General features: G+C 48.1%; 1 long non-coding RNA gene across 1 annotated transcript; it reads right to left on the bottom strand.

Moving 5' to 3' along the window:
* Nucleotides 1-4,483: 4,483 nt before the first annotated feature.
* Nucleotides 4,484-54,470, bottom strand: LOC116878011. Its single transcript, XR_004384757.1, has 3 exons — nt 54,377-54,470; nt 7,535-7,720; nt 4,484-4,620 (listed from the first exon to the last, which is right to left on the bottom strand). It is a non-coding gene; the product is annotated as an uncharacterized LOC116878011 (long non-coding RNA).
* Between the last annotated feature and the right edge of the window lie 10,485 nt (nt 54,471-64,955).

Here is a 64,955-nt window from a genome sequence, read left to right as displayed (position 1 = left end):
TTGGCTTCGCTTTCCCGACAGTGTGCCTGGGTCACCTTTTGGTAATCCTCACTGTATTTCAAACTTTTTCATTATTGTTGTATTTGGTACAGTGATCCGTGATCTGAGATTACAACTCACTGAAAGCTCAGATGATGGTTAGCATGTTTAATGAAGGGCTATATTGTTTTTGTAGACAGAATGCTATCGCACACGTAATAGCCTACTGTACCGTGCAAACGTAATTTCGTATGCACTGGGAAACCAAAAAATTCACTTGACTCCCTTTACTGAGATAGTCACATCCTTGCAGGGGTTCAGACCCGAACCCGAGATAGCTCCAAGGTGTGCCTGCTGATGGAATCCTGCGGTACAAAGCCACAGGGTTTTACACAGAGTTTGTACACAGGGTTTGTATGCCGAGTTTGTACACAGGGTTTGCACACAGAGTCCAGCTCCTCCCATGTAGCCCGGTGCATTTGAGATTCGGGCGTGGTATGACTTGAACCAGCAGTTTTCACCTCTGAGCCGTGTCCCATTCAGTGGATGGCGTAACAGTGTGTCTATCCATTCAAGGGAAGGATGTATGCAAGGTATATAATGGAAGGATATTTCTTTTTTTTTAATTTTTTAATTAACATATAATGTATTATTAGCCCCAGGGGTACAGGTCTGTGAATCGCCAGGTTTACACACTTCACAGCACTCACCCTAGCACATACCTTCCCCAATGTCCATAACCCCACCCTCCTCTCCCTACCCCCCTCCCCCCAGCAACCCTCAGTTTGTTTTGTGAGATTAAGAGTCTCTTATGGTTTGTCTCCCTCCCGATCCCATCTCGTTTCATTTTTTCCTTAATGGAAGGGTATTTCTGTTGCACTGGTTGTACCTTGTTTCCAGCCACCGTGAAAGATGACATTATAAATATTTGCATACACGTTTTTGTGGATGTAAGTTTTCATCTTTCTTGGTAAGTACCTAATGGTGGGATTGCAGGGTCATAGGGTGAGCGTATGCTGAACTGTACCCTAGACCGCTAGACCATCTTCCACAGGGGCTGCACCATTTTGCATTCCCACCAGCAGCAAATGAGAGTCTCATTTTCTCCTCATCCTCCCCAGTACTTGGTATCGTCAGCTTTGGAGGTTTACAAATTTTTTTCTAAATTTCTAAATTCTAAATTTTTTTTCTTCCATTAAGGAACTTAAGTAGTTAAGGAATCTTAACTACTTTTAGATAGAGTGGATCCTCATTATGATTTTTAATTTAGTAATTAATGATGTTGAACGTCTTTTCATGGGTTTATTTGCCATCTGTCTCTCTTCTGCGATGAAATGTTTGTTCAAATATTTTGCCCATTTTAAAAACCAAAGTGTTTGCTTTCTTATTACTGACATTAGGGAATTTTTAAATATAGTCTAAATTTAAGTCCTCTTGGTCAGATACAGATTCTACAAACAGTTTCTTCTCTAGTCTGTGGTTTTTCTTTTCATTTTCTTAGGTGTCTTTTGAAAACCAGAAGTTTTTAATTTTGGTCCGTCCACCTTGTCCGTTTTCCTTCCATGGATCACGCTTCTGGTATCTTAATAAGAAACTTGGCCTAACTCAAGTCACAGAGCTTTTCTCCCATATTTTCTTCTTTCATACTTTTACGGTTTTTTCTTTTCATTCCTTCTCTTATGTTTTTGTCTTTGATATTATTTGAGTTAGAAGCCAAGGCTTTTTTTTTTTTTTCATTATGGGTGTCCAAATTTTTCAGCACCATTTCTTGTTTATAAAGATTATTTTTCCCCCATTGAATTCCCTTTGCACTTTTCAAAATGCAGTTGTGCGTGGGGGGTAAGGGGCGGATCTCTCACACTGTTTACCATGTCCATGATCATAAACGTCCATTCTTCTGTCCCTTCTACTGTCTCTGTCACTGTAGCTTCGTCGTAACTCTTGAAGCAGGGGGCGGGAGGGGGTCCACTTCTTGCGTTGTCCTCCCCCAAGGCCCTTCTCTCTGCGGAGGGTCTTTCAGGCCAGGACAAGGAGGCTGACAAAGCTCCAGAGCCCTGACCATGACATGGCCTCCCTGGCCCTGTGATGCCAACCCTACCAGGTCCTCTCCGGCCCGCGGCCTCTAGCAATGCTGAGGTGCTTCTGTGCTCCACTTTCACCAGCACAGCAGGCCTCCAAGCCTTTGCCTGCACTGTCCCCTCTGCTCCCCATGCCCACCCCTTTTCTTCCTCCTGGTTGAGTGGGATCCTCCTTCAAGGCTCAGCCAATCCCGCTCACCTGCTGGACACCTCCTCTGACTTCCCAGGATCTGCCGAGTACCAAGTCCCTGCTTCCGCGCTCCCCACCCACACGCTTGCCTCTGAGCATCCACCACGCTAAATCAAAAGATGCACAAAAATACTCCTCTGCTTCCACCAACACCCCAGGGCACAGGAGATGGGTCTGCTCTAGCTGGCTCCTCCCAGTGCCCAGCCCAGGGACTGGCACAAAGTTGGTGCCAACCCACAGCTCTTGAACGAACAGAATTGATGGCAGAATTTCCCCAGGGCCCCATAACAGTGGTACAGGGAAGACGCCATGCCCATGGCCCAGCCTGGAGAACTGACGAGCTCTCCAGTTATTTTCTCCTCCTCTTTTCTAGCATTCTCAATCAGAGACCCCGAGAGCCTCGGATATATTGGTGGATGCCCAGGAAATTCTGGCTCCTCAGAGACAAGGAAATTTTCCTACAGAACAGGGATCTTACGAGGGACCTCGAGGAGAACAAATGGGGCCTCCTCAAAGGCTCCCACCCAGGCAAAGCTGCCAGAGTGTGGGCCAGAGCCAGCTGCCCGGGGCTGAAGTCAGAATACCTGACCCACCACTGCAGGTCAGTTCCCTTCTCTAGGCCTCGTCTGGAAAATGGGAATAATCCAAGTACCTCTTCTTTGGGTTGCTGTAGGGATTACATGCACCAGTACGCATGTAAATCCACACATGCACATACTTAAATATATACTTACTATAAACAAATAGAACATAATACCCAATCAACTTGGTTGTGCTCATTCTTTGGGGCTGAGATACCCTTTATGTCCACCGCTATCAGGAAAACACCTGAGCACAGCTTCTCCCCCTACTCAGGGGCTAAGGCCTTCAACTCCCCCCTTGCAAGACTGCCGCACCCAGGAGCCATGTGCTGGGGAACAAGAAACAACGAGCACCAGGAACAGGCTACGCCTGCCTCAGTGTCCCCGTGGGCCCCTCAGGCACCCAGGGAATCGTGCCTGCTGAGGCCTGGGCTGGGTATTCATACCTGGCTGCCCCAGAGTCCCCAGACAGTAATGTGTCAGTGACATTGCAAGACCAGAGCTATGGGACCCTTTGCTCAGCAGAGAAGCAGCCCACTTGCAAGAGGACCCTGAGAAGCAGAGCCCTGCTTGCCCACGAGGGTGGGTCCCCTAAGAATGGGGTGAGGAGAGCACCCAGAGCACCACTAATTTTACTCCAGGGTAGAGCGAAGAAAATTCTCTGCACAGGAGAGGCACCAAGGAGCAGAGGTACAGCAGCAGAAGGGCAGGGAGGCAAAAGGGGGGCGGTTCAAGCCCCAGCGCCCTTTTCTCCCCTTTCCTCGTGTGAGCCACGCCACTTCCCTAACCTCGGGCTCCTCATCTCACCTTATAAGAGAGTGCCACCCCTCTGCCAGGACACCTGCTGCTGTGAGGAGCAAAGGGGAGAGCAGGGGAGGCCCCTGCGGCTTCCGGCCTTTTCTGTCCAGATCCCAGGCCACTGTTCCAGCCCTGGGCTTAGCCCAGGGTAGGAGCCTCAGTCAACACAAAGGGCCCTCTAGGGAACAAAGAACCAGGAGGAGGAAAACAACCTCTGGGGCCTGGAGAGGCTGCTCACACCCCGCCCCCCAATCCCTAACTCCTGGGCCACTGGAGATGGGCCTGGCTCACAGCCCTGGAGGGAAGGAACCCCCTCCTTCTTGCCCCATCTCTCCTGGCTGGGCTTCCTTGTACTCTGGGCCCTCTCCTCCCAGCACCTCCCAGCCCCAGCAGAACCGAGGAGGGCAGCAGGGGGTCAGCCGGCTGCTGGTCTGGGTGCCTCTCAGTGCAGGGCAGGGAGGGGTGGGTGGACAGCCCTTGGCCAAAGCCTCAGGGAGGAGGGCAGAACATTCTTTTGAGTCCATTCAGCCGCTTAGCTATTTCCTGCCCTGCTCCAGCACCCAGCATGCCCCACCTGCTCTTACTTAACCATTTCCTGTTTACTGCCTGCCTCCTGCAGCCTCGAAGCTCCAGAGGCCCTCAGCAGCCCAGCAAGAGCTCCCCGGATGGACGGATGGATGGATGGACAGATGGACGCCTGAGCAGAAGACGGCCAGACCATGCTCTCTGGGAGGGGCACCTGGTCTTTCCTTCCAGGCACCTGATCACCCCCAGGGCTGGGGAACATGGGGCCTGGAGGAGGAAGAGGACCTTTCCGGGGTCCAGGCTGACTCATGGCAGCATTAGTCACTCTTACTGGGAATCAGTCACGTCCACGGGCAGCCTCCTCTTGCTTGGTGGCCCGAAGCCTCTCTCCTGGTCCCCCCTTGCTCATACCCATATGGTTCTGGAAGACATGAGAGCCCCTGTGGTCCTTTTCACTTAGAAAGTTCTTCTATTGGTTTAGTAGAGTGTTTAAAAGAAAAGAGAGAAAGAAAGAAAAGTTCCTCTATGACACTGACTTCCTACAGGAGAAATCTCTGGGGTGTTCCATTCACCGATTGGGAGGAAGGACTTGGTGCCAATCTCAGCAACACCCCTTCTACCTCTGTGATTTGGTCAAGTTCCACAACTAGTGTGGACCTCAGCTGGGTTTTTTTTTTTCAAGGAATAACGGTAGCTATTTCAGAGCGTTGTTGTTGTGACAATGATATCATAGTTCCAGGTACAAAGCAAGCAATCAGTGCATGGTGGTGAATAATATTATCATATAGGGGATGAAAGAAAAAAAAATGTTCCTTCATATATAGTGTTTTTAGAAAAATGGGAAGAAAGTCCTTGTTTCCTTGCCCTTCTTAAACCATGAGCTGATACGGAGCAAAATAAAGGAAGGTAAGAGGTTTTCTCCACATCTAATGCCTGCTGGCTGTAGAAATGGGCCCCTCCTCCCCCACCTGAATTGTGGGGTGGGGATGGGGGAGGGCAGTGAGGAGCAGGGCAAGTGCAGGGAGATGCTGGTGGCTCCCTGTGGGGACCGGAGGGGCAGGTTAGGCTGCACATGTGCCCTAAGAACAAGTCCCCAGACAAATGAAAACCCACTCCAGCCCTCCTCTCAGACGTGAGGCCCCTATCCCAGCCAGCCCCAGCCTCTTTTCTCTAAAGGAGGGTTTTCAACTTTGGCACTGTGGACACTGTGGGTCAAGTAATACTTTGTCGTGGGGCTGTCCTGCGCATTGCAGAACGCTTAGCAGCATCCCCAACCTCTACATACTGAATGCCAGCAGCTCTCCCCTCCCCCTGCCAGTTGTGACAACCAAAAACACCTCCAGACGTTGCCAAATGCCCCAGGCAGGTGAGGGTTGGAAAAGGGAATCACCCTGCCTCTTTGAGAACCACTGCTGTAAAGAAAGTCTACGAACAGTAGAAGGAGGACCCTTGGTCTCCCCCAGGCCCACTCCCCATCTCCCTACATTCTCCTAGGTCTTTCTCCCCAGCTCACCCCACACCGGGCGTGGCTAGGATAGCTCCCCCAACATTCTCCAGAGGAAGCAGTGCCAATTCCCCCAGCACGAGAGCTACCCAGAGTCGGCCTCCCTGCACAGGCAGCCCGCTGCATCTCGGGAAGGCAGCCTGCCTGGCCAGCTGGTGGCAATTAGCGGAGGGCTGACTCAGCAAGAAAGGCCAGGGAGCGGTCAGTGGAGGAGTCTGGGGGATAAAGGAGGAACCCGGTGCCTCAGAGATGAGCCAGAGAAGGTGGGTGTGAGGCTGAGACAATCCACAGGTGGTGTGCATGGGCACTGACCTGGGGACTTCCTGCTGGGTCAGCAGCCCACCTCTGGGGAGGCCATTGGAAGTGGAAAGGGAAGTCAAAGCCCAGGTTGTAAGCATCGTCTCCCAGAGAACCTCCAAGTCTAGCCAGGCTAGACCCCAAACATTCAGTGGACCCAGGCTGGGTCAAGAAGCAATCACGGAGACTTGCATAGGGCTGAAAGCTGGGGACACAAAGCTTCCAGAGCAAGAGGTTTTCTAAGTGCGCTCTCCAGCAAAGGGACAGAAGAGAGCCCTAAGAAGAAGGCATCAAAGGGAGAGATGACTTTGGGGCAAGTTTTGTCCCCTACGGAGTTCCCCAAGCAGAGAAGTTGATGGAAGAAGGACACTCAGGGAAAGGGTACCCAGTCCATGCATAGGCCAGGGCTGCTGAAAGAACAGGAAAGGCTGCAGGTCTGTGGGGCTGGGGTAGGACCCCCAATGGGCTGCATGGTTTAGCTTTTGGGCAATGGTGTGTGAAGCTAAGGTGAGCCTGTGAGTTTTCCCCATGGGAAAGTGGCTGCCACGGTGAGGATGAATGGGCAGTTTGCACATTGCCTCCCCCCACCCCATTCTCACCCCTGAAGTTCGGGTCACCTTGATGCCAAGGCCAAGCTGTCCTCGCATGAGCAAGCTAGCCGTGTTCCTGCAAGAGACATAAGCCCAAGCACACCTTGGCCTTGGTCAGTTGCACAGGAAAGACACCAAGACAGACACACGCCCACTCTGCCCAGTGGGAGGAAGAAGTAGCAGTCACCCAGCCTAAGACCTGCCAGCAGCAGGCAGGAAATGAGGTGTTTGAGTTAGGGTTTGAACACCTTGCGTTCACTGAATACTGATCACATGCTGGGGGGGGGGGTTAATGTTCTCCCTCTTCACTGGGGCCACACCTGTCCTCCAGGCCATTCTGGAAAGTCACCCGTGCTGTAAGCCCAGCCCACAATCACCCCAGGGTAGGGAGAAGATCAGATAGAGCCAGGGTACCCAGGGCTCTGCCCCTGCTGGAGCAGCCTCCTCCCTCCTGCCCTGCCCCTGTGGGTCTGCCCCGTCCCACCCAGTCCCAGGAAAGGGCTGGAACAGTTGCCATCTCCAACATGTCTAGGCCTCTCCTTTCTTGCCCAGGTAGCTCTTCTGGGAAAACCTAGAACAGCTGAGTGGGCTTTTCAGGATTGGCATGCTGCCAGGGCCAGAGCAAGGGATGAGCTGGCCGCGCAGCAGTAATCCTATGTGCCGTCAAAGTACTTTTCCTTAGAGCATCTCAAAACCCTTTACAAGCAATAGGGGTTGTCTTAGCTGCGGAGGACCCACAGAAGAAGGGTCAGCTTTGGCAGGGGAATAGATCTTTAAAAGACTGGCTCCAAGGGAGGCAAAACAATAGAATGCAAGGCTGAAATTGCATCCCGAATAAGTATTATCTGAGATTAGAACAGGAGTTCGCTGTCTGTGGAAACCTAATAAACTGAATAAGCAATAGTAGGGTGTGTGTGTGTGTGTGTGTGTGTGTGTGTGTGTGTGTGTGTTGTAGGGACAGTGGGTAAAAGAGAACAAGATATAACACTCACTCTGCCTTCATCTTCTGTGGTGAGAGACTTCAGAGGGCATCAAGGACATGAGTATCTTCCCTGTGAGATTCTGCAACCACGGCTGCTTTCTCCTCCTCCGTACCCAGCAGGGCCCAGATCTCCCACTTGATAGAAGATAGTCACATTGGGCTACCGATCTTCCTGATGGGCACCTGGATATTGTACCTGAAAGTTGAGGCCATTGCTTTGGAATATCCTTTTGGTCACCTTCTCCCACAGACCCTCACCACCTCATGCTCAGCTCCCAGCCCCACTCACCATTCTCACCAGTCCTCTGTGCCATCACCAGATTAACCTTCCTAACCTAAAATCCTACTTCAACTGGCCACCCATCCTTCTCCAAAATACATTGTCAAAAATCCCTAGCGGGACGCTCAAGATCCTCCACAAACCCATCATTCACTTCTGGTCCTCCCCAACACAAAGCCCCTTTAGACATTTCCTTGTCCCTACGTTGTCTTGGGGGCTTCCCTCCTCTCTACCCCTCTGGATCCTTCCCTCCTATCCTTAGGAACCAGCTCTGCCAAGAACCCTTCCCATCACAAAGCTCCTTCCACTGAGTCTGTTACCCAGAGACCACGTTACCCCCTTGGATTTATATCCAGAACTCTCCCTTCTCCAAAGGCCCCATTATCTGTACTTCTCGCTCTGTCTTTATTAACACACTGCCTGAGTTGTGAGCTATCTCCCTGAAGAAATTGGGTTGCCAGATTTAGCAAATAGAAATACAAAATTCCCAGTGAAGTTTTAATGTTAAATAAACAACAAAATTTGCTAGTATAAGTGTATCCCCCATAGTATTTGGAACATACTTACACTAAAAATTTATTTGTTGTTTATCTGAAATCCAAATTTAACTGGACATCTTGTGTTTTCTCAAGCAACCCAACAAAAACAAGCTTAAGTCAGTTGGTTTGCATCTCCCTTGGGATATGACACTCAGAGGAGTTCCTCAGGACCTGTATCGTTGATTGATTCCTTTTTTATTGAATAGGGAATCACCAGCTTTCATCTGCTGTTGGTCCCAAGAACCAGAGTCCATTTGGCCCAGTCTGAAAATCTGTAGCAAGCTCACAGCAGGCCGCCTATGAGAATACGTCTTCCTTCACTTCCTGATTTTCTCTTTAAATATCTGTCCTCAAGACTACACTGGCAGCAGATAGATGGGTTTTGGGTCATAAAACTGAGAGTTTCTCTCTAATCAAAGGAGGCAGAAGCTCTGGAGCTGACCTACCCAGTGTCAAAGTTCAGGTCAACTGCACAGGGTCTATGAGGCCTAGAGCAATGAGTTGGCATCTCTAGATCTCAGTGTAGTGAGGTTTAAGTGAGACCATGCATGGAAGCTGGCAAGACACTGACTCGAAAATGGAAAACACTCAGTAGATGTGACCTGAGGTTGTCAGGGATGATCTAAGACTCTCTGTGGGCATTGGCACCAACACAGTCTCCTTCTGAGGGCTCTTCCAGTAGCTGCCAAACTGTCAGGGTGAAGCCCAAAATGGCGGTCATGTGCAAATTTGCGTAAGCAACAAAGCTATGGCAGAGTCTCAGAGGAAGGTCACCCAGGGGAGAAAGGAGATTTCGGTGGGGAAGTACCCCCTTAGGTAAGGGGTGTAAGACATACGGTGGCTCCCTCTAACAGTGCAATCTGTCCCCACTTCTCCAGTTCTGTTGCAAACCATTACCTCCCTTTTCGAAACTCCATAGAATGGGTCTTAACATCTCTAACTGGTAAAGGCTACTTTCTCCCCTGTGATGAAACAGTTGGCAGGCTCTAGCCCCCACTGGATGTGGAAAGAGGAAGAGCTACCACTGGCCTCCTCAGGACTCTCAGGGTGAGTATCTGGACCTCTTCTTAGGAGACACCTCCCACACCCAGATCCTTACTCAGCCTGCTGACCTGACCTTAGCCCCCTGGACCTTCACTTGCTCCTGAACCTCAGCATAGCCCAGAGTCCCTTGGGCTTTTTGAGAGGACTCTAGGTCAATTCAACAAAAGTTGAATCCCTCAAAGGATCAATTTGCTGAACGACAACTTTGAATTCACTAAATTCACTAATTTCACAAAAACTTATTGAATATTCTCAACGAATTTTTTTTCTTAACAGCGATTTAAGGAATTTTCCACTTGTCAAAAGCTCAGAGACATAGAATGACTTTATTTTCATATAAGTATATACTTCTTATGAATATATTTTCTTTTAAGTATGTTATTTAATGAAAATATTTTGCAAGAAATATATTCCTGGGGCGCCTGGGTGGCTCAGTGGGTTAAGCCTCTGCCTTCGGCTCAGGTCATGATCCTGGGGTCCTGGGAACGAGCCCCGCATCGGGCTGTCTGCTCGGCAGGGAGCCTGCTTCCCTTCCTCTCTCTCTGCCTGCCTCTCTGCCTACTTGTGCTCTCTCTGTGTCAAATAAATAAATAAATAAAAATCTTTATGGAAAAAAAAAAAAAGAAAGAAATATATTCCTGAGGAATATATTGAACCATATAGGAACATATTCTTAATGGATAGTTACCAACATATTCAGGCAGAATGCAATCAGATATTCATGGAGAATATATTCATTGAATATATTTTGGAAGATTACTGTTTAAAACAAGTTTAAGATAAGTTTGTTAAATTGAAAACTTTGGTAAATTCAAAGATTGATGAACTGATTCCTGAACATACCAGTTTTCAATGAATCGGTCTGCTTCTCAGGAGAGAAAATCAATTTCTCCCTCTTGTCATTTGCTTACAGTTTGATTCTGAGAACTTCTGGAACAGTGGTTCTCAATCATGAATGTGTGTTAGAATAATTTCACAGCCTGGCTGAACTTCTGATTCTTGGATTACTGTCGTAGGAGGTTCTGGTCCCAGGTGAGGCAGGGCTAAACCCAGCATGTTGAAAATAATGTCAAGGTCACCCTACGCCTCACTTTGAGAATCAAGTTCAGAGTCATAGGGAAAACAGCTAATCATGAAGGGTTTCTATGATATTTTAACATTTTTTTCTTCTTTTAGAGTGCTTTTAAATTATATTTAACTTTAACACTAATTTTATAAAATAATAAAATGCCCAGCATTCCACCATTCTAATACAATTATCTCTGTGCAAACAGCCTTAAAAACAATGCATACTTTACAGGTTGCCAAAATATATATACTTGTTTGTATTCTACCTTTTCCATTTGCTGCCAAATAAGAAATATATTCCACCATTCTGCAAAGGCATTATTATTACCATTTCTAGTGGTTGTATAAGGTACCATGTACAGATTTGCTATCATCTTCTCAACTAGCTTTCTAACATTTCGTATCTCCTCCGTGCTAAGTTGTTTCCCATTTTTAACAGCAGCAAGCATCTTGGAACATGCAGTTTTTTGCTTCTGTTGAGTAATTTCCTTAGAACTCATTCCCAGGACTGGAATCAGTGCTGTGGTGGGCATTGACAATGAGAACAGAGTAGAACAAGATCCAAAGATCATTCCTGGGATGGCATGAAACATGAATATTGTAATCATCCATGAATTTGCTCTCTTAGAGCCCTAGGAGTAAGAGTCACAGTTAGTTTTACAGACCAATTTAAGATCAGGTCATTGAAGAAGCTGGACAAGTAGGGATTCCGAGCTTCTTACAGAATCATGATGCTCTGTATCGGGAAGGCCTGGGACACTGTAAGCATTTAATGTCTTCCAGTATTTGATGCATAATGAAGATACAGCACTTAGCTCATTAACAGCCTGGCGTAATTGAATTGCATCATTAACACTCCTTGCCACATCACCCAACATGTCTAGGGAATATCCAAAGACGTCCCACTGAGTCCCAAGAGCTTGGGAAAGGTGGAATCACCTCCCCCAATTCCCATGCTGCCTCTCTCCAGCTGCCCTGCCCGTAGAAGTAGGAAGGGAGATCTGGACGTAATGAAGACCATTAGCCAGTCTCACTTCCTCTTTGGAACTGATGTTGTAACAGTGTGCTGAGGAGCCAAGGAAAACCAGGAGGAAAACTCTGGTTGTTGTCCAGATGTGTAACAAAGGAGGTTGTTCTGATTTCACTTCCATGAAAAAATGAGTTGCCCAACAAATAGTTGTTGGTTGAGTAAAAGAATGGATGGCTTTTGCCCTGCCTGATAAACTCTTCGGCTTCCTGTTCCCCAGGCTGCCTCTCCATGATGTGCTCTGTAGGGGGCGCTCTCACTGCAGCCTTCAGGGCACCAAACACCTGGGATGCAGGCTGCTGGGTCTTCCTCCCTGGCAGTGCTGACCTTGGCTTTATATATCTCCTGGATCTGACCTCTTGGAAGCTGTCAACAATGCTCACCCTCAGCCGGTTTTCTGAGCCTGACGAAAGACAGATGGGTGGGCGCATCAAAGCACAAACTGTGTGTACTGCCTTTTGTAGCTGGTTGACTACTCCAGCAGCTCAGAGTCCCCCTTTCATGAGGCATCACGGGAGCACCCACGGCCTGGATGCGGGAGCCCCGGACTCCCACCTCGGCCATCTTCTCTGCCTCTCTCCAGGCTGCTGGAGTTTTCCTCTCTGACTGCCCTGCATCTCCCTGAGACCCAGCTGCCCCCGCTGCCCCCGCTGCAAAACCAGCTTGGACACTCAGAACCAAGGTCATTCTTCCTTTCCCTGTTCTCTTGCCTCCCCCCAGGCCTAGGATTTCTTGGAGTCTCCTACAGGACACCCAAAGCCCCCACTCTTGTTTGGCCACAATCAGGAATCCGTTAAAGGCAGAGTTTTGGTCCCACCAACTGCAAGAGCAGGGACGACAGTGGGTGGAGGAGCCACCTGCCTTCCCCTTTCTGTTCCCCTCTCCTGGGATTCTGAATCTGGGATACACAGTGAAGGGGAGTGTTTCCTGTCCAGGACCAGCTGTCATGAGATGCACTGGGACAGCAGCCTCCAGCCAGTTGGCCCAGGTGGAGGCACAGACAGTCAGGCACCTCCTAGTTCCCACGCTCAGGCAGCAGGCCTCAAGCAGAACTGGTTTCATAATCTCACCTCTGCCAGTGCTCTTTGCATAATGATCTACCATTTAGTTCCCACATCACAATCATAGTATTTATCTATGCAAAGCAGCACCTCATTAAAAAAAAGAAAGAAACACACCACCATTGGCCCAACCCCTCATTAGAGTATAATGCACAGGCTTTGGGCACACCCAGGGTGGAACCAGCCCCAGACTAGTCGCGTTTGGGGCTTCTAGGCCTCTTTTGCGTGCCTCAGACTGCCTCTGTCTCTTCCCTCGCCTCATTCCCCGAGTTTGTTGTGCTCCTCCGCAAATCTGCAGTGGGAGATGACAGAGGAAACTTTTGGGACCAAGAGATGAGTCCACTGGAGGCTCCTCCCTTCCAAGGGGCCTTCTCCCTTGGGATGCTAGCTCTACTTAAACCCCTTCTTATTGCCGTCAGCCCAGTTTGTACAGTGATTTTGCTGACTACTGGCCTGTGTTTACCTTTGTTTCTCATTAGAACAAAAACTCCAGAACAGGAATGTGTTTATTTTTTTAGGGCCTAATCCAGTGCTTGACACATATAGACCCCCATTAACTATCTGCAGAATGCCTGATATAATTTTTGATTTCATAATAACGAATTCCATGATTGTTTCTCTGCCCAAGCGCTTTCCTCCATTCTCACGGGAAGTGCTCCCCTTTCTGGCTCCTTAAACAGTCCTTCAGTCCTTAATGCCCCAGGTATTAGAAATAATAGTTTAAATTCCTTCATTTTCAATAATCTCCAATAATCTTATGCTCTGGAGATTGTCTGATATATACAGCATATTAAGATATATAGTAAGGAAATCAAGAAAAATATAACATCCATGCACTCACCAAGCCAAAAAAAAAACCAAAACCGAAACAAAACAAAACAAAAACCCCAAACCAGAAGGCCTCGCTATTACAACTGAAGCCAGTCACCCTCCCCCTTCCTCCCCATCTGAGGAAGCATACCTCCCAAATTTGGTGACCGTCGGAATTTTTTTTTACAGTCGACATATGTTATGTTGACCATCAGAGAAATGACTAACACTGTTTTCCTTCTGAAGCCATTTGTTCCTTCCGTTTGGGTTTAGGTGTGAATGTGGACCGGACAGGATGCAGTATGACCTGCCCACTGGGCTCAGACCCATGTTCTCAGCCTCACTTCACTCTGCGCCAGGCCTGCTCTGCGCCTCAGTTTCCCCATCTGCAAGACGGCGGTAGTAGTACCACTTCTCAGAGCGTGCAGATGGATGAGACTTGGGCACAATGCTTGCAGCATCGGCAAGAGAGGCGCTAGGTAGCTCCACGGGGACAGGTTGTCCACGCAGCAGACACCCAAAGCAGATTTCTCTCGACCGAAAAGGACGCTGAGCACATCCACTCTCTGATGCCCCCAGTGCTGATACCGTCACACCACCCGACGACGGCTAAATCACAGCTCCATGGGAAGGCCTCCCATCGGTGCTTGTAGAATCCTAGAGCTGTGTCCCTAGACAGCGTCACCTTTGGGCCACAGGGGACCTATTTCCTCTCTCCCTTCCTTCCTTCCTGTGAACCAAAGCCCTGGGGCCCCCACAGCAAGCTCCTATGGGACGGCAAGGACCAGGCCACCTGCGCTGGGGGGAAATGGGCAGGCGGAGAGGTCCATCTGCGTAGTCTTCAGCAGCAGCATCCCAGCGGCAGCAGTGTCTATGAGGTCCGCGGGAGTGTTCCCAGGAAGGAGGCCATGGGGATCTACAAAGCTTAAGCCTCCCTGCTCCCAGGACCCTGAGAGAGAGAAGATCGAAAAACCCAAAAAGTGCTAAGTTGACATCAAAATACAAGCATAAAAAGTAGATCATCCCCACCTGCGGCCATCTACCCACATTTGTACCAGAAGGCTTCAAGCGTGGGGACCCCACAGGGAGAGGCAGAGTGCAATTTCCGGCTGGCCCACCAGGCTCCAGAAGGCAAACGATGAGAGAGGCGGGATGGTCAGTGGACGGAGGCCGCAGACAGCCTTGTCCAAGATGGCGACCCCTGACTAAAGCACGGGAGGCCCCAGAGGTGTGTGAGCGCGTGGTGGAAGAAAGTGGCAAGCTTGGTAGGTAAAAGAGTTTACTAACACAGATGTTATCTCTGGCGGAGAAGAAGTTACTGTCATCGGAAAATATTCCCACATGTGCTAAGTGCACTCGGCACTCAAGCGAGAAAGGTGATTCAGAAGAGCGGGTGCTGCCGACGAGAGCAAGGATGGCGGCAGCTGTGGCTCCCCTGCTTGGACGCTCCAGGACGCCGTGCGAGTTCCAGGCATCTATCCTGCGGCTAGTGCCCACAACAGCACTCACGGCAGGCAGGGCTCCAGGAGAAATCCCAAAGAGGCACTCTGCTGGGAGAAACTCCAAGGTAGGATGTCAGGAGTGGCAGATGAGAACAGGGAGGGCTGGGATTGTAAACCCAGACCCCTGTTGGGAGCCTTCCTGGTGGTGGAGCTGAGAGGGCAGCTGTGGTGGCTGGGAGCTGAGCTCCAGACTTAGATCAGCCACGTCCCATCTGTGCAGCCGTGCGTAAGTCACCTCATCTCTCTGGGCCTCAGTTTCCTCATATGTAACACAAAGGGATTGGGCTAGGTTGCCTCTAGGGTCCCATGGCATTAACATCCTATGGACAGTATCAAGGGACAAGGAAGAGACAGACACTGGGGTATCCACAGATGGAACTCTCAGGGCTACCGGAACAGAATACAGCGCAGAATTAGAACCCTTATTTCAAGACTGTAGGAACAAGCAGAAAGGCTGTCCTGCCACCATCGGCCCCGCCCACCACCATCGGCCCCGCCTCCCACAGCCTCACACAGCATCCTGACCTCACGGCCCTGAAGGTCAGAATGTGAGCCAATGGGCTCCAAGTTGGGCAACCCACTTCTGGATCAGGCGCCTCTGCCGGCTCTGTGACTGCAGGCAAAGCACTTATTTTCTTGCCGTGTATGCTTCATCTCTAATAATCTCACCCCTCCTGCCACCTGAGGAGGCTGTGAGAATTCACTGAGTAATGCCCGGAAAGCACTTAGCTTGCACGGGGAGAAGAGTCCCACATAAGTAGGAGATGGTGGTGATTGTTGTGACAGCTGCTGGGCTCCCTGACCTCGTCCCCAGCCCTTCGTTTGCTGCTGACGGAAACTAACCTGTTGTGAGTCACTGCTGTCTTGTTCTCAAGGTTGGTTCACAGAATTCCCCTTGAGCATCATGTTCATGGCTAGCCCCATGGCCAAGTGACAAGATATCGAAGAACAAGGCTGAGAAAACGTGACGCCACAATTCCCTTACACCTGATTCCACCTTCCTTCTTACCCACTAAACTAAATGTTTCATAAAGGCCGAGATATCTGGGTCACCGTGTTGCGGAAGCACAGGGGGCATCATTTGTTAGCTTCTACTTGGCACTCCGTAAAATTTGTTGAACAGGGGTGTTGACTGGCTCAGTTGGTAGAGCGTGTGACTCTTGATTTCAGGGTTGTGAGTTGGCGCCTCATGTTGGGTGTGGAGCCCACCTATTATTATTAATTATTATTTATTATTATTATTTATTTTTAAATAAATAAGATTTTGTTGAATGAATGAATGAATGAATGGCACAAACTTCCTTTGAGTGAAAGGAAGGAAATTAATATTTTTAAATGCCTACCCTGTGCCAGGAGCATTTTATATTTTTATTTCACTTACTCCTCTCAGCATTGCTTCTCGGCCTTTTGGCAAAGATCAAGTGCACTTATTCCTCTCAGCAACCCTATGGAGTCAAAATGATTCTCCCATTTTATGGCTGGGCTAACTGAGGCTCACGTATTATGTAGCTTGCCAAGGTCTCATGCCATGTAAGTGGTAGATGTAGAACGTAAAGTCCCCAAGACTATCGAGCTGGGTTCCACTGGGAACCACAATACCTTAAATATGGGCATGGGAAGTTGGCAACCGCCTTGAGCCAAGATAAACTGAGACACCTTCTTCAACAGGTATTTCAACCAGACCAGCCAAGCAAACAAGTTCATATGGCCCAGACGAGCTTGGGCTGCCTTAAATCCTATAGGACTTGGCTTGGTCTGCCATGGACCAATAGCATAATAGCATGGGAACGGTGTTGCCTATGAGCATTAACGAGGTTCAAAGGCAGGCCCCAAGGTTGCCCGCTGTTGGTTGAAAAACAGCCCAAGTTTTCGGAGGTTCTCAAACCTTTCCGGGGAGCCAGTGGAACTTGACCTGTCCCTCCTCCCCTTTTTTCTGCCTATTTTTATCCCGGCCTTCCCACCACATCCCTACCCCAAATCACCGCTACAAGGTCCCCCCTCCCCAAATACGCAGACACATAGTGTCTAATCTGTCCTTTACCAGTAAAACTCCTGGACTCCTAGAAGCCCAGTGACACTAACACAAGCCAGACATGGGCACCATGAATTCTACCAAGAACAATGGGTGGTGCTTTGCTTCAACATCACCAAAACTCAAGAGTACAGGAAGTAACCTTTATTCTCCACTCCCTGCTGGGACATTTTCCTAGGTACTGGCATACCTCCGCCCTGTGAATTGACCCAGACTCAGCCCCGCCATTCCTGAACTTTGTTAACCTTCGCTGGTCCTTTGATATAGGAACAATAATCTCTGGTCTGCTATCAGAAGGAACGTGGGCTTTTTAAAAACCTACAATGGCCTGTTTGAGTGAGCAGTCTTTTAAAAAAGCTCATGAGAAGTACATATTTACTCAGGCCCGTGGCACTTGTAAAGGAATTATTGGCAGTTGAGAGGCATTGCCAGCTGAACCTCTCTCCCCAAGTATGGTGACACCCCCTCACCTGGGGCTCCATAACTGCCAGGTGTCCTGTCAGTCAGCCAACTGCTCAGGGCTTCCCTAACTGTAGGGTGCTAGGACTGGGTGAGTTCATTGAATTCCTCTTGTTCTTCCCAGAGACCCACCTTGGTCAGCTCTTCCAACCAAGAGATGGGCTTTTTTTATTTTTAAATAAAGTAGGCTCTACGCCCAGCATTCAGCCCAACGTGGGGCTTGAACTCACAACCCTGATATCAAGACCTGTGCTGAGATCAAGAGTCAGATGCTAAACCGACTGAGGCACCCAGGCTCAGTGAGAATCCCAGGAGGGGGTTCTGGGCTCCAGGTAGACACATCTTCAGGGATGTCTTTATTAGGAAGATTTCCCCAGGGTTTTGCTCACTAAGACAAGACCTACAGGACAACTTACCTAATGGACCGAGACTTGTTTTTAACCTTTTTTTTTTTTTTAAGATTTTATTTATTTATTTGACAGACAGAGATCACAAGTAGGCAGAGAGGCAGGCAGAGAGAGAGGGGAAAGCAAGCTCCCTGCTGAGCAGAGAGCCCGATGCGGGGCTCAATCCCAGGACCCTGGGATCATGATCTGAGCCAAAGGCAGAGGCTTTAACCCACTGAGCCACCAAGGTGCCCCTTGTTTTTAACCTCTTGAGGTTACATCTCAGCTCTGTATTCATTGGCTAGAGCTGCCATAAAATCTCGCAGAATTAAACGTATTTACATATTTACTCAAGCCTGTGGCACTTCTAAAAAAATTATTGGCAGTTGACAATGATGTGAGTGGCTTAAACAATGGAAATTTATTGACTCACAGTTTGGGAGCTAGAAGTCCAAGGTCAAGGTGTGGTAGGTTTTATCTCTTCTGAGCACTGTCTCTTTGGCTTGCAAATGGCCATCTTCTCACTCTGTCCTCACAAGCCCTTTTCTCTATACCTGTCCCCCACCCCCACGCCCTGGGTCTGTGGGTCCAAATTTCCTTTTCCTATAAAGACACCAATCAGATTGGATTAGGGCCCTCCCTAATGGCCTTGTTTTAACTTAATTACATTTTTCGAGGCCCTGTCTCCAAATACAGTCACATTCTGAGGTACGGAGAGATTAGGACTTCTACATACAAAATGTGGATATAACTCAGCCCCCTAATACCCGCCTTAGCCAAATTATGTTCCCATCCTGTGCCTTAATTTTCCTCACCTGGAACCCATTTCCAGGCCAGTGGGCTTTCTGAGGAAAGCAGTGTAGTTGTCTGCCTTCAAGAAGATCTGTGTCATGAATGTCAGAGTGGAAAGGAGGAAAGAGCCCCTCGAAGAGCTGTGCTTGAAAGGCCAGCAGCACGGGCAGAAGAACATACCCAGCCAGGGAACACTCTCTCACAGGAATTTCTCCTTACTTCGTTTGTAGATTTTGATTTAGACACTTTCAGGTGAACTCAAGCCTCTGTCATTTAAATAAAGGAGACAAATTTCTGTCTCCATAAAATATCTGATGCTGCTAAAAAAGAAAAAAAAAAAAAGAATTCAGAGGCCTCGGGGGATAAAGAATTGACTTAATCATGCTGTTCTGCTCATGGCGACACCATGCCCACTGCGTTGCCTCACCCCAGAGGTCACTACACAAACATGTTTCTAGATGGTCTTTGTTATGTATATATCCTCATTAAATATATCATTTTATTTTGTGGGAAGTTGTGTTTTTAATTTATGAACAGTATGTGCTAAAGAACATTTGGTTGCCTGCTTTTTTTTTTTCCCCAGCTGTAAGAAAATTGCCATATTCTGTCTGGAATGTGCCTGTAGTTCCCTGCTTCTAAGAGCTGGAAATAGTCCATAGTATTTGTCCACCACAGTTAACTTATCCATTCCCTTGGGGATGAACCACTAACTTGCCACAAACAAGGTAGAAGCGAATGCTTGGATTCCCTGTGCCAGAAATGCTCTGAGTGAGAATCCCAGGAGGGAGTTCTAGGCTCCAGGCAGACACATCTTCGCTGCACTGAGCCTTCCAGATTGCTCTCTGAGATGACTGGACCAAACAGAGCTATTAAATGAGGGGCTTAGTATAGTGCTACTAATTTTATTGACTATTAACAAAAGAATCCTACATGGGTACCTCAGGGTTTAACTCAAGCTGGTGTGGGATCTCGTACAAGCCACGTCACGTGCCTAGTCTCAGTGTCCTCTCCTCTTTGGCCACGTGAGTATTGCAGACAAAATCAGCTCCCAGGCCAATGCTAGTCCTTGGAGGAAGGCACCTGAGGGGCAGAGGAGGGGAAGAGAAACAGCCATGGACCCCAACTCCTGGGTTTGGAAACCTTAGCAAGCTACTGAAGAAGACAGTTCCTCACCTTTCATGTGGAAATGCCTGTGTGACAGGACTCCTGTGACAACTAAATGAAATGCCGTACGTAAAGTACTTGACACTTTGGGGAGATGTTCAAGCAAATCAGTTCTCTTCTCTCTTTCCTTAACTCACATTTCTTTCCCTGTGGTGGTTGTTTTCAGTTGAAGAATTCATCTTCACTCTTCTCTCTCTCTCTCCCAAATGTAAATACACACAAAGCACACTAAACGTTTTTTAAAAAACAGCTTTATTGACGTGTAATTCACATACCATCAAATTCACCCTTTTCTTCAAAGATTTATTTATTCATCTGAGAATGAGAGAACGTGAGCGAGCAGGGGGAGGGGCAGATGGAGAGGGTGAAAGAGAGAACCTTCAGCAGGCTCCCCACTGAGTGCAGAGCCTGATAGCCTGACACAGGCTCCATCATGACCAGAGGTGAAACCAAGAATCAGACGCCCAACGAACTGGCCACCCTTCTAACGTGTGTGGTTCAGTGGTTTCTACCATATTCAGAGAACTGTGCAACCATCACCACTATTTAAGCACATTTTCATTCCCCCAGAAAGAAACCCTGGACCCATTAGCAGTCCCTCCTTGCTTGCATCCTCTCCCAGTCCCTAGCAACCATTAACCTCCCTCCTGTCTACCAGCTCAGGGAGCTCACGGGAACAGAATCATTCAACATACATGGCCCTTGGTGACCAGCCTCTTGCCTGTCACACCTTTCCAGGGTTCATCCATGCTGGAGCAGGTCTCAGTACTTCATTCCTCTTTATTGCTGGAGAATATTTCACTGTGCCAGAAATGCTCTGAGAATGAGATTTTCTCCTTCTCATTTTGTTTATCCATTCATCCGTCAACAAAACACTTGTTACTATCTTTTTGTTCTCCTCGTGGTAGTGCATGAAGTGGTATCTCGCTGCGGTTTGAACTGCACTCATCTTAAATTATCAGCCTGATGGATTTTTGCAAATGCATACGCCTATGAAATCACTACCCAAACTGAGCTCTAGAACATCTCCTTCATCCTACCTCCCCTTTCCCACCCCTTGCCACAGTCTGCAGAGTTCTGCATCATCATAGATTTGTTTTCCTGTTCTTGAACTTTCTTGACATGAGATACCCTGGGGTCTGGTTTCTTTCATTCAAAAGATGTTGTGGTATCAGTCGTTTCAGTTTGTTTGTTTTTATTTCAGTGTTGGATTCCACGGCAATCTCTTTCTCCACTCTCCTGCTGGTGGACATTTGTGGTGGGTCCCATTTGGAGGGGGGGGGTGGTGGCTAGGAATATAACTGCAAAAGCAGGCTTGTACACACTTTTTTGGAAAACACATGAACTCCTTTCTCTTAGGCGTTATACCTAGGAGTGGGATTGCTGGACCCTGGGCATTCTAGCTTTACCAGATACGGCCAAGCAGTTTCCCAACGGGTTGTACCAATTTACACTCCCACCAGCAGTGCGTGAGAGTTTGCGAGTTGCCCCACGTCTACCCCAGCACTTGAATATCTCATTCTTTCTAAGTTTTAGCCATTCTGATAGATGTGTAATGGTATCTCGGGGTCTCTTAAATTCATACCCCTCTGGTGACTAATTGAACCGCTTCTAACAGCTTTGAACACCTTTGTTCATGGCCTTTAGTCTGAAATTTAGCTAAAGGAATCTGAGAGCTAATGCTTACCTCTCCTTGCTGATTGCTGGAATTGCTGAACATTGGGTCCCCCAGCGATTCCATCCAGGGTGAGGTCTTCATATCTCAGATCCTTGACACACTCTACTAATTGAAGTGAACAGTGATAAAAAAAAAAATCAGTATGTGTTTATTCATTTTCGAATTATCAGATTTACTTTCAACTCCTAGAATTCTCCTTGCAACATAAACTTAAACCAAGAGAGAGAGAAAAAGGGTGTTCTTAAAGTAACTGAAAGAAAAAAATCAACCAGTCGATCTTTGCTTCAAGGCAAAGATTTAATGTTCTTTAAACAAAAGAACCTTCTACTTAAAAGTTAAAGTTATAATCTAGTATTTAATGGGTGTTTAGGCTAATGTTTCTCTTTGGTTTTTGTTTTTGTTTTTTTAATAGAAGGTTTTTATTCTGTCCAATAGCTCAATGGAGGGAGCACTTGAAAGAGAGTTAGTTTTCAAGGAAAGTTCACTCTGTCCTAGCTAGGAGTTTCTGAGGATTCCTGAGGATATCCATATTATACAGGGTCCATGAGAAGGATATGGAATTGTGGGGGTGGGGGGATTGGAAGAATGCTGGAGGAACTGCCGGGGTAGTAGGTATAAGGAGCAGTCAGGCTCCAGACCACTTCTGCTGTGTCCACCACCCAAGACTGAGGTAAGATCTCTTTTGGGTGGAAGAATTTCAGAGACTGGGTAGGAGGCAAGATACAGAGTTCCCAACTTCTCCACTCCAGGTCCCATATAACCAGCACATTCCTACCAAGCAGTCAGTAAACTCCCATCTCCTCTGTCCAACAAAGAGCAGTGATGTTTTTGTGTTGTGATGTTGTTTTGCGATGTGATGCGTTAAGCCATGGGGCAAAGGGGTAAGTCGCATGTTAGAGCAAAGAGAGCCAAAGTCACCCTACAATCTTTATCAAATATTAAAGCAAATTTGAATGTGGAAAATTTCTTCTTAATAGGGAAATGGAAAATTACAGATATAGAATCATATAATCTTAGAGCTGGCAGGAACATTGGAGGTCATCAGTTGAACTCGAGTACTTCTGGAATTCACATTACAACATCCCTGCTATCCTCTGCATGCAGGATCCTGAGACTGGGCCCTTTCTCTGCACCTTCAAGGAAGCTTTCCATTCCTTGCTGGATAACTGTTAGACAATTGTTCTTACACAGAACCAAAATACTCCTTCCAGAAACTTCCACCCTTCCACCCTTAAATAAGTCTATTTTACAGCTATAAGCCTCATCTCCTTTGAGAGTACTTCCCACCCCCAGGCTAAGCATCCTCAGTTCCTCCAAATAATGCATTCTAAAACATAGCCATGGATAGGCATCAAATTCACTGGAGTGGGGCTTTCCTAATGTTTCTTTCTCTCATCTTGAAGACCGCCAGATCCATGTCAGGAAATGGGGCAAAGAACCCACTTTTGGGGATTCACCCAAAGGTACAGGGAGGATTCTGAGAGCTGTGAGACTTACACTGTGGTATAGTAGGATTCCTTTTTTTTTTTTTTTTTTAAGTTTTTAGCAAGTTGGGCTATTTTTAGGAAATAAGTGTGACACTATTGACCCCATTCTGGAAAAAGCCCAAGCAGTTTTCCCAAGAGAGGATTGGATTCGTACTAGTCCAGTCTCATACTCAAACTCGCTATCCTCCAGACATCAAAGAGGATACCAGAGGAGCTCTTTCAGGAAACTACTGGAGCTGGAATTTCCTTAGTCCTTTGTTTCATCCACCTGAGCAAAGTGACCCAGACCAGTGCAGGTGAGGAAAAGGATGTGGACACTTAGGAGCAAGAGTTGGATATAAACAACGTTCCATGTTCAACTGACTGCTTCACCATCCCATCCCCCACAACCAGAATCCCAGCGGGTGATATGTTTGTGAGCATGTGCGCAACTGTGTTATAGGCACCTACATCCACAAGCACGCACACACACACACACACACACACATCTTCAAGGCCTTTCCTATCAGCACTTGCCTCCCTTGATTCGGCTGCCCATCAGGGACAGGAAATAAAAACCAGGTCATAACAGAAGAATCCTGGCCTCTCCTTGGAGGCTGAAGGATTTTATGGTACAGGCAATTTTGCCAGCCAGCAAAACAAGACAAAGGTCTTATTTGGTTTATCAAACCCAGGTTACACCCATTGTTCAGTGGGGCAAGCAGTGTTAATCAGTACCTAGACCTTTGAATAGAATCTTTACCAAATAAATCTGTGTAGATATTCTTGCTACATAATGATAAAAGTGCTATTCTGGGAGGAAGCAAAATCACTAAGATTTTAGGCAATAATCTCTCCTTGCCTGTATAAAATGGGAAGTAATACCCACCACGGAAATATAAAGGCAGGGAAACCCATAACTGAATGATAAAATCCTTTATCAAAATAGTGCCAAATGGGGCTTTCCGGAAAGAAAGCATTGTAATTGAAAGTCCTAGGAGAATCCTGTCTCCTAAGCTCCTTTTTGCATGCCCGTACAAACACACAAGGGGAAAACTGTGGTTTTGAAACCAAAGTATCCCATACAAAAATAATCATATGTCAAAATTCGAGAATGCAAAAGAATTCTAATTACAACACCATGAGGAAGAGTTATGAAATACCAATAATGGTTGATAAATGCTCAACCTATTCAGGGAAACACAAACAAACCTTTGGCCAGAATCATGGACATGAACAAGGTCACCATCAGGGTGATAAAGGCTCAGAACACCCTCTGGGGGGTGGGTAATTAGAGAACCGGGAGTCTCCCCTTTGATAAACGGGTTCTCTGAGAAGCCCAGCTTGACAGGGAGCTGGAAATAATCAACCAGTGTTTTGGAAAGGGCTCTCCTAGATCCTCTCAGGCCCTCAGCAGCCCATTCTACTGGCCTCCCATCTTCCCTCCTGGTTGTCAAAACAAGTCAGTGGGAGAGGCGTTCTCAGGAATGCATGATGCTTTGTTTAATATGGAAGATGAGCCTCCTGCGGCCTGGGAAGAAATGAAGACACAGATTTACTCCGCAACCCTTACAACACAAACTCCAAGGGAAGGGACCGTTTAACAGGGCGCGTCAGAGTTGTGGCTCCTTCAGAAAGTGAGTGCCTGAACTTACTCGCAGGCATCAAAAGGGTTAAGCCGCCTGGGTGAACTGTGATTCCGTCTGAGCCGTTCTCTCTCTTTCTCTTCTTCTAAGGATCTTATTAAGATGGGAACTGTTTACCCACAGCTTAGAGAAGGAGGATGGGAGGAAAGTACTCTCCTTTTCTGATTCATACAGTTACTACCCTCCATAGGGGGGTGATGGAATTTTTAAAGGATTAGCATACAGTGAAACCCCACTGCACCTAACCAGGCTCTTCATTCTGAATCTCAGCCTCTAGAATGAGACTGCTGTCGGATCTTACTCTCTGAAACTCCATTTCCTCACCTATAAAATGGGGCTAGACTGACCTCCAAATGATGGGAAGGATTAAATCAGTGAAATTAAAATGTCATCGCAGCACCTGGTACCTGGCATCCAGGAAACAGGAGTTATTATTATTATAATTGCCTTTTCATGGCTGACTCATTCATAAGCCCTATGAATTTTGTGCAGGAGAATCAATAATGAAAATCAATTATTGTATAGGGAGGCCGTGTAAGCTTTCAGACAATAGAAAAATAGTTTCATAATAAAGTGAGGAAATCCATCTGATTTTTACCCCTGAGATTAATTTTTTTTTTTTTTTTTGAGCCATGTCTATTTTATCGGCGATTTACCCCTGAGATTCTGAACAGACACTCTCCTGCAAGGTCCAGCTAGTAGGTCTCTACTAAAAAACAACGGAAGGGCCTGGATTTTCAGCCAGGCAGACCCGAGTCTGCAGTTACAGCAGCACGGCTCTGTCATCATGGGATCATGCAAAAGTTACTCAGAAAATGATATGTAAAGTTGATAAAGCATTTACATGTTTTGACAGTTTTATAATGCCATGTTTTCATAGTCAATGGTATTTTGATAGCAAGAACTTGCACTTAAAAAAATAGAAAATAGAAGCAGTTTCAAATTTGGGGTTTTATTTTTATTTTTTAAAAGACTTTATTTTTCTAAATACTCTCTACACCCAACATGGGGCTCGAACTCACAACCCTGAGATCAAAAGTCGCATGCTCCGCTAACTGAGCCGGCCAGGTGTCCAGTTTGTTTTTTTTTTTTTTAATTAGAGAACTATAGGGGCACCTGGTTGATTCAGTCAGTAGAGCACGTGGTTCTTGATCTCAGGTTGGTGAGTTCAAGCCCCATGTTGGGTGTGGAAATTACTTAAAAATAAAATCTTATTTATGTATTTATTTACTTAAGTATCTGAGAGAGGGGGAGAATGTGAGCAGGAAGTGGGGAGGGGCAGAGGGAGAGGGAATGAGAGAATCTGAAGCAGACTCCTGGATGACTGCAGAGCCCAACATGGGGCTTGATCCCCCAACCCTGAGATCATGGCTTGAGCTGAATCCAAGAGTCAGCTCTCAACCAAATAAGCCACCCAGGGGCCCCCAAAAAAATCTTAAAAAAAAAATTAGAGAACTATATTGCATGGTTTGGAAAGCAGAAGACAGAGATGATTCATACTTTAAGCCTCTGAACACAGTCACCATCTCCATTGTGGAGTCTCTTATGTTGAAAGCACTATTGGGACCACAGTATCAGCTTTCTTACCTCTATCTCCTTCTCCACACTCTCTGCTGTTTTACTGGGTTGTAATCAGACTCATACGCACACACAATACACAAACACATATAACACATACAACATACACAGCAGCAAAAGGCAAAATGTATAGACTTCAAGGATTCTATCAAATGGACCTACACTGCTTTATAGCCCTTATCAACCTTCTATGTGCTCAAGAAACAACTGGTTTTTGGCGAATGTGGTGGACTTTATCAGGAAGGAAACTGGGGAAACCTCAGAGAATCTTGACTCTCTCCCTGCTGATATTTAACTCCCTTGGGTCTTCACATCTGGATTCATGGTACCATTAAATGTTATCCATTCAGTCTCTACCAAAGACCCGAGGAAAGTTGGCCCCCTCCCCCAAATGGGAGGAATATATAAGTTGGTCATGGGAAAACATCAGATGTGCCTAGTACTTTCCTATTTGGAAAGCCAAATGTGACCGTGGACCCCCACAGAATTAAAGGAAAATAAACTCCACAGAAATACACCATTTTTCTGAAATATCAGGGAAGAGGATAGTTAGTGAAAAAAGGTGACGACCTCTACTGACACTGCTTCACACAGAAGATAACAAACCTGGAAACTCTTTGCCCTGAGATGGGCTAAATGCTGACAGGTGATAAAAATCCAAATATAAATCCAAAGAGGTTCAAGCGTGGAAGGCCAGTGGTGGTGTCATCTGATAAAATACAAGCCACCTGAGTTAGATTTTAATGTCAGATAAACCACAAATAGTTATTTAGTGTAAGTATATCCCATGCATTCTTTGGGACATACTTACACTAAAAATGTATTTGTGGCTTATCTGAAATTACAACTTAACTGGGTGTCCTATATTTTGATTTGCTAAATCCAGCAGTCCTATTTGAAAAGGGAAAGCTAGGCAGAAAGAAAAAGAGGCAGAGGTTCTGAGCAATAAAATTAAGTAAAGCGATAGCAAAATGTGAAAGATAAAAAAAAAAAGTTTGGGTCTCAGTTATGAATAGCAGAGCCACCAATGTTTACCGAAAGAATGTGAAGGGTGTCCCAATCGAGCCTCTAAAATTTAGACTATTTCCTGTCATGAAGGGCAATTGTGTCTCCCCATCAGAGTCTCCCAGGGGACTTTTCAGCAAGAAAACCCAGGCCTCGAAGACGGAGGTGGAGTCAGCATTGGAACACTGGTGCTCATGTTCCTCCCCGCCCCGTCTCTACCTTCTCAGAGGTCAACCCCTAATTCTGAGGGAGCCTGTACAACCTGGTCCTGCCCTCAATTCACAAGATCCTACTAAGCACGGGGTACGAGGTAAACATGAGCAGGACCAGGACCCAGGGAAAGCACTGGATATATGTGTTGTTGAATGAATACCTAAATCAACTCTTTCTCTTCAAAGGCCCATTCTCCCCTCCACCCTCATTGCTTTAGGTCTCTGTCTTCCTTGTAAAATCACCTTCGCTTCCCTCTACCTCGTGCTCTAGTTAGACCTGCACCTTGACCCATATAAATGAATAAATGTTGGGCCACAGGGACAGGATGAAATTTTGTTCACGGGTCCACCTAAAACTGCGTACTCTTCAAAAGCAACAACCATGAACTGCTTGCCTTTAAGAGCTTCTGATCTCTCGTGACGTATTATGGTGACTTCTGTCACTTGAGGAGGGGGGTTTTCCCCGTGGTAGTCACATGGGAGAAATCATCTTTAAAAAGGAATCCTGTGCTGGTGGATGAGTAGGGAACATGTCCAGTATACAGCCTGACTCAGGCCGATTTTCTGTCCAGGAGGGAGCTGGCCTGTGAAATCAGATGGGGGAGGAAGTTTGTCCCTGGGAGGGGCCCCTCACCATGGAGTCCAGGGACCCAGGGAGACAGGAATGCTCCTGAGGCTGGGGGACCTGTGCAAATGTGGGGCCCCCGGGAGACTTGGCCACAATTCATTTCCCTCTACCTCCACTCCCATGTCACTGTGAGTCCGGCCAAAGCTTGCTGAATAACTGTGTCCATTTGAAGGAGCAAGGTGTCCCTGGATTGTTTGTGATTCAGGAATTCCTACTGTTTTTGTTCTCCTGTTGTAAATTTATCAGCTTATTGAATGAGACATACCAGTTAGTTCATTGATGTGGGAAGATTTCCACTGACAGCCACAACTACAGATATAGGACGGCAAGGTCACAGAATCCGTTTACTCCCAGGGAGTTTTTAAAAATCTAATTCGTTCTCTGCTCCCTTCGATGCCTTGTCTGTGACAGGTGCTTAGCAGATACTAGCTGAATGACTGCATGAATCAATGAACAAGCAAATAGCAGACGTTGAAATCTTCTTAGACGCATGAAGAATGGAACTTGAGACCAGGCCACATGCCGCCGTGGGAAAAGCCCCAGAGCAGTCACAGCTTTACCACATACTGGTCTTGTGATTAGGTCAAGTCACTTAAACTCCATGACCTTCAGCTTCTGAGGCTATAAACAGAAATAATCTCCCGCCTTAATAAGAGGTTTCAAGAATCAAGAGAGATTTCGTATCTGAAAGTGGCTGTTATGTGGATCTAAGATCATCAGATAGGATTCAAAACCCAGTTCTCTCTACCTGCAGCTATGGGATCTTGCTCAAGTGAATGAACCTACCCAGGCCTCCGTCTTCTCATCTACTAAATGGGAATAATAATCACACCAACTTCGCTGAATTGTCCTTAAGCTGAAATGACCGTACGTACCCGAACGACCCCACAGATGGGGTGAGCCCATGCTAGTTTGTCTTCTTTGGGTTCCCATTCTCTGCATATTTTCTAAATGGGTTATTATTCTGCATTGCTCAGACTTATTCTCTGCCAAGCCACCAGCTGGTAAGTAAATTAATTAGGTGATAAGTGATTCCTTTTTTATTATTATTATCATTTTGATGATGATGATTAAAGCAGGTGGCCATCTGATTGGCCACAGGTCCTGCAAGCAAAGCAGTCACAGTGGTATCTCAGGGTTGTTTCCTTATCAAGAACCTGCCACCCAGGTGTTTCCTCATCTCAGGACCCACCCTCTAGGTTTCCTCAAATTGTGTCTTTCAGGGAAGACCCACCCACCAGAGCTGAGCTTTGAAGGAACCGACAGTGCATGAGGAAGTACTTCACCGATGATGGCCTTGGCCACTTTGTGGGAAACTCAGTCACCTCTCCCCTGACTCCTCCTCACCCCCAAATCCTCAGGCAGCAGCGAAAGAATTCAGCAAGACGTCTACTAGAAACAACCATTAACCTAGTTTTCATTGTCTCTAAGACCTGCCTGGCTACACCAGATAGGAATCTGGGTGGGATTTTTTTGTTGTTGTTTTATTTTTCATTTTTTTAAAGAAAATCATTTTAAAAGACTCCTGAAGAGTGTGCTGATCTACACTGGTCATCTCTCTTCTTAAGCCACCACATCAACTTGCCGATTCTCTGTTCTGTTTGCTTTAAGCACCCTCCCCTTTGAAAGGCATCGCAAAAGGTGCTTTCTCTGTCAATGCCAGGTTTGAAGCCCTCACCATCTAAAACCCCCCAGAGTCCCTTACACCTCTGTGCTAGTGACAACACGCTGGGACCTCTAATCCCAAAACCCTGGGTCAAGGTCTCCTGTCCCTTATCACTTGTTTTCACGGACGCTAAACACATCTGTTTGGTATGTGAAGAGATTTTTTAACTCCTTTCACAAAGTCTAGTGCTTGAGACAAAGTCAGCCCAGGCTCTGCACTTTGTCATTATTTCAGCAACTCTCTTGCTTGATATTAAAAATAGCTTTGTCTGGTCCATCGAGATCAGACCCAGGAGACAGGCGCCTGCTATTCTAATCTCGACTTCACAAATAGCTCTCTATGGGCTCAAGCATCTATCAACACTTCCAGGGGTCTCCAGTCATAAAACAGGGCCAGGCCTTGGTACCTATAAAGGTAGGCTCTGCTTGACTCTCCTGAGCCATCCAGGAAGTCAATGTGAGGTCTACACAGTCCTGTTCCCACCACCGACCACCAACTGTGGCTTGAAACTGGGAAGCAGTAAAGAGCATCCCCCACACTTAGGGTTTCCTGCATTTCCCAGGCCAGAACCTACAAAAGCCTCCCTCAAACAACGTTAGTAAACAGGCTGCCCATCCCCCCCCTCCCCTCACCTCCTCCCAGGCTGCCCCACCACCACCCTCCCCCAAGCCCATCTTGTACTCTGTGAAAGACCAAAGACCCTGCCGTTGCCAAGGGAACCAAGCCTTTTATTCCATCCCAGTGACTGGCTGGTTGAGGCTGAGGAGTGGGGTAACAACTGGTGCCCAGGCCTTTGGAAGCCCCCCAGTGGACCCCCCTTTTTCTCAAGGGGGGAGGGGTGGGCTGCGCCCCCAGTGCCTTTTCACCCAACCCCAGCTGGGTGGGACAGAGCCCTTGGGCTCTCAGGAGCTTCCTCGCTGTGAGCTCGGGGGAGATCAGTGCTCCCCAGGCCCTCCTCTGGCCCTGGCCCTTTCCAAAGGACAATAGCCTCCATGCAAGGGAAAATTCCATCGCCCAGGGTTCAAGTCTCCAAGGAGTTGCTGGGGCCTCTGTTTAGCCTGGAGTGGGCTCTGAGGAGCCGCTGCAGCTGCCTGGCTTGTTTTCCCCCTTGCTGTGTTTTATTTTTAACCCCTGAGCTGCCAAGGATTGTTTTTCCCCAGTCAGCGCCTGGGAACTGAGAGAGGAAAGAAATAACGCTTTGTTCCCTTTGGGGAACTAATTGGGAGAGACAGGCATTATGGCCAGCTCAGCCCCATTAGGGTGTGAGGCTCCCACCCCTGCACGCACATGGTCCTCCCAGCCCATGCCCTGGAGGCTAGGAGAGGGGGTGCTGCAACCCAGGCCCAGGGCCTAGGGCAGAAGCAAGCCCCACTTCAAGGCCATGGAAGCAGCCAAGAGCCGCGTTTTTGAACACAGAAGACGTTCAGGATTGAGGGGTATTGGGAACTGGAAATGTCTACTCATTCCCATTTCAAACCCCCAAACCAACTTCCACTTTTCTCTCTGCTCTCTCTCCCCAGATTGGCATAAGAAACTTCAGAAAGGAAAGTGAGGGACCCCGGAGAAAGCAGAAAAAAAAAGGAAGATCAGGACACGATGCTTTTAAATGCTAGGTTCATCAATGGGGAATACCTAGCAGTCCCACTTTGAAGTTTACCAAAAATTCTTTTTACTCAGGAATTTAGTTTCATGGCAAATCCAAATCAATGAAAATTTGGCCCATTGTCATTTTGTGTTAATATGGAATGGATCCCAAGGAGGGATCCATAAAAGAATTTAAGGCTTATTTTGATTCCCTTGAGAAATAGAGCACTTTTTTTTTTCTTTTTCTTGGGGGCGGGGTCATAATTGTTTGTATTTGTTGAATACCAGCTTTGTGTCACAGGAGGTGGGGGCCATTTTATTGAGATATAACTGACATCAGAACAAATTTCTAGGAAACCCTCCACCCCCTCCACTCACAGCAAGCCAACTATGACCCATCCCCATACATCCCAGCAGGCACAGCTCCTCCAACCACCAAAAGTAGCTGAGAAAAGAAAATGCTGTGGTTGCAAGCAGAACACAAGCCAGGCCTAAGTGTTGGCTAGACGCAGTGGAGAGGCCGGCGAAGAGTGTCCCTGTACCTGAGCAAACCTGCTTCACTCCCCGACAGAGGGACCCTGACCCCGCTGTGTCTGCAGCTGGGGAAGCGGACAGAGCCAAAAGGTCGGTGCTGATGTGGGAGGAATGCAGATCGGAGCCTCATGCATAGACACATACCCTGGAAATAACAATTTTATGAAAACTTGGGTCTCGTTAACTTCACACATGGCGGCTGTGGCTCTGGCTTCCCCCGTTCAGTCCTGCTGATCAGTCCTGCTGACTCAGGGTCCCACGCTGTTGATGACCCAGCCTTCCTCCGGTGTAGCAAGACCACATTTTCAGGAACGCAGAATGAAGCAACTCCCAGCTCAGGAAGAGAGTGTCATGCCTGAGAGAGGTGGGGTTTAACCATCCCCCAGGAATTTCCCAGCATCCAGACAAAGGCCTTGGGAGTGAGAGCAGCAGCTGAAGGGGTGAGTCAAGCAGAGACCCTGTGCCCCTAAGCCTGGCCGAGACTCTCCTCACATCCTCCCATACTCCCTGTCTCCGTCAGGCTCACTTACACAGAGCCTGAGCCCCCCGAGATTCTGCACCTTAATCTGTATTCTCCATAACAATATCTATAGCCACAGGGCCCATTACACCCCTCACTCCATGTTTTTGAGGGGCGGGCACTGCTCATAAGCCTGAACCAGGCCATCTCAGGCTCCCGCGCCACACAGCCTGTCTGGAAAGGCCTCCTAGACTCCAGCAGTACTGACTATGCATTTGGACCATCTATATATTTTTTTCATCTCTTCTTAAGACAAACTACTGGCTGGGGCACCTGGGTGGTTCAGTCGTTGGGCATCTGTCTTTGGCTCAGATCATGATCCCAGGGTCCTGGGATGGAGCCCCGCATAGGGCTCCCCACTCAGTGGGAAACCTGCTTCTCCCTCTCCCACTCCCCCTGCTTGTGTTCCCTCTCTTGCTATGTTTCTCTCTGTCAAATGAATAAATAAAATCTTTAAGAAAAAAATAAAAAAGGCAAACTACTGGCCATTAAGGGGCTGACCAAGGATAAAACCTCAATGCAGCCATTTTCGCAACAAAGCCCACGGTTGGTGCCAAATTCTCGAATTGAATAGAAAGGAGGAAAGCTAATCAACTCATCAGAATAATCATAACTAACATGTACAGAGGGGTGGCACACCAAGACTGTCCTGGGTGTTTTCTGTGTTTTAACTTATTTTCATCTCATGATAACCCTATATTATTGTTTTCCTATTGTGTGGCTGAGGAGAGCAAAGCAAGTTTGCAAAGCAGGTGATCCCAAGTATAGCCACTACTGCCTCCTCAAGAAAGCCCCACCAAGAAGGCTGAACTATGTGCCCAGGGTCCCTCCCAGCAAGCCTGTGTCCCTGCTGCACCTGTCACCAGGCTTCTCTACAGGAAGAAAGATGCATGGGGCCCCTCCAGAAGCTGAAGGAGATGGGTGTGTGGTTTAACCAGACAAATGTGGCTGGGGAGCCAGGAGACCCAGGGTCCCATCTGCCCCGGCCTTTATCCATAGGAGTACCCCCTCCCTTCTAGCTCTTAAGCTGCACACCCATCCTCCCAGCCCTCCGAGGCTCCCACCCACCCTCAGACGCTAGGAAGAACAGTGACAGGCAGCACATGTCGGCGCGAGGATGGCCCCAGACGGCAGCAACCTGACAAAGAACCACCCGCCTCACACGTGAGCCTTACAGTGCACTTTTCAGTGTTTTGGGAACTATGTGTTCTCTTGAAACGTGTCTGTTTGGTCCATGAGTAAGTACTGGGGGAGAGGGGACGGGTGCCTTTTTCCAGTTAATGAAGAGGGTTTCATGGAAGAAGAAGACTTTCTTAGTCACATTTCCTGTTTCACAGCAACCTTTTAAAAGGAAACCCACAAATAAAGCCATGCCCAGGCCTGCTTATAAGATCTACCCACAGGTATAATAGAAATGATCTAAATAAAGACCATAGTGGGCCAAGCTTACCCTGAATCAGTGGAAATAGTAAGACAGTAAGGAGACCTGATGGACTGAGGTCGAGGGCTAGCAGTGCTCCATAAACTGCAAAAAATAACATCTAAGAGACTTGCCTGAGTGTCCAACAGGGACCTGAGCAAGGAGGCAGAAAAGCCACATGGCGCTCTTCTCACTGTTCCCACGTACTTAGGGCTTAGCCTCCTGTTACATAACAGAGGCTCGAGAAACTGAGAGATGCTCAGAGTGATTTCAAAAGAAGCGTGACGACTGGGTGGTAAGATTAGTGATGGGGATCAAGCTTATTTAGCCTGGCAAGGAAAGAACCAAGAGATTACTGGAGAAGTGTAATGTTGGCCAGCCCAGGTCGTCTGACAGACAATGGCAGAGGTGCGTTCCTGAGCACAGGTTCATGGGCCCAGACGGGAGTGTCCACGTGGAATGTTCAAGAACATACTGGAGATGACTGGAGTGTGGGGCAGGTTACCAAGGCCAGGGACCACCTCACCTACTCCTGGAGAGTTGACTGCCTCACCTTCTCTGGAGAGTCGGATAATCGGATTTCAGAGGCTGAGTCTTGATAGGTCGAAGGGGACCAACTACCATCAACGTTTACATCTAGTCAAGGACAACCCCACAGAGATTTTAGGCTTGGAAAGCTTTGTTCTACTTTAAAGAAGGAGGCCTGGAATTGCACTCAGATTAAAAATTCAGGGAAAGGAGGCAGTGAGAACGTTAGCAAAACTGGAGCGGGGAGGAGAGGGAGGAGATGGCAGGCAATGACCCAGAGAGCACCTAAGAGTTAGAGGGTTTGTTTGGTGGTTGATTTGGGGGTTTTGGTTGGTCAGGGTTTTTTGGTTGGTTTTTGGTTTTGGTTTTGGTTTTGGTTTTGGTTTTTTGGTCAAAATTTTAAAAGGACATTTTATTTTATTTTTCAGATAGGTAATATAATCACATGGTCAGAAATAAAAACATAGAGGGGCACCTGGGTGTCTCAGTCGATTAAGCTCCTGGCTCTTGATTTTGGCTCAGGTCATGATCTCAGGGTCATGAGATGGAGCCTCACGGCAGGCTCTGCATTGGGTGTGGTGCCTGATTAAGATTCTCTCTCTCCCTCTCCCTCTGCCCTTTCTCCCCTACTCTCTCTCCCTCTCTAGGAAAAGAAAAGAAAAGAAAAGAAAAGAAAAGAAAAGAAAAGAAAAGAAAAGAAAAGAAAGGAAAAGAAAAAAAGAAGTGAAAGCATAGAAGGTGATAGGTCATGCCTCATTCCGATCTTGTCCCCCATCTGTCCAGTTCTTAAGCCCATATCCCTATCTTTATTCATTTCTTACATATTTCACTTGTATAGTTACAAGCAAATATGATTACAGATCATTGCCCTTTACATTCTTTTTTTTTCCCCATTCAGGTAGCATAACAGCATATATACATGATATTGTGCCCCAGGCTTTTTCACCCAACAAAGTATTCCAGAATTCTTACCCCGTCAGTAGGTAGAGAGTTTTCTGATGCCTTTCTGCACAGGGAGAGAGAAAGAGCCCTGAGGGGCTTCTGACTGGAATGCCTCAGAGTTTCTTCCCAGCCAGCTTCCATGTTTCTCTCCCATCCAAGTCCATACCTAGAATTTTCACACAAATCCAGAGTTATTTCAAAATCCTCTGCCTGCCTCAAGTGTCCCTCAGCCCATCTGTCCACCCCCGGAGTTTTGCACTCAGGCACCATATCCAGCAAGCTTTCTATAAAACTTGAAACAGTCTGTTTGACAGAGAAGAAAATGACGTTGCAAAGAGAGAACTGTCAGGCCTCCATGTCCCAGAGAGCCCTGGGACCTTGGCCACCAGGATGGCACTCTCCTCTGCCAGACCCAAGCTTCAGGCGGCCCCCCACTGTGGGGCTCTGTCCCACAAAAGCCGGTGCCCAGGGCCACGCTCATTGTGAGGAAACCCCCCAGGCTACCTCAGTGTTTCCTCAGGGCCCACCTCAGTCCTGTCAGACCCGACTGTCCTCTTCCCATGCCTGACATCCCAGACCAAGAGCCTGCCCTCCTTCAGGCCTGGCCAGCCTGGAAGCTGAGCCCAGAGGATACAGTCTCGGGGATCCAGAGGTACCTCTCTGCCCAGTCCCAATCAGGTGAGGCCTGAGAGCTGGTCAGATGGTGTCCACAGAGCCTGTGCCCCTCAGTACAGCCAGGGTGGGAAGTAGGGAAGGCAAAGGAGAACTCTGCTGGGCCATCATGCAGCAGCTCATGTCTCCCATGTGGTTATTCCCAGGCCCATACTCCTCAGGACCACCTCTCAACTGCTTCCTGTTCCCAGGGGGTCTCCACCTGCTGGTCCATGACTCTCCTTGAAACAACATTTTGAAAGGTGACCTTTCAAAGGTGGCTATGAGCCCTGGGTTCAGGGTCAGGTGGACGTGGCCGGAGGGTTGCGTCCTGGCTCCGCCCCTAACGAACAATATGTCCTGCCCGTTAACCTCTCAGGGTTTGAGCTTCCTTATCTACAAAATGGGAATAATACCTGTTTCAAAGGATCACTGAATTAAACAAGGGAGAATTAAACAAGGGTGGTTCTATGAAAAGTCAGTCTGCCACATTCACCTGCTCAGAGAGAGGTCACAGTCACCTCTCCTCTGCCTGCTCTGCGGAGCCCAGCCCCCAAGCACTGGTGAGAGGAGAGCCCCTGGCCGTGGGCACAGGCTTGCTTTGAAGAACCTTGCACGGTGACAGCTGCAGGTAAAGGAGAGCATCAGGTGGCTACGCAAGCTGGCCATCTCAGGATGGGCCTCTCCATCCTAAATTTCAAGGAACAGAAAAGGCCCTTCTGCTCCTTGCTTGGAGTCTCCAAAGGCATGTTCACTGTCCAAACCCACAAGGCTCGGAAGGCAGTTTAGGGGGGGCCTCTCCTTCCATACACGGCCACCTAGTTTTTTCCACAGCCCTGACATGCAGGCCTATGACATGGCCTCTTAATAAACAGGGAGCCAGAGGCCATGCCCCACCAGCCCCTGTGCCATCCCTCCTCCACTGAGCCACCCAGAGGTCATATGCTGGCAGGGTCCTCACCCTGCCCAGGCCCTGCACCCAAACGAGGGTCTGCATAAAAAGATGTGCCACAGGGCTCATAACCCACCACGCTTAGACACAGTGATCCCAGGAATTCATCCCCATCTGGGGTCCTCCCTACCCCAGCCTTTCCAGCAACATCTGGAAGTGAGATGGGGACCCACCACAAACCATTCGATGAGCACTGCCAGGATTTGCCAAGGGAAGGAGTCAGGAGGACCCCCAGTCTAGCCGTCTCCCCACGGGGTTACACCAATGTGCTATGTGTCCAGTGCTGTGAGTGGACTGGATGGTCGGCGGGACCCCAGAGAATCCAACAGAATAAATTCTTGTGAAGCCCAGCCCTTTCTGTCCTTGGGTTCCTGCTTGTATATTTAAAAGTTAGCTTAACCAGTCGTGGACCATTTTAGGATCTGAAAGGAAGATTGGCAATGCAAGGGGGTAACTGGTCAGATCCATTAGATGCCTGAGCTCTCAAGGGCAAAGGTGCAGGGTAAACCCACCCCGGGGTCCAGCACCTTTCATAGCTTTCCTACCAGGGCCCTTGAGACCTTCTCTGACATGACCCTACATGCTTACCAGTGTCATCTCGAGTCACTCCTTCCTGTGCTCTACCCACAGGCCCCGCTCAGTTGCTCCAGGGGTCCGTCTCACCCGGGATCGTCAACCTTCCCTTCACCTGGCTAACCCCTAATCCACGTTGTACAAATACATCCGGATTTTAAAACCTAAGTGCAGGGTTCAGGTTCATTATAGCCAGTGGAGATCTTTCAGGATACAGACCCCAGCCCACAGAGTCCTGCCTAAATACCACAATACGTGATGCCCACAAGTTTCAAATGATCCTTCCGTTGTTTTTACCACGGGTGCTGTGGGGACTCCCTATAAGTCATCATTAAAGAGATTGGATAGGAAGGGGTCCTGCGGCCTGCTGCTAGAGACTTTCCTCTTAGAAGCTGACAGTGATCTGCTCATCTTCATGTTAAGGGCAGAGGGACAGGGTGGTTTTCCTGTTTGCTATGGAGCAAACCAACTCAAACTCAGTGATATAAAACACCATCCGTTTTATCAGGCTCACAAATCCTGTGAGTCAGGAATTTGGACAGAACGTATCAGAGATGGCTTTTTTTTTTTTTTTTAAGATCTTATTTGTTTGACAGACAGAGATCACAAGTTGGCAGAGAGGCAGGCAGAGAGAGAGAAGGGGAAGCAGGCTCCCTGCCGAGCAGAGAGCCCGATGTGGGGCTTGATCCCAGGACCCTGGGATGATGACCTGAGCCGAAGGCAGAGGCTTTAACCCACTGAGCCACCCAGGTGCCCCCCAGAGATGGCTTTTCTCTGCTCCATGTTGAGGGCTCCAGCTGGAAAACTCGGCTACAGGTGGAGGCAGAAGGACCTGAAGAGTAGAGGCTGGAGTTATCTAAAGGCTTCTTTGGGAGAGTAGGGGGATAAGCGAAATAGGTGAAAAGAATTAAAAGGTGTAAACTAGTTATAAAACAAGTAAGTCACGTGGAAGAAAGTACAGCATAGAGAATATAGTCAGTAATATCATAATAACTTTGTATGGTAGCTACACTTATCATGGCGAGCGTTTCATAATGTATATATAATGGTCAAATCACTATGTTGTATACCTGAAACTAATATATCATATGTCAATGGTACTTAAATTAAAATTTTTTAATGTTTGGGGCGCCTGGGTGGCTCAGCTGGTTGAGCGGCTGCCTTCGGCTCAGGTTATGATTCCAGGGTCCTGGGATCGAGCCCCACTTTGGGCTCCCTGCTCAGCGGAGAGCCTGCTTCTCTCTCTCCCTCTGCCTACCACTCTGCTTACTTGTGCTCTCTATCTCTGTCAATTTTTTTTTTAAAGATTTTATTTATTTATTTGGCAGACAGAGATCACAAGTAGGCAGAGAGGCAGGCAGAGAGAGAGAGAGGAGGAAGCAGGCTCCCTGCTGAGGTGAGAGCCCGATGTGGGGCTTGATCCCAGGACCCTGGGATCATGACCTGAGCCAAAGGCAGAGGTTTTAACCCACTGAGCCACCCAGGCGCCCCACTATCTCTGTCAATTAAATAAATAAAATCTTTTAAAAAAATTAATATAAAAATTTTTTAATAAATTACAATAAACAAAATATCAGTAAAAAAATCAAAGTGATCTGTATTCCAAGGAACGAAGGCAGGTGTCTTTGTTCACATGTCTTGTACCAGTGTTGGGATGACCCACAGGCTGGGCTCATGTAGACCTCCATGTGACTTCTCCATGTGGCTGGGGTGTCTCATAGCATGGCAGCTGATCTCCAAGAACAAGTATTCTAAGAGAAGCTGAAGCTGTAGGACCTTTTATGAACTAGCCTTGGAAGTCACAGAGTATCACTTTCTCCATACTCTACTGATCAAAGCCCTCACAAGACTATCAGATTCAAGGGGAGGAACACAGATCCCACCTCTGGATGGAAGCAATGTCAAAGAACTTTAGCACAGACACAGCAGTACTGGAAGCCTACACCCAGCTGCAGAAGTACTTAGAGTCAGTACTCTCTCACCAAGTCAGGGCCCACATTCTAGCCAGCAGGCTACTCAAAGGTGATAAGTGATCGAGGAAAAGCAATATTCTAAGACCTCTGACATTCCTGCCGAGAGGAACATAGGCAAGGCTACCATGATAAGAACCCTATAATAGAGCAGAGATCCAAGGTGGATACTGAGTCTCCTGGAAAAGGGAGAATCCCAGTTATCACAGCTGGGACGTGCACAGAGTCAGACCAGCAGCATGTGACATGATGCTATCACATGGGCTCAGCTGAGCGCCTTCAGTTCCTCTCCTGAGAGTGCATGGGAGTTTATGGCCTGCCTGTGCTGAAACTTAAAAATATATCTATGGCCCATTCCTGATCTTTGTCCAATCCAGACATTGCATGAAAAAAAGGAAGGGAGCCGAAGTTTGTTCCTGGGCAACCCATGCAGGATCCTAGTGATTACCATGTCTTTTAAAGATTTTTTTAAAAACTAATCTCTGTACCCAGTGTGGGGCTCAAACTCACAACCCAAGATCAAGAGTCACCATCTTCACTGACTGAGTCAGCCAGGTGCCCCCTCACCACGCCTTTTAAATGCACGTAGACCATTTTTAATCATCTCTGCTAAGAGCAGTTCAGATTCCACCAGACTGGGAGGGAAGAGGAGTGGGAAGGACACAGATCAAGAGGGAAATAGGAGGAAGCATATGGAGGAGGTCTTTAGAGTTATGGCTAAGTTCCTCTAGAGACGTTGGAGACAAAGTGGATTCTGGGACCCAGGGCTTCCAGAGGGTCCCGACCAGCCTGCAGCCTGGCGGTCAGCTCTTCATCAATGTTCTGCGTCAAGGCGGGTCCCAATTTTTCAGAAAGCAAAACGCATGCCCTGGTGTGGAGCCACTTGTAGGCCTTCTTACAGCACAGGCTGGACAATCTGGGACTGCATGGAGGAGCAGCAGAGATGGGTCTGGGAGACAGCGAGGAAAGCGAAATTGACTTTTTGGAGGGTGGTCTATAGTTCTTCCTGTGGAAGCTCGTGTGCAGTAGCCTGGGACACTAACACTCACCATAGGTCATCAACTTCTGGGGGTCTGGCTCACATAATCCCAGAAGGCTAGAGCTGGGTGATGGCTACTCTGAGGTCCTGTGGTCCAAGCCTCCCACTTGAATGCTGAGGAAACCATGACAAAGCCCATTTGCGTTCACTGACTATCCATGTGCTCCCCTGCATTTCTCAGTCTTCCTTGCAGGGAGGTAGGCATCGTGTGATTAATTATAGCCAATAGTCTGTATGTGACATGTGTCCCTTTTGAATCCAAACAGTTAAGAGATGATGTTCTCCCCCATCCCTCTCTCTCCCTGCCATTGTGAACTTACAGCCCATAGGCTCTGCCAGCATGGGGACAAGATGGAAGAGGTCCTACCCATGCTCATCAAAGCAAGAAATAAAGTTTGATTGTGGTAAGACATTGAAACGTGGATGTTTCTTTATCACTGCCGCATGGCCTGGCTTACCCTAATATGGAAATTGAGGACTAGAGAAAGGAAGTATGGATTGAATAACTCCAAATGATACCTATCAGATCCCTCCTCCATCAGGAAAGGAGAATCAGTACAGGTAAGATGGTAGGATTTTCTGCTCTGGAAGATGACCCAGCGGCATTCATCTCTTGCCTTTGTGTAATGCCTTGTAATTCACAAAGCACATTCATGAACCCCATCTCGCTTAATCCTCCCAGCAACCTTGGCAGGACCATCTTTAGCCCTACCTCATTAGGACTTTAAGAGACATGGCCAAAGTCATACAGTGAGGAAATTGTTGGAGCCATTTTTTCAAACAAATGATAGTTTTGGCGTGCCTGGGTGGCTCAGTCTGTTAAGCATCTGACTCTTTGTTTCGGCTCAGGTCATGATCTCAGGGTTGCAAGATGGAGACCTGCCTCAGGCTCTGAGCCCATCACAGAGTCTGCACGAGATTCTTTCCCCTCCTCCTCTGCTCCTCCCTCCCTGCTCCTGTGAGCTCTTTCACTCCCTCTCTTTCAAATACATAAATAAATAAAATTTTTAAAAAAAAGAAAAAGAAGAATGGATGGATGACCGTTTTTAGAATACTGGCATCTTCTTTTTTTTTTTTTTTATCTTTAAAGTAGGCTCCATGCCCAGTGTGGGGCTCGAACTCACAACTCTGAGATCAAGAGTTGCATGCTCCACCAACTGAGCCAGCCACGCATCCCTGGAATACTGGCATCTTTTAAAAAATATTATAAGTCTCTCTCCCCTTTCCTTTTCAAGGAAATACTGATTGGAATAGGCTTATTTCTTATCATAGGTCTATTTTTGCAGTCAATTTATTTCAATATTTAGTTTTGCCTTAAGAATCTTCCAGTAGCCCCAGAGATAACTAGAGGCATCCCAAGGAGTCACAGAGCCAGGGCTGGGAAACTCCACCCTCAGGGGTCCCTGGCTGAGAGAGTCCCCTTGGCCAGTCCCTGAGGAGGCACAGCTACCACAGTCCTTGTTGGGACAGCAAATGAAGAAGTTGGATTGGTCCACATTAAAGCAAGATTTCTTCAAAAAATCCAAATCAGATCCAGGTTCCTCTTCTTCACACCACAGAGAGTGGGTAAAGGGGATCTTCTAGGGCTGCTTCCTCTTTCAACAGAAAGTGGAATGGCTGCAGGCCTAAGGGGGGCCCTTTATGTCTGGGAGTTAAAGCCAAGGTTGGGGACCCAGGCTTTCTGGTGTCCTGTGCTCTCCAAATAGCAGCCTTAGCCACAGGGAGCCCAGACTCCCCTAAGAGGTCCAGCTATTCTAACACCCCAAACCCTGTCCTGCCTGATCTGGGGGTGACTTCAGACCCTCACCTGTACTCCCCTCCTTATCAACACCCAGATGGATAGCCCAGATCTGGGGTTCCCTTTCCCCTCCAGCTTTTTCCTCCTGGGCCTCCATAATCTGGTCCTTCTTCACTTTGAAATTCTTCCCACCAAGGCCATACTGAGATGCTACTAGAAACTAACAACCTTTGCTTCCAACCAGGACCCATCACTCACAAATTTGTGACCTTGAGCAAGCTATTTACTTTCTCTGGTTTCAGTTTTCTCATCTGCAAAATGGCCATAGGTAATAGGACCTGTCTCGTAAGGCTGCTATAAGGATGAAGTGAGGTAATGTGGGGAAAGCATTTGGCAAAATGCCTGGGTCACATGATCTGACCTGTGAACTCTTGGTCCAAAGATTTTTTTTTTTTTTTTTTAGTTAAAATATAATTGACATATAACATAGTATTAGTTTCAGGTATACAATTTCATCATTTGATAGATGTATATATTGTGAAGTGATTGCTACAGTAAAGTTCAGTGAACATCCATCTCTACACATAATTACAACTATTTTTTCTTGTGTTGAGAGCTTTTAAGATCTGTTCTCTTGGCAACTTTTTTTTTTTTTTTTTTTTTTTTTTTTTTTGACAGAGAGAGATCACAAGTAGGCAGAGAGGCAGGGAGAGGGAGAGGGGAAAGCAGACTCCCCACTGAGCAAAAAGCAGGGCTCCATTCCAGGACCCTGAGGTCATGACCTGAGCCGAAGGCAGAGGCTTAACCCACTTAGCCACCCAGTGCCCCTTGGCAATGTTCAAATGTACAGCATACGATTGTTAACTATAGTTGCCTTGCTGTGCCTTATAGCCCCAGGATTTGTTTATCTTATAACTGGAAGTTTGTATCTTTTGACCACCTTCCCCTATTCTGTCTGAACCTGTACCTCTGGCAACCACAAGTCTCCTCTCTGCATCTATGAATTTGGTTGGTTTTTCTGTGTTTGGTTTTTTTAGATTCCACGTGTAAGTAAGATCATACAGTATTTGTCTTTCCTTGTCTCACTTAGTTCACTTATTTTTTTCTTTTTTTTTTTTTTTTTTTTAAGATTTTATTTATTTATTTGACACAGAGAGAGAGAGACAGTGAGAGAGGGAACACAAGCAGGGGGAGTGGGAGAGGGAGAAGCAGGCTTCCCGCCAAGCAGAGAGCCCAATGCAGGGCTTGGTCCCAGGACACTGGGATTATGACCTGAGCCAATGACTGAGCTACCCAGGTGCCCCTCACTTATTTTTTTCTTATTTTAGAAAGTCATGATCCATAACCATCTTTAACATACCACCCTCGGTGGGCCCCCGGGGCAGTGCCCCACCGTCAGGACACACTCAGTATTCTGCAGTGAACCCATCAATATTCACTCAGAGGGGCTTAAGTAAGAACAGTAAAGAGCCTCTCCAGTTCAGGCCAAGTTCTGCTGCCAGATAATATTTGGCCCAAAATAATAACAGCAAAAAAACAAAGTAAAACTTTTGGGGGTGGGGGTGCCTGGGTGGCTCAGTCCGTTAAGCATCTGCCTTTGGCTCATGTCATGATTCAGTCAGTGGTCCTGGGATGGAGCCGGGCTCACGGGGGAGTCTGTTTCTCCCTATTCCTTTGCCCCTCCCCCAACCCGAGCTCGCGAGAGCCTCGCGTGTGGGCCTTCTCTCTCAAAAAATTAAATAAAATCTTCAAAAAAACCACAACTTTTTTCTTTGAGATCTTTGAATCCTAGCCTTGCAGTTTAGGGATTGTGACTTTGTACAAATGTTGTTTATATTTACACGTTTGGGTTTTTCTGTCATAATGTAATATGTGCGGACGACTACTTCCCAGGAAACCCTGGCTCCAGAAGTCTTTCACTATCTCACCCCGACCCTGAGTTGCTCCCTCTGTATCTCATAGCCCACGGGGTTGGTCCTGTCCAGTCTGAGGTCCTTTGAGATCAATATCTGCTGCATAGTCCCACATAACTAAGTCATCTCTTTGAGGGCAGGAGTAGTGTTTCTACTTATCTGATCTTCTTAGTAATGAGTACAGAGTTGAGTATACAGCTGGTGCTTAATACATGTACCTGCATGAACTCTGCTGATTACTCTGATTCTCCTTCTGGTCTTGTCTTGGCACCAGAAGAGAGGACGTGGTGTAAGGATATCAAGATTTGCTCAAATCCCCACTTCAAGTCTTTGGGGTACAGACCCAGGGGTGGAATTGCTGGACCATACATTTAATTTTTTTGAAGAACCGCCACTCTGTTTTCTACAGTGGCTTCAAGACATTTTAGTTATTATATTTCTTCATCCATTCATTCATCAGACACACAACGGAAGAGTGTCATTTAGGTGCGGGCACCATGCTAGGTTCCAGCAATACACAGGGTGGCCACAGTCTGGCAGCACATAGCAGGTCCCCAGGGACTGGCAACAGTTACAAATGCACATGTTGCCACCCAGCCTATACCTGCATTTAATTCTCCTCACCTGGTAACCCCTTCTGGTCCCCTCTGCGGCTCTCCACCAATTGGATGACCCTTCCCCAGCATCGGTCCCCCTTGCCCATCATCTCTGAAACAGAGTTCAAAGCTCCTTCTCAGACTTCCCCTGCTCCATCCTCTCTATCTGCCTCAAGACCTCTTTGAATCAAATCACTTTCCCTGAAGCTCTTGGAAGCTCACAGCTGTTATTAAACTTCAACTCGCCAATCGTAGATTTCCAGCCTCTCTTTACTGTCTGGCCCCCAAGCACACCCAGGCACCCTCACACTCCCCTCCCTGGCCCTCCATGCCTCCACCCTGGGGTCTCCCCAGCTGCCCTGGAGTGTCCCTGTGGGGCCCAGCCTGCCCTCAAAGTATAGCAAACGTTGGATTTTCCATCCAGAAAGGAGAAACCCAAGTCACGTGCTTTTGTGACTTCTTTCCAGATGGATTCCACTCTGGAGTGACACGGACTTCCTATTTTACCAAATCAGCTTGAATTTAACCGATTTCTATAAATGAATCCTCCCTCACCACCCATTTCCATTATAAACTGGAAGACTGATTTGAGACAACACGAGCTCACGATCACTCCAGTGTACACCTGAAACTCACAGAACCCTGGATGTTAACTGGAATTAAAAATGAAACTTTAAAAAAGAAAAAGAAATAAGGAAGGAAGGAAGGAAGGAAGGAAGGAAGGAAGGAAGGAAGGAAATAAATGAGCTCACAGAAGGCCTCCCAGCCTTCTGCTGGGGCAACCATGGGATCTTCTCCCAGTGACCTGGAGGGCCCCTTTTGGGCTCCATTTCCGGGGCTAGGGGTGCTTCAAGAGGAATCAAGCTCAGCCTCCCAGAGGCAGAGCACCAGCCCCTGCCTGGAGGTGAAGCAGGTCTTTCCTCTTCTCCTACTGTGTGGCTGGACAGACTATCCGAAGGGGCTGCTCACTGCTCTCAGCTCTTTGAAAGCCCACTTGCCTCTGGACAATTAATGGATACATTCCCTTCTGAGGTCTCCTGCTCACATCAAATCACACGGTTTCCCAAATCCCGGTTTTCTCAAACTGAAACAATGGGGAACTTCTGTTTTCCCTTCTACTACCCACCCCCCACTCGGTTCCCACAGCTTCCTCGTAGGCCCCTCGCCCCGTAACCGGCTGGGAATTCAAGCTCAGCCAGCCGGAAACATTAGCATACCTAAAACCCACATTTCCATTTTATTACTTTGTAGGAAGACGACTTACAATACAACCTACAATAAATTGGGGCAAAGAGAAATCGACACACGTTCTCCTGGGTGGAGGGTGGGGGCTATCTACCTATGTATTATTTTTGAGACTTTTTCTTTTTTTTTTACATGAGAAAGTGGTTAATGAAGTGAGCAGGCCTGTGGTGTGCCGGGTGTCTTACAGCGCCGCGTTTCTGCCTCATTTACCCAATTCCTTTTTTTTTTTTTAACCAGAGGAATTTTTCCCTAATGGGGAATCCCCTGATTTTGCATTCAAAGCTCTCCCAATGTAGTTCCTCCCCTCTCTTTGTCTTGTGTATTTCTCCGTCAGACGCAGCCAGGCTAAGAAGGTACCCATATGTGTGTGGGGGGGGGGGGTGCTGGGCTGGAACCTGCAGCGCTTCCTGTGGGCTGGGCGTTTCGTCTGTTCAGACCCTGAAGAGGAGTCCATCACCCCAGGGCACCGACTGGCCAATTTTATGCATTAGAAACTCTACTGTAAGTTTAAGTAAACTTGCGGGAATAGGGTTCACGGCTATCTGTTGGGCCAATGACCTGATGCTATGTGGCTCCCAAGTCTATTACGTGACAGCAGAGATTCCCAGCGCCCCTGAAAAATCAAGGGCTGCCCAAGTCTAGAAAACTCCCTTTGGTTGGTGCAGCTAACCCTCTCCGACTCACTCAGCTCGCAGCTCCGCAAGGATGCAGCCGAGCCTGAACCCCACCCCCCACTGTCAGCTCCTCTCCCCTCAGCCTGCACCATCAGCAAAAGGCTGGTGACACCCGGGGAGGGAGCCCTGCTGCTCCGAGGGCTGCCGCTGTAGACTCCCGGGAAGGCTGCAGGGGGCAGGGGCCGTCAGCCCACCTGCAGAGACCCCTGCGAAGCAGCCCGGCCCAAGGCCAGCTGTGTGCTCCCCCTGGACTCCAACCCCTCATGTTCTCCAGGGGTGTCGCTGGGTGCTGGGTACGCTAGCCCTTCCCCATGTGTACGCATGTTGTACTACCACCATCTTGGAAAAAGAAAAAAAAAATCTTTTGGGATTAGGTCACTCTTCAGGCACCACCATATTTATCTTCTTCCTTTTAGAGTAAAATTCCTCAAAATTTAAAATTCCTCTCCTCCCCTTTTTTTTCTTGAACCCTTTACCATTGGGCTTTGCTTTCACCATTCGCCTCTTGCAAGGGTTACAAGAGTACCTACCAGTTACTTCTCAGTCCTCATTCACCCCTGACCTGTCGGCAGTATTTGGCCAGGTGAAGCTCCTTCCTTCTAGAAATACTTCCTCCCATGCCCCCGACCTGCCTGCCTCTGATCCCACCCTCCTGAGTACTGTTTTGAGTCTGCTGGGCCAGGTCTTCCTTAACTCCAGGCTCCATCTAAGGGTTCTATTGCTCTAGGGCTGTGCTCACACCCAGGAGACCCCATCCTGACCCTGTTTTGAGAACCACCCATATGCTGATGAGGGTCCATCCTGGCTCAGATCTTTCCCTAGGTAGGTGACCTTGGACAAGTCATTGAACCTCTCTGAGCCTGAGGCTCTTCATCCGTAAAATGGGGATGATAATAGCACCTATTCATAGGGTTGTTAGGAGGATTAAGTGAGTTAGTACTTGTAAAGCACTAAAACAAGCCTGGTGGGTTTATGTAAATGCTCTGTCTACCACTCTGCCTGGCCAAATTCAGCTCGCCCTTTATGTCTCAGTGTAAATGTTATTTCTAGATTTCTGGGCACCTTCTTCTCCTTGTCACACTTAAGAAAGTGTGATCCATGCCTTTCCTCTGTGACTGATGACTTTAGCAATCTCTCTGCTGCCCAGCTAGCCTCTGGAGAGCAAGGACAGTGTCTTCCTTTGTTATTGTTTTACCCCCAGCACCCAGAGTGATGGGGGAGGCCCACACGTGGGGCTCCGATGAACAGCCACTAGGTGAAGGAGTGAATGACAGAACCCATGAATGGATGTGTTCTAAAGTGGCCACTGTGGTCCCTTGGGGCTGAGTGAAAGGGTGGGCCTCTCTGAAGAAAGTTGCTGTGGAAGGGTCTTGATCAGGACACACGGAAAGGCCTGGGCGGTGGAGGAGGCTGCAGACTCACCTCACTGAGACCCCTACAGAGCCCTCTCTGTCCCTCACTGTCCAACTCCTGGGCCCGGGATGACACAGCTTTATCCCACAGCAGTGGTGCTTCTGAGCCGCCTGACATTCCAGCTAACCAGGAAGGTGTGGGAGCTGGGGTTCTCTGTCTACTTGGACCTTAAACTCAAAAATTAGCTGCTGTTCCTGACATGGACTCCCTCCGGCCAGCCAAAGGCCAGGGAGGTGGTGAGCAGAATGCTGTCAGGCAGACCTGCCACTGAGTCCCGGCTCTGCCCCGATCACCTGTGTGACCCTGGGAAGAAATGCTTGGAACTCTGGCTCTCCGATCAGAAAGTAACATACTCCTAGTGCTGTTGGGAAGATAACAAGCAGCCCCAAGCTTAGCCCATTGTGGAGATGCACAGTTTGACTTCTCTCCCTCCAACATGGAATGCAAGTTTCCATAGGTTGTGAAAATGCAGAAGTTCAGAAGCTCCAGGAAGGAGGAAAGCTTTTGCCCCATGAATCACACATATTTCACCTTGGACAGAGTGAAGACAAGAGTGATTTGATTCAATTCAGCTCATCTCAATGAAAAACTGCTTATAAGGACCCTGTGGTGGGCACCGTACAGGCTACGGCCTCAAGGGAAGGTAGTAAAATGCCAATTTCACACCTCTCCCTTTTTGTTTTTCTAGAACTTTGCATCTAAAGCAATAAAGGACTTCTGAAAGTCTTCAAAGTCCTGCCCTGTCAATCCCATGATTCAGATGGAACAAGCTTCTAAGAGGGGAGGAAATTAACATTGCCTGAGTACCGACACTGTCAGGTGCCTTCACATGCTTTTCAGTGAAATCCCCACCACTGCCCTGTGATGTAGTTATTCTGAACCAATCACTGAAACAACGAAGCCCCATTTCAAGGATCGCAGCAGGCAGGGCCTCCATGAAAGACTGGAAAATCCCAGAGCCTCAGAGCACACTTAATCTGCCATGACTTGGGGCTGGGAGAAAATACCAGAGGAGCCGATTCAGACCGAATCCTAAGCCCCAGACATATGGCACCATCTGTGGTGGGATTCAAGAGAAAAACACTATGAAAAACCTGCATCTATTCAGTTACAAAAACTGCTTCTTTCTATGTGTTTCCAAACACAATATTCTGGATAACTTTATCAGAACTACATTTTTTTTTTCCTCATTGCTTTGGGGCCCCAGGATGACTGGTATCCTAACGAGGCATTTGGCCTGCCCCCACCGCCCCCCCACCCTCCCACCCCCGCCCCCCGGGTTGGGCAGCGGCCAGTGTCCGCTGTGTCCTCATACGATCAGGGGTGAATGAGCTTAGGCAAGGCCAGCCTTCCCAGCTGATAAGGAGTTGATTGACTCTAAGCATTTCATAGGGGCACCCCCCCCCATAAGCACTATTTAGAGAAGCAGAAAAAACAATCAGATGAGAGACAGATAGCTAGAGAACTGTTTCAAGGTCAGTGGGTCTGGTTGGATGCTCAAACTTGCCTTCATTTCTTTTTTCCTCTCTCACAGGAAAAGAAAGACAGACAGGAGCTTCTCTGTGGGTCTGTGCAATAACCCAGTTCAGGCTGAAAATCCCGGTCCCCCTTGGATAAGCTCCCAGTGCTCAAAAGACTCCTTGAGAAGTAAATTGTTGACAAGTCCTTGTGGTCTTAGACCCTATTGCTTCTCTCCAATAGGCCTGTGATCATGATTTTGAGTACCTCTGGGAAGATAATGAAAGAACATAATCTCAAAAAAATAGGCAGCCTTGACATTCTAGAGAATGCATGGCAAAAAAAGAGCATAACGTCCATTGCTGGCAAGGATATCGGGAAAGACAGATTCTCAGAAACTGTTGGAGAAAGTGTAAATTGATACAATCTTTTTTTGTTTTGTTTTGTTTTGGAGAGCAATTTACAAAACCTATGGACATTTTAAATGTGTCAATATCCCCTTTGAGTCACTTACTTCAAGTCTAGAGTTTCATCCTACAGAGGGCCATTCACCAAAGTGCTCACAGATATTCACCACAGTCATTTTCATCATGTTTTTTAAAACTGGAAATAACTTAAAAGTCCATTAGAGAAGGAACGGTTAAATAACACATTAGTGTATCTGTTTTATGGAATACTATACAGCACTTTAAAATAAGGTTCGAGATCCATCTACATGAAATGATGTGGAAAAGAAGGCTACAGGTACTCATTAGGTTAAAAACACAAGTTTTCAAACAGTATGAACCAAATTACCATTTTTTTAAAGTATGTACATACAGATTCGTATATGCATAGGAATCAGAGGAAGATACGAAGTCATGAGGGCAGGGGCCGAGGGGGTGTCTTCAGATGGTAGGAAGGAGGTAGAAGGGTAGGGAATGGGGAATTTTTATTTGTTGTTTTTTTAATATCCCATTTATAAATGTTCATATAAGGAACATATGTGACTTTCACAATAAGGTGCTTTTATTTATTTATTTTTTTTAACAATGTCCGGAGGCCTTTGGCAAGGGGCCTTACGATGGTGCTTTATCAACAAACATATGGCACGATCAGAGAACAAGCTGCCTCACCTTCTTGAACGCGGTTTCTGAGCAGGAGTGAACCGAAAGCCTTCAGAGGCTCATGCCCACCGGCTCCCAGTGAGACAGGATGTTCCCTGCACTACCTAACTAGTGGGGACAGAAAGAGCTCTGCAGTTGACACAGCACCTTCCTTACCTTATCTCCAACAGCCTGTGAGATAGACAGGACAGGAATTTTTATTCCCGTTTCTGCAGGGGAGGCTTGGACAGGCTCCTGCCCCAACACCCCCCAACCCTGGTCATGTGATTGGAAAGTCCAACCACCAGACGGGGAGAGAAGCGGGTTAAGCTGAGGCTCTGTCTCCATGGCAGGGGCACATACCTATCAGCAGCACCAGACATGTAGCAAGCCAGGCCTGAGCACGCTCTCTCTGGCCTGGGCTCAGGGAAAAACAGCTCACGTTGCCTCGAACCTTCCATTTTCAAGCTACCAGACACATTCCAACAGTTCAGTCTGACTTGTTGGGGACCCACTGGACTCCTGCTACATTCTACCATCTTCTGCTCAGTAAAGCTTTCCTCTGGGCTGAGCTGTGTGTCTCCCCAGCCCAGAACTCATATACTGAAGTTCTGACTCACCTCCCCTCACCTCAGAATGTGATCACAGTTGGAGATAGGATCTTTAAAGAGGTTGATTATGTTAAAATGAGGTCATGAGAGTGGATTCTAATACAATATGATTGGTGTCCTTCTAAGAAGAGGGAATTTGAACACAAACCTGGACAGAAGAAAGATGATGTGAAGACAGGGGCGAGGAAGATGTCAATGAGCCCAGGAGAAAGGCCCAGAACAGACTCTCGCCTCGGGCCCCTCAGAAGGAAGCAACTCTATTGACCCTCAGTCTCGGACTTCCAACCTCCAGGACAGAGACAAGAAATTTCTATGGTTTCAGCTACGTGGTCGGTGGTGGTGCTTCTTACGGCGGGTGCCGCTAGCACGCTCATGCATGAGTCTCTCAGAAAACAGCTGTGCTCCCTCCATCTCCAACTCCCTGAGATAGGACTTCACCGTCCTGCATGAACCGTGATCTCAATGAAAATATTCTCAAGAGACCTGCATTGAAATGGTCCAGCTCCACAAAATAACCCACCATCCCATCCCATGCTAAGAATTCTTTAGGCGGAAGCTCTTAACAATGACTGGGGTGGGGGGAGGGGACAACTGTGCGCTGGATAACTCTGGAAGTTTATTAACTGAAGAAGGGTCCAGGCCCCCCAGAAGATGAAGAACCCAGCATTGCTTTGCCTCAGGGTCCTAGTCTGTTTACGGACAAAATGAAACCCCTCAGAGTATGAGTTCCCCAAAACAGGGAGCCTCTTAATTTGTTGCGAAAAGAACAATTTCTGCTTTAAACATATACGTTTATGGTGTTTATCATAAAAATAATACTCAGTTTCAGAAATTTTGGAAAATATAAAAAACAACAAAAAAAGAACATCGCCATAACCCAGCCACCCTGAGGTTCTGCCTCTGTTTACGTTTTTATACATTTTTGCTTTGTTTTACATAGTGTTATTTCATAATTGGATGCAGAGTTATATATACAATCTTACATACTTTTTTATTTTAAAACATTCCTCCGTGTTATTACAATCTCTCTATAAACATCATTTTAAATAACTGCAAAAATCCCATTACGTCGATCACTTTTCTCAAATGTGAACTGCAGAACATCTCATTGGAATTATACAGGGTATGTTCAAAATGCAGATTTCTGGATCTTATCCCAGACCCATTTCATCAACCTCCAGGGGTGGAGGCTAGGAATCCTCACTCTAGTAGGTTTCTCAAGCAACTCAAAGCTACAAAAATTTGAAAACCACTGGAACTGGTGTAGCCATAGTTTTCTATCACCTTACCCCAAACGCTGGATGTTTTGGTTATTTGCAATTTTATAAACAGCTACACGAAGAACATCTTTGTGCAGAAAGCATTTTGTAAATTTCGTAGCGTTTCCTGAGGATGGCTTCCCAGAGGTGATATTATTTTGAAAGATGTGAACATTTTGTTTAAAGATTTTACTTATTTATTTGAGAGAGAAAGAGTGAGAGAGAGCATGAGAGGGGAGAAGGTCAGAGGGAGTAGCAAACTCTCCATGGAGCTGGGAGCCCGATGCTGGACTCGATCCCTGGATTCCGGGATCATGACCTGGGCCGAAGGCTGTCGCTCACCCAACTGAACCACCTACGTGCCCAAGACATGAACATTTTAAAGATTTTTGATAGACACACAACACGCCTATACACACCTTTAACCAACCACACAGTCTGCCCAGGTTTCCGGGTGAAATAGTTGCTGATTACTTATCTATATTTGTGGTTTACACTGGCTTTTATTTTCCAGCTCTCTTTTCAATAGAGTTCCATCTTTGCTATTGAAAATATTGAGTTAGGTCACACCAAAGTAGGCAAAAACTGAGCAGATGATCCATAAAATACCCCTCATGAAGGCGTACAAGACTCTGGCTCAGCCTCCATGACAAACCATCACAGCAGATATCCGTGGCACTCTAAGGATTCCAGGCACTGACCGCACCCCAAACAGACACCTCAACGCCCCAGCACACCCGTGGCTCACACCTCCCAAGAACGGTGCTCTGCTGGGGTCCAGGCAATGCCCAACACTCAAGGCAGATGCACAGTGAGGATGGTGTAGAGAGAGGCCCAGTTCACCCTCCCTGATGAGGAATCACCTTGCAAAGAACAAAGAACACAGCAGCTGGCAAGATCTGGGGATCCCGAGGAAGACCATTGGTGCACAGAGTCATGATGGGTTCAGGGTAGGTAGCTTGCAAGCCGCCACCGGGTCAGAAAGAGCCATGCAATGAAATTTCAAAAGCACATGGAAAACATACTGTTTTTAGACGGTGTGTTGAAATGGTGTGGGGGAGAGGAAATCGTATAAATACATGGGCAACCCAAGCAGCCCACTCTGCCACTAGATCAGGGCAATGAGAACCCGTTCATTCGTTTAACCGGCCTTCACGTAGCATTTACCATGTGCTAGGGAGGCATCCGTCTAAAAAAGCTTTACAAATGTTAACTTGTTCAATCCCTGCAATCAAGTCTTCTGCAGATGAAAGAAACCGAGACACAGAGAGGTTACGTAACTTGCCCTAAGTCGCACAGCTAGGAAGTCATGGAGCCAGGATTTAAATCCAAGCAGTCTGATTCCAGAGCCCTTTCTTTCGGCCACTACTCCATTCTGCCTTGGGAGACAGGACCAAGATACTCGGGAGCCCAGCACACAGAAAGAAGGAGCAGTGAATAAAGCCAAAGAAAGCCAGAGTCAACTAAAGCAGCGTTCCAAACAGAGATGCCTTCTGCCGACCCTCACACACCAACCCATTCTAGAAAATTCAGGTTGTTCATTACAAACAAGCCTTTCAGCATCATCTTTTCCTACCCCCACCCACCCCACACCTTCCGTCACCCTGCCTGCTGGCCCAGACAGCGGTGCCCAGCCTGGGGCACCTTCTCCCTGGTACCAAACTTCCCTGAGGGACTGCCTCTGTGCTTTATATGAAGGACTGCAAAATCCATCACCCGAGCCCCTGGGTCCTTGCCTCCAAGGCCTTCCACCGCTGCAACTAATTATCTGTGCTGTAAAGTCGCATGTGGAAACAATCTACAGGGTTTCCCATCAAACCTGGCTGGCTGGCAGCTCCCATGCCCAGGCAGGGGCAGGCCCGCTCCCCTTTTAAACAAACACATTAAGTTAATAACAACACCAACCACGTTTGACAGCCACGTTTACTAATTAATTCTCATTTGTTCCTTCTGTTCGGAAGGGGGTAGGACTTGCACAGTTTACAGAACTGAGGCTCCAAACCGATTTCTCTTAAGGTGGCACCACAAAGTTATCAGACACTTGGACAGAGAACATTCCTCCCTGTTGTTCAGCCTTGCCCTCTGAACCGGTGGCCCTACGTACCTTGAACTGAAGCTCCCCAGTGGCCATGTTTGAGATGGAGAAGATCCTAGAACCTCCCTCTGCTCACTCCAGGTTGTGGCCAGGCCTGCCCCTTGACATGAGCGAGTGGCAGCTGCCGCTCGCGACCACCCCTTCCAGTCACCATGCAGGACCAAAGCACACGGTGATCGCATTTCCATCCTCACCAGCATTCCTCAGGAGGCTTGATTATGATCCTTGTCACAGATGAGCAACCCTGGCTGAGAGGTCAAATGACATGCTCAAGGTCACCCAGCTCAGAAGCAGCAAGACCTATTTGCCTCACCCTTTGCCCAGGGATGACTGGTTAAGAAATTTGTTCCAGTTAATGTAACAAGCAGCTTCCAGGAGAACAGAAGTCCCCGTGCTCGGCATTAGGCTCTGACCACAGAACCTGCCCTCCCTCTCCGTACTTGCCTCCAAAGGCCTTTGGGCTCTGAGCATGTCAGTGATGAGCTGTTCGCAGGCTGAGGGAAGGAGGGTGGATGCCTGGGAGAAACTGCTTTTTTTTTTTTTTTTAAGATTTAAGATTTTAAGATTTTATTTATTTATTTGACAGAGAGAGGTCACAAGTAGGCAGAGATCCCAGCAGGGATGATGAGGCATATGCAGGGCTCAATCCCAGGACCCTGAGACCACAACCCGAGCCGAAGGCTGTGGCTTAATCCACTGAGCCACCCAGGCGCCCCAGAACCTGCTTATTCTACAACCTCCATCCCTTTAATCCAAACGACTTTATCCAAAGAATGTTGCCTGGGCCGGACCTGCACCCCAAGACTAGTGTCTTTGGGTCTCCACTGGACTTCTACCCAAGTTCACATCATCTCAAAGTTAGGAAAGTTCATCTGCCCACCCCTCTTGCCCTCCACTCTGTCTTCTCTCTCCTAACAGTGATCCAGCTTTTTCAACTTGCTAAAGCTTCCACCGGGACCACTAACATTCTAGATCGTGTTTAGTTCTTGCAACAATCCTGCAAGGCACATATTATTACTATAGTGCTGGTTTTACAGATGTGAAACCTGAGGCGGAGAGCTTTTGTGTGACAAAGGTCACATGGTTGGGGTGCAGCCCCCCTTCAGGCTCCGGGGTTGGGACACCTATCTCCAGCTCATAGGAGACATCTTACACAAGCCCCCTAACTTTTCCCCTCTCATCACAGAGGGTGCTGACCTCTCAGGGCCAAGGACCCTGCAGTCACATTCTTTCAGTTGCTCATGGCCTACGAGGATGGTTTAGACATGTGTCATTTTCTAAGAAGACTCAGGGGCTCCCGTGCGGAAACCAAGACCCTCACTCTCTCCTTGCTGCTGGGCAAGGAGAATTAGCTGACTCCAAGCACTGAGGGCCCCAGGTTTCTGAAGTTGTACTAAGAGGAAAAGGAAGTGCACTTGGCTTCCTGCTCAGCCTGAGCCCGGCTAACCACGTCCCACCTGGGACCAGCATGGTGGCCAGGACCCAAGGAGTCCCGATAACACCATCGGGCTCTTCTTGAGCCTCAAACCTCCATAGTTTCCTAGGGCCTCACGAAGGACCCACAGGACCTCATGTATTCTCATGATATGAGCCAGAGGGAGAGCGGTGGCCAAAGAGACGCTTCTCCTTCTTTAAAAGATGACGGCACGGAGGGGAGATGGAGTTTTCTAGGAGGGAGTAGCAAGAGCTGAAACTCAGGTCCCATTAGCTGGGAAGAGAATATAGCCCTCAGACCTCTCTGCTCTGCGCCCTGATTGAGTTTCTAGGTCTCTCAAAGCAGTTGGATTTGACGTGGTTCCAGGGCCCTTTTTTAAAGAAGAGCAGTAGCCCTCATGGGAAAGATGCCAGAGAGCTGCAGGGAACCACTAGGCCACGATCCTGTAAGCCCTCCTGCCTCCCCCATCCCTCTTAACTGCCCTGCCTCCAGAAAGCAGCGTGGGGTGGGGGGGAGAAGGGGGAAGTCTTATGGTTTTAACCCTGTGCTTGCCTGGCAGTTCTGGCCTTCCCAGCAAGCTCCAGCTGCGGGATTTCTCTGCTCCTTGCCTGCCTCAGACAGACCGGCTCAGCCGGGCAGACAGGCCTGCAGAGGCAGAGAGGCCTGTCTCACTGTAACTGGCTCCAGCCTCCTTACAGGATCTCCCCAGCCTGTGTCTGGGCCTTGGAACCTCCTTTGAGATAGCCTGGCAGGACGAACAAGGCCTGAGGAGGTAGCCAGGTATTCTGAGCCCCTTTTCCCAGCCCTAGCTCCTAACTCTGCCCTTCCAGGCCCTCTCCCTGGCCTCCTTTCCCTCCACTGGCTTCTATGAGCCCCTGCCCAGCCACTCGGTCCTTTCATTCGGGCCCATCCAGGCAACCCCTAGGCCTCACTTTCCTCTTGAGCTTCCCAGCCCACCCCTGGTGGTTGGCTTCCGTAGAGAACACTAGAACTGGAAGGACCCCAAAGAGCCACCATCGGTCTTTCCTGTATGTGGAAACCGTGACCCAGAGAGGCTAAATGACGGGTCCAGAGCCACCTTTTGGTAATAGCAGAGCCAGACTGGTTTCCAGGAATTCCAGAAATGTTTGTTCCACCAACTGCACACAGAAAATCAAATTAAGGTAATTGGGATGGCAGGTGGGGGGAGGGGTGAGCAGAGAACAAGGTTTAGCCATTTACAGATGGGGACACTGAGGCCCAGAGAGGAAAATGGGGCTTCCCAAGGCCCCACATTCACACTGCTTGTGTCATCTCTTAGAGACAGACTAAATGGATGAGAGGCTCCTAATCCTGTTGGTGACAGCTGATGTCCAGACAGCATGATTTTGTAACCTCAATTAGTCACCTATTAACAAGCAGCTCTGAAAATCCCTCCACAGGGCAAGCTGCCACAAATCCCTCCAGCTGTGCAGTGCTGTATGTCTCTCTGTCCCCGGAGAGCGTTTCCCATGGGCACGCAGTTCCCAAGCCCAGAAGAAGTCGATGAATCTGAAGAGGACTAAGAGCCAGATAGTACTTTCATCTTTTAAAAATTTTAATGAAGAAAGTTCTGCATCATTTGAGTGGCCAATCACTAGTTACCTGTAGAACTCCTGTTCATTATTCAGTTGTGAGTACGTTGGCACTAGAAGGCCTGGCTTGCCATCCCAGCTCAGAAACTGTGTGCTCTTGGTCAGGCGGCTTAGCCCCCTTGAGCCTCAGTTTTCTCACCTGTCAAATAGGAATATTACCTTCCTTTCTGCCTCTTTGTAAGATTGAAATTAGAAAACAGGGTGCCTAGGTGGCTCAGCTGGTTAAGCAACAGTCTTCGGCTCAGGTCATGATCCCGGAGTCTGCTTCTCCCTCTGACCTTCTCCCGTCTCATGCTCTCTCTCAGTCTCTCTCTCTCCCTCTCTCTCTCGCTCTCTTAAATAAATAAATAAAATCTTAAAAAAAAAAAGAAATTAGAAAACAGATATAAAAGAATGCTGTGATTTCTAAAATGTACAAACAAAAACTTACTCTTTGTTTTTTTTTTTTTTTAGAGGAGAGCAAGGGCAGAGCGAGAGAGAGAATCTTAAGCAGGCTCCAGATACATCATGGAAACGGAGCCCAACAGGGGCTCGATCTCACAACCCTGAGATCATGACCAAAACCAAAATCAAGAGTCGGACACTTAACCAACCAAGCCACCCCGGCACCCCATAAAATCATTCATTATTAACATAATATTCTCCTATTGTCCGAGAAAGTCCCTTTGTGGGGGAAGTGGAGGGGGATTTAGGCAACTCAGCCAGGTTGCTCCCATCAGCCTGATTTAAGGAGCCGCAAAACCCCAGTCATGGAAGATTCTCATTGTGTCTGGTTTGTTCCATCAGCTCTTTGGGAGCGCCAAGATCCCCAGCTTACCCACCAGCCCGTGCCACAGTTCTTCTCCCCAGCTGCTGTCAGGCCACACTGACCACAGAGGACAGAGCCCCCAAGAGGGCTCCCAGGACAGTGTTTCCTCCTTGCTTTCTCCCACTCCCAGGTCCCTTCCACTGGGCCAGCTGGGGAAGCTGACATGGCCCCCGACCCTTCCCTGCACTGGTCTCAGAGAGAGAACAAGAGGGTGGCTGACCCCCTCTACTTCTTTAAAACAGAGTTTCTGGTCCTCTCAGGTAGGTTGGGGGTTTCCTATGGGAAGGCTGGAGAGGACTTGGGCCAGCCTGGGGATAAAAAACCCTTGGTACCTCCCATTTTCTGAACCCCACACTACATCCGGGAGGGACAGGAATTAGCATTTACTAATTCTCTGTTATGTGTTGGGCATTTGCCCATATTCGGGCTACTTTCCATAACCCAGAAAGGATACTATCATCTCCGTCAAACAGATGAGGAGAAACGGCTTCCAAGATGTTATCCACAATCACACAAGATGGAAGGGATGGAACGGAATGTAAATCCAGCATTCTCACATCTCAGCGTGGATATGGGCGAGAATTGCATACACCACGGTCATTTCCTGAATCTACATATAGCAGGTTTGCTGGAGTAGATGAAAAGAAAACCTAAAGTTCTATGCACTTCTGGATTTTTATTATCATGATCATCATAATAAATACTGGAAGTGAATACAAAAATAGTTGCTGTTAGCACAGATAGCTTTAACTCTGTTGTGTTACCATCTCAGTAAAAAACTCCAAAAAGATTCCCTCCTAACAATTTCCTGTTCCAAAGTAAGCAGCTGACGTATATAAACAGTAGTAACTAATATTCAGTGACTTACTGTACACAAAACCTTATACAGGAATCTCTCCTTTAATCCACCAAAAGCCTACACAATAGGTCCTATTGTTACCTGTTTTATAGATCAGGAAACTGAGGTGTAAAAGAGATTTCCTCCAGGTCAATGAGGTGGTTAGAAAATTTGAACCCCCATGATGTGATGTTGGAACCTGTACCCTGACCCACTAAACTTAGTGTTACCAGCTCTGGGACTTCCTGGATTAAAAATAGAGCTCGAGCCAATGAAGGTACCTAGTGTGTGCTAGTTCCAGAGAGTCGATAAGCCCTCAATAACTATCGAAGGGAAGGAAGGAGGGAAAGGATGAGTAGGGGGCAAATGAAAGAGTTGCTGATGGGTCTTGGGGGTGACTCAAGCCTCGTATTTTAGCTCGGTTAGAAAGGTATTCTGGATCCTTCTAACTGCTGCTCTACGAGGGCAAGATGGGGATGGTGGGCAGATGCAGACAGCTTCAAAGGAATTGGTTCCTACCTGGTGAGCTGTTTCAGGGCCGCTGACCACTCAGGACTACATCCCCAGTCTGGTGTCCTGTCACACCACCCAGGGCTGGGCTGAGGGACCAGAAAGATGCCTACCACAATGAGGCTGAGGCCAAGAGGAATCCACGGGAGGCAGCCCCAAACCCACAAGTGTTTGGGGAGCACTGACACTTGAAGGCCACCAGCTGAGCCTGGCAAGGGCTCTGCCCCAAGAGTTACCAGCTAAGAGTATCTCAGAAATGACTGTGGTTATCATTTCTCTGTAAAGGAAAGTCTCCTAGTCTTTCCATCTCCCACACCAACCCGTCTGCCATTGCTCCCATTCTTCTCCTCCCCCCAGGTCCCCCTTCTTCCTTCTCTCTGCCTGCCATTACTCATCCTTGCCTGCCTCTGCAGCCTCATCTCTTACTACTGCTTCCTTCCCACTCTGGGTCTCACGAAACACCACTACTTTCTTCCCCACAACCCCCGCATACCCCACTTTCTTTCTCCTCCCCAGTGCTTCCATCTGCCTGGGATGCTCTTTCCCTGTCTCTCTCTCAGCTGTCGAGACAATCCTGCTCATCCTTCAGAAAGTCTTTCCCAACCATCAGGAAGGTGAGGTGTCTTCTAGGTGCTTCCACAGCACATCCTGCCTTGGCCCATGTTTCACAGAATCATTTAAGTGGTTTGAATCTCCATGCAGGCATGGGCTGGGTCTGTGTTTTTTGTTTTTTTGTTTGTTTGTTTGTTTTGTTTTGTTTTCATTACTCTGTGCCTATTCCCCAGCACATAGTGACTGCCCTTTGATGGTTTTCAGCTCCTCAGATAATAGTTCAGACTCCATTTCTTTCAGGGAGGCTGAGGAATGCCGTGCAGAAAAAGCAAGGCAGAGAATATTTAGATTAGCTCAAGGAGGTTACCATAAGGCTTGTTGGGGCTGGAGATCTTTACCCAGGGGCCCAGACACCCAGGAGGCCAGGTGAGAGGCAGAATCACCAAGCCCACTGCTTTTGGGGTGAAAGGCCCTACTCCAAGCGTGGAAAGCCTCGTATTTCAACTTGAGCCATTGTCTAGCTGGCCTCGCACAGGAAGTCTGGGCAGAGGGGGTGCTGGGAGGTAAGAGAAGATCCTTGAGCCATTCAGACCTCAGGCAGCTGAAACCAAGTTTCAGTCCAGGAACCCCACACTGCCTTCTACCCACAAGGCTCCTTCACCCCACCCCCAGGCACCAGCAAGAACTCAAGCTTAGGTAAACAAGGCCACAGGAAAGCAAGCATCCTTATCTGTTATCAGTTTTCTTTCTCCAGCTCAGCCACTTGGCTGGAACAGCAACCAGGAGGTGGGAGCTGGCCAGACTCCTCCCCTTCTCTCTCTTATCTTTTCTCCCTGGCCAGCTTCTCCCTCCCCCAGGACTTGAGCTCCCCCGGGGTCAGTACTCCCACCAGCTGGAGAAGAGAGGCAAGTCCTATTATAACAACCCAAGTCAAGGCCGAGTCCGTGATTGTCTGCACTGGGGAGGATCCCTCCTCCCTCCTTCCTTCCCCCAGGTCCCCTCAGGATGGGGTCACAGATGTGTTTATCTTGTTGGAGGAGATGGGGAGGGGTGGAGGGAAGCAATCTGGAAGTTAGTTGAAGGATAGGATATGGGGTGCCCATGGGGTCATGTGAAGCCCCGCCTTTGACACCTAGGACAAGTGGGTCGCATTTTGGTCCTCATGATGTTCAAATGTCCAGTTGGGAGGAGATGGAGGAGAGGTCGTTAGGTACAAGGTCTCTTCCTGCTCTAGAATTCTGTGACAACCAGCCAGAAGGCTGTGGGGGAAGGTTGTTGGCCGGGGTGAGTCTGACTGTCTCCCCATCTCCTCTTCAGACTTCTAATTACATAAGCCTGATCCTGACCCAGAAAGAAGGGGTGGCTGCTAATACTCTCCAGACTGTCACTTCATACCAGAGGCACTCCAGCCTGGAAAGAAAAAAGAAAAAAAAAAAAAATCTGGGATTTAGAGGCATCAGGTTCCATGAAATGAAAATATCTGAGCCACATCCCAAAGAAAACAGATTTCTATACTTCTCAGACCAACTGAACTGTGAGGAGAGGGGTGAGGTCCTCCTCCCCTGCCAGGCATGTGCCCTTCCCTTCCCCCCTTGGCAGTCCGGGGGTCCCTGGAGCAAGTCAAACAGGGAGAATGGGTACACACACCAAAAGCAAGGCAGTTGCGGATACCGATGGAGGGGAGCCCCTGGGATTTACAACAGCACAGTGAGAGCCAAAACCTGGCCAGGTCAGGGTGTTTGGGGATGGACCTGCTCCCTGGACAAAAATAAACCACAGCCCTAAACACCCCCAACCAGACAACAGGATGTTTCAAAACTACAATTTTGTGGCACTTCATTTTATGGAGATAAGAGAAATATTGATGCCTCAAACATGGTCCTGAAAAGGACACACACACACACACACACACCCCGACCCAGGAAAAGCAATAGCTTGAGAAGCCAGCTTCGTGGCTAGATTATGGCTTAAAGCAGAAACTGACTTTTAGGACCTTTTCTGTGGTAAACTTTATTTTTGGTCATCAGGGGAGAATTATCCTTTGCTCTCCCAGGAGAGTTTAGGCTCAGCCAGAGGACTTGCATTGGCCAATGAAAGGTGAGCAGAAGTGACAGGTGTCACTTCCAGACAGAAGTGCTGAGGATCAGTGAGTGAGTCATGGCGTCTCTTTTCCCTCTGCTATGACACCGTCAGAGTCCCAGATCAAAAAGTCCCATCATTTGTCCATCAGCCCAGGAGCGAAAACCGCTGAGCAGACCTACAGCCAACACACAACAGACACGTGGTATAAATGAAAAATAACCTTTGTTATCGTGAGCCACCAAGATTTTGTGGTTATTACCACAGCATAACCACACCTACCCTGACTTAGTTTCTGCACCCTGGATGTGCCCCAGCCAATCTGACTATATGTTTTTCTTCTAGTTCCCCACTGACTCTCCAGGCAAAGGGTCACCTGATGCCAGGAGATGACATCAAATTCTCCAGACTGCAGTACCTTCTACCACTCTTCCTGTACCGTGCAGCCCTCCCCATAACACTTCTCATTTTGCATGGGGCGCCCGCAGGGCTCAGTCAGTTAAGCGTCCAACTCTTGATTTTGACTCAGGTCATGATCTCAGGGTCATGAAATCGAGCTCCCCCACCCCACATCGAGCCCCACATTAGGCTCCGTGTCAGGCTCCATCCTGAGCCTGGAAACTGCTTAAGATTCTCTGTCTCCCTCCCCCTCCACCCTTTCTCCCCATCATGCTCTCTTAATTAATTAATTAAAGACAGATTTCTCATGATGCTGGACTGTTACTCTCACAGTACCCCATACTTCTTTCTGTGACTCCTAAGGGACAATGTCTTGTGGGTCTGGGTTGTAATAGGACATTGTTTCAAATAGGTGGGACCATCTAACTCACACTTTTATGTCCTAGCCTGAAAATTCTAGGTGAGTCCACCCAACATACAAAAGCTACATCTGTGTCCTGATCTGCCAGTCTCATCAGTTCAGAATCACATACATCAAACTTAATTGTACTTTCCAGGTAGCCAGACCAGATCCACACACCTGGGCTCAGCTGACTTTCCCCTTCCTCACCCTACACTTGAAGTCCACGGTGTCTCCTATTGGCCCCTTTGTGCCATCTCTCCACGAGAGGCAGTTCTCCCCTGTGGCCCACCACTCTTGATCTTTGATACATGCCCCTATTTCTTGTCAAAAACATGGGTCTTCTGGGCTTCCACATACTTTTCCTCTGCCTCTGTCACATCCCTGGACAGCCCAGGGCAGGCTGCAGAGACTGGGTGCAGTTTCTGCAGCTAGAATCCCCAAGTTGGAAAGATTCTCACGGGCTGGTAGAGGAACATCGGGGCAATTTACCAAGGTCAGGACTGGTGTTGCCCCGTGTGCCATCTGTCAGGAAAGAGGTGGCGATCTGACTCAGTGTGGGAAACAGGTTCTGACCTTCGGGGCTGGTGGACCCACAGTGCCCTTGGCAGAGCAAGACGGAAAAGCTGGGGGTGTGGCCAGCAGGTAGAACAAGTGAGGAAAGAAACAGATTATTGTGATGCTAATAGGTACCAGAAGCTCAGCTCTCCTCCTAGCCCAGAGCTCCTCCCTTCTGGGAGACACAGAAAGAGGGGTTCTGCCTCCCCGGCCTTCCTGGGAACCCAGGGAAGCCAGGTGTAGGACCGCGCCTCTGGGAGGGAGGGGGGCAGGATTAAGGGAGAGGAGGCAGAGCTGCTCTGAGGAGCATGCTTCCAGAACCCATCCCTGCTGTCACCCCCGCTCTAGATCTGCTCGAGGCCACATAGCCATCACAAGTGCTCAGTCCCGGAAAGAGGGAGGGGAAATGGGAGGGTCAGGGTTAAGGCCCTCCAGGAAGCAGATGTGGTAGAGGCAACTAAATGTCTCCACCCTCTCCCTGTTCCTGAGCTAACAGGTACGAAAGCCCTCTGTAAACTGTGAAACCCCACACGTGTGAAACATTGCAATGGCCACCACTGTTGGTCATTCTCCCTCTTACCCCAGAGTCAGCCCAGGTCTGTCAACCCCAGAGCTCCATCCCTCCCTAAGGACACAGGGTGCGGCCACATCCCCAGGCTTGCAGGGAGCCCTGTAGTCTGGGCCATTCTGAGTCCTTGCCTCCCTGTATCACTCCTGGCCTGGAGGCTCATCCTTCGGTTCTGCCCACCCAAGTCCCCATTTCTCCTGAAACCACATCTCATTCACACTTCTCCTGCACCCCTTCCCGTCCAGCTGGAGGTCAGCTGGAGGTCAGCTGGATGTCAGCAGTCAGGTCTGAACCCCATGCTGACACAAAGAGAGGTGCCATGTGGGGGATTCCAGGGATGGTTCTCAACAAAGCTCTAAAGGCCGTCAATGGTCTTCTGTGTCTTTAGGCCCCAGCCCTTTTTTCCCCAGGTTACTGCCTTCTCTGGCTGTCCCCAGCACTGAGCTCCACAGCCCTGCCCTGTGGAGCCCACTTTCTTCAGGCAGCTCCCCAAACTCCAGCCCTTCATTGGCTTCCCCCAAACCTACCAATCCTCTTAAGCTCTGCTCCCCTCTCAGGGGCAGCCGCCTAACTACACGGGGCCTCAGTGGATGCTTAGAGGTATCCAGCACCATGCTAAGTTATATGTGGAGATCACGTGGGATGGAATCCTCACCTTCAAGGGAGTTAAAGAAATAAACATGTTACCTGGAAAAAGATAGTCATTCAAGGCCTTGGCGGCCATGAGTGGAGCTCTATGTTCTATTCGTGGAGATCTGTGTAGTTCTGTGCAGCTCAGATGTGGGGCCCAGTCCTTCATGGAAGATGGATTTCATCTGGGCAGAGAGG

This window comes from Lontra canadensis, unplaced genomic scaffold, assembly GCF_010015895.1.
Source record: "Lontra canadensis isolate GAN:19392208 unplaced genomic scaffold, GSC_riverotter_1.0 scaffold55, whole genome shotgun sequence".
NCBI classification, from domain to species: domain Eukaryota; kingdom Metazoa; phylum Chordata; class Mammalia; order Carnivora; family Mustelidae; genus Lontra; species Lontra canadensis.
Note: the sequence above shows the minus strand (reverse complement) of the source record. Positions and strands in the feature narration are given on the sequence as shown.